Source organism: Megascapheus bottae, chromosome 17 (genome assembly GCF_031878675.1).
Source record: "Megascapheus bottae isolate mThoBot1 chromosome 17, mThoBot2.hap1, whole genome shotgun sequence".
Taxonomy (NCBI): Eukaryota; Metazoa; Chordata; class Mammalia; order Rodentia; family Geomyidae; genus Megascapheus; species Megascapheus bottae.
The window spans coordinates 16,362,972-16,424,938 of record NC_143525.1 but is presented as its reverse complement, the minus strand read 5'-3'; the positions used below and the strand labels follow the sequence as shown (position 1 = coordinate 16,424,938).

Below are 61,967 nucleotides of genomic sequence, written 5' to 3'. Positions count from 1 at the left end.
GGGACTCCTGAGACATGGTTACTTTATTTACTGGATCAGTAAGGCACACAATTAACAATTAAAAATTAATGTTTATTTACAAAGTAAAGGGAAAGCCTGTATAACATGAGAATTTGGCATGGACAAAATGGAGACCATTTTGTATCTGCTGTTGTAACTGTCCGGGTTGTAGATGTGCGCTATTAAAGTCCCAAGTTAATAGAGCACAAACCCTTCTCGTTCCTCTCCCATGTACCCCTTTTTAGATGTGTTTAACTTAAACTTGATGGCTCAGGAAAATTCCACTAATTAGAACTGTGTACAGTGCCCCCAGGTTGTCCAGATATACCAGTTGGCCGATTATAGTTAAGCCTGAATTATTCTTAAACACTTTTCCTAAATTATTGTAAACAGAACAGCTTAGACAAAGGTGTTCTCCATCCTTATATTGTATAGTAGTTTATGAACCCCCCCTCTAAATATTGGTATTTTTATATTCCAGAGATGTACCCAACAGAAAAATTAAAACCAGTATCTAATTTAATATCCATAAGTATTTTTCCTTAGATTTTAGCCATGTTAGTGGGATATGTGGACGTCACTTGTGCTTCACCATATTTACCGCTAGGTGTCACTGTGGCTCTGCACCATGCTTGTCTGGTAGCAAAGAATGGCTGTGTCCCCTCTGGAGGGGCAGCATCCAGGGCAACAAGCACGCCTGTAGACTGTGAGGTTCAGGGAGAAGGGGACGAAGGCCTGGAGGGAGTCTTCAAGCAATCCTGCCAGCGGTAGCAAGACAGACTCACAATGCTACCTGCTTAGGACCTTCGTCCTGGCAGTTGCTGAAAGAAGGCTGAGTAAAACTCCCTTGCGCTGGCGGGTGGGCAGGAATATGGAGGACCCTTTTCTTGCCCTGTGAGCATCCCTCCTTTCAGTTCTCAGTTCTCGGCGTCCAACTTTTATAATTCTAAAAGTCGTAAGTCGAGTGGTTTGTTTCAAAGATAGTTATTTTTTTACTGCAGAAATGCCTTGGATAAAACCAGTTCACTGAATCTTTGCCACATAATGGAACAGGCTCCCCCAGGAAGCAGGACATGCCACCCCCGTGCCCATCTCCTGTTGAGGCTCCCAGTGCTCAGCAGCCTCAGCCGCCCTGCCTGTCTATCCTTGGGCTACCCACTTCTTAAGAAGCCGACCTTTGGAGCACTGCGCCTACTGAGGGCCCCGCTGCCCCGGGGTGCTTGCTGGGAGGTGTGGCTTCTCCTCTAGGAATTCCAGACCGACCATCTACCATGACTAACAATGAACAAAGGGCTTAGGGGTAAGAGCTACCTACAAAGATGCGTCATGGAAACCTTCACCATGCAATGCCTTGAAACTTGGCTCTGGCTGCTCCCAAGGAAAGGTGGCTGGCTGAGGGCCTGGACACAAGCACAATGGGGCTGGCGAGCCACTGTGCAGAGCTACTTGAATAATCACTGGGTCTTCATCAACTCCTTTTGTAATACAGACCACTCAAGGGCTGAAGTGTTGGTGACCTTCATTTCGGTGTCCAATGCCTCACAGCAGCTGAACCACCCTGAGATGCTTGTGGCCACGTGCTGGTCACAGTCGGAGCTTTGAAAGTCAGTACCAAATGAACGCATAATTGGACACCAAAAATCAAGTGTTACTTTCATGTTTCCTTACCCTATCTCATTTCTTCCCGCTGACTCTGTGATCCTGACACTTGGCTGACGGGTCAGGTTGCAGCTGGACGCATGGAGATGCAGGCCAGCATGCTTTGGGGGGAGGGGGGGTGTTGGGTTTTTTTTGTTTTTTTGTTTTTCAGACAGACCTAATCTGTGGAAAGGAAGTGACCTAGCTGCTTGTTTTTGTAGCACTTGATGGCTGATTTTTTTTCTTTTGCTAATCACTAACCAGAAAAATCTGGCTAGGACTCAATTCATATACCCTTTAGTCCCCAGGACAGACAGAGAGTTAATTCTGGAAAATTCAGTACTTGAATGTACCTGCCTTACTGTGTACCAATTTGCTGGAGAAAAAAAAAATTCTTTTAAAGTTAGAGATGATGGCTCTAGATCTCTGCTTCCTTCACAGGTTATTTTGGAACTCCTGTTACACTTCCTGTTCTGGTTTTCTGTTGCTTTTTACCTTTGGCTGATTCCTGCTGAGTGGGGCCAGTTCCTTGTCAGGCTCAGGGCAGGTGCCATTCTCAGGCATGGCCTCCTTTCCATCTAGCGCGGCGTCTGTGTCTCTGTTCTGTCTCCTCCAAATCCAAGATGATTTTAATTAGTACAGACATGTACAGTCTACAATTAAAGAGTGATTTGTACTAATATGATTTTGATTCTTCCTCTTTGCTGTCCTTTCAAGACACTTGCTGGAAAAAGCTTTAATGCACTTAGTTTTCCTTTAGGTTTTCTATAACTCAGATGTAAAAGACTTTCTCTGTACAGTATATTATCCAATGCATGTTTGTTCTCTCTCCTGATATATTGAACACCACACAGTCGTGAACTCGTGCAGTGGGGATGCCCCACACCCAGCGGAGGCCTCTAGCCCCGTGCATAAGGAAGACATTTTCCTTTACTGTACTTGCTTGAGCAGTTTTCTTGTCTGTACACGTGAGCTGTGTGAGATAGATGTGAAAAGTTCAAATGAATGCATTTTCCTGCCCCATGTATACAGAGCGTCATCTGTACAATGAACTGTATGTACGAAAGCAAATGTACTTATTTATAAATGGTTAACACTTGGAAAACCCTGGTGCTGTGCTGCTTTCCTCCTTCCACTCCTGTGTCCAGGGAGCTGACTTCTGAGCTCAGCCTCACTGAGGTGAGGATACCACCCCTGAGGAAGACTTTGGCCAAATGTATGATGGTTTGGGCTAGCCTGCTGTACAGGTTCAGAATCGTTCCCTTCCTGCATCTCTTCACCAAGCCACGCCATTGAGCCCCTCCTCTCAGCTGGACAGGGATGGGCACTCTCAGGAGTAAGCTGTGGTCACAGCGATAGCTCTAGGCCCTGGCACAGCCTTTCTGCATGCTTGGTTTTTTTTTTTTTCTCAGTTTAATAGCAAATAAGCAAAGGAAGGTACCACACTTGGCAGATATAAAATGACTTTTTGTCCATGTGTCTGTGCAATTAAAACAGATTTAGGTTCCCCACTGGGTCAAAAGGAAAACACACAAAAAAAGGAAGGAGAATCCTTGGAAACAAATATTCTGCATGCTTAGTTTTAATAAGGCTTTTCTAGCTGGGTGCCAGTGGCTCTTATCTGTATTCCTAGCTATTCAGGAGGCTGAGATCTGTGGGTCCCAATTCCAAAACAGCCTGAACAAAAAGGTTCATGGCTCTTTATCTCCAATTAACCATCAAAAAGCTGGAAGTATAGCTCTGGCGCAAATAGTAGAGCACTAGCCATGGGCACAAAAGCCCAGAACAGTATCTAAGCCCTGAATTCAAACCCCAGGTCCAGAAAAATAAAGGCTTTTCAGTGGAACCTACTGACCTTTTTTTTTTTTTTTTAATCCTGGTATCTCATTCTCATCTAGGTTCAAGCCATTTTTCCCATCCTCCTATCTCAGCCTGGTAAGTAAGCTGCAACTTAGTGGTACGTGCCACCAGACCCAGCGCTCTTGCTTCATCTTTATAGCTAAAGCTGTGCCCCAATTCATGGTTACAGTGAGCTGCCAGCCAAGCTGCCCATCTGAGAGCTGAGGATGTGGGGTTGCCTACACCAAGCAGCCAAAGGCTAAAACTGGACAGAGCTACAGGCTTCCATCTGGCAGTGGCTTCACAACTTCTGAAATCTGGCCAGACTCCCAATTGTTGTCATATAGAAAGCAAGCTAGGTAGCTGAGTTATAAATAGGAAAGAGAGTCTCCCATAATGAGGCTTGGAGACTTTCCTGCCTAACTGAAACCTCTTTGTCTACTTTAGAGACAAGCAAGGAAGGAGACAGCTTCCTCTAGACATCAGATTGTACTAAATAACATTTTTCCTGGGTAACTGTATTCACTTTCCAAGAGACCAAAGCCTAACGAAGCAGGAAATCCCCAGAGCAGGCACAGTCATCCCAGCCTGGATACCAGAATAGCCTTTGAAGAACAGAGGAGACTCAAAGGAACCACCTGCTTGGTCTGAAAACTATTCCATTCACTTCATTAAAAATCAAGAGAGCTGGGCCCTGGCAGCTCATACCTGTAATCATAGCTTCTCGGGAAGCTGAGATTTGAAAGATAATGACTCAAGGCCAGAAAAGCTGCTACACTCTCTCCAAAATGACCAGCAAAATAAAAGTAGGGTTCGAGCCATAACTCATACAAGTAGGGCGCCAGCCTAACAACTGTGAGGCTCAGAGTTCAAACCCAGGTACTAGAGAGAAGCTGGTTGGCAAAAACACAGCTTTTAAAGGATTCCTGGAACACTGGAAAAAAGGTTAAAGGTGAAATAAGAATTTTCCCGGAACCTGAATACAAGGTCATGCATGCACAGTAGAAGCAAGCATAATCAGAGAGCTTTCAGGAATTCCTGACTGCTTCCTTCTCTAACAGAGGCCTTTTATCAACTCTAAATCTGGCTGTTCCTCTGCATGGGTCTGTGCGAGAGACAAGACTTCCTGCAACTGTCTGGGAAAGAATCAGCATAAACCACTGTTGAGGGGGGCTGGATGTAGTGTTATCTCCTCTCATCCTTCCCTCCGCCTTCACACTCAGCTAGCCTGGTGCCTGACGGACCATTATGTGACATGTGCCAAGCCATATGGTTTGACTATTTTTAAGCAAGGAAGGCCTGATTCAAAGAAAGACCTCTAGGATCTGGCTTCTCTACCAGCTCCTTAAAAACCAGCTTACAGAAGATAAGGCTGGACAAATGTTAGGGAACAACTTATGAGAGGATCTACTCTAAGGGCCCTTAAAATAATGAGCTGATTGTTTTTGTTTTGTGGTTGGGTCATTTGGGAAGTTTTGGTGTTATTGCCATGCTGGGCACCAAACTTGAGCCTTATACTGTGCTAGTACTGAGCTACATTCCCAGACCAGTAATTTTAAGATAGGGGTGTGGCCAACCACAGGTGGCTCAGGCCTGTAATCCTTGCTGCTCAGGAGGCTGAAATCTGAGGATCATGGTTTTTGAAGCCAGCCCAGGCAGGAAAGTCCCTGAATCTCTTGTCTCCAATTAGCCTGTAAAAAGTCAGAAGTAGAAGTGTGGCTCAAGTAGTTGAATGCCAGCCTTGAGAGTAAAAGCCAAGCAAGAGTACAAGGTCTTTAGTTCAAACCTCAGTGCTGACATAAAGAGAAAGAATATGAATGAATGCTATACTTGGAGGAAGTTTCAGGCTTTAAATTCTTACCAGGCACAGGCAGTGCCACCATCCTAGAAAACAGTTTGCCTGACATGAGGATGAGCCCTCTCCACTGGGAACCCATTTCAGTCCTGTGCTTGGGGGGAACGGGGGGGGGGGGAACGGGGGAGGAGACAGAGACACTGTCATTCACATGACCTTCCAGCCCCAGCCTGAGAACAATTTCAGCCCTAGAAGAACTGATTTCACATGTTTGCCTGCTGGAGCTGACTTCTTTCGTTGCTGTAGTCAATGAAGCTGGCAGGCAGTCTGCTGCAGGCTTTTATTGATTCATCTGTTGCACATCGAGAGACTGGCCACAGGCAAACAAGGAAACCACACACAGCTGTTGGGGCCATCTTTGGTCCTTAGTCATCCAACATAGACTTTGCAAACAGAGAAGTTTACAGACTTATTACAAATGCACAGTTCCTGTTCTCTGTAGAACATAGCCAGGGAGATACACAACTGTACTTTGGTAGTTTGTGTAATGGAGAGTTTCTCATGTGTAAATATTTGAGTGCATGTGTGTGTGCACCCATGCTAGTGATTGTGGGATTGATAAAACCCCTATCTTTGCCAGGTACACAGTTGATCGTGGGAGCAAAGCATCATCCCAGGAGAGGAGAGGAGAAGGAGAAGGCTGGAGGAGAAGGCCCATGGTTACAAATCTGAGACATGTGGCCCGTCTGTTTCTCTCAAAGGCAGCTTTCAGGTAGGTAAAAGGCAACTCTCAAAACAAGAATCAGTTTTACAAATTATATTCCTTTCTTCTGTTAGGTAAACTCTAGCTGTTCCAAGTTGTCAGTGAAGAAAATTTTCCTCCAAGTCCAGAAAACAAAGAGAATATTAGCCAAACCCAGGGAAGCACAAGACCAATGCTCTAATCACGTTATCTCTAGAGCAAAGTCAGAGAGTGACTCAGCTAACAATATGACACATTAGGGGCTGGAGTGATGCGCAGATGCCACAGGGCCCTCATCTCATTCCGCCTCCGTCCTCATGTCCTGCACCACCAGGCCCAAGTGCAGGGGAGGGGCTCAGCCTCCAGAGCGGAAGCCCCTGGTGGTGGGTAGTATGCGGCTTCCCTTTGCTAAAACACCTAAAAGGTACGTGTTGTGCACTTGGCCTCCCAGACCCCGCCTAAGCTGGCCTGAGTGGAAACCAGGGCTGAGTCTGGGAGCTGTAGAAGGGAATCCTGGGATGGGGAGCTAAGAACTACTGCCTCCAAGCAGGCCACCCTCACAGGCCAGGGCAAGTGTCTGGGAGACCATGTGTGTCTATTCCCTCCCCACACAAAGCCGTCCCTCAGCTCACGGGTTACAGAATAGGAGCTTCAAGATGGCAGCTAAGCTGAGATGCACCACAGCGCTTTCCTGCGCCAGTCCCTCCCTTCTCCTGAGGAGCGTTGCTCTGAATGCCAACATACTTTACACATGATATCACTTGCTCCACTGCCAAGGACTCTGCTACACAAAGCAGTGGTCACTGCTCTTCCCAGCCTTCCCATCTTGGCCCTGGAGTTTCCCTGGCCTCACCCCAGGCAGCTGTAGCCTGAGAGAGGGCAGAGCTACTCTTCAGCATCTCTAAGGAGCTGCTACAGCCTGACCCACAGAGCCTTCTGCATTTGAGCAGCAGTGGCTGGGGCCTCCTGCAGGCCTTCACAGGAGTCATGCAATGCCTCTATAGCTGCAAGGGAGGAGGGAGAACAAATGACAAACCCTAACCCAGAATCTAGCTAAAACAAACCACACTACCTGCCCAGGCTGCCCAGGCCTTTGCCCAGGAGCCTGAAGACTCAGCCTCAGTAAGTGTGAGAAAAAAGACACCTACGGGAACCCCACAGGTTGGAAGAGCCACCCCTGCCGAGCCCCCTGTGCAGGAGGAGCACGGGCCCTCACTGGGAGCTGGGGCTGTCTCCCTCAGTCAGCGTCTTGAAGTCCATGGAGAGAGCTTGCTCTTCAGCCTGGAGAGGCCGCTTCCAGTCGGCTTGAGCCAAGATGTAGACCACCACCACAGCGAAGCAGACCAGCAGCAGCCCCAGCACATTGGCCAGAACTCCCTCTGGCTCAAATGTGCTGTACTTGGACCTGCAGAGGAAGGGGGAAGGGAGAAGTCACCACCTAGGTGTGCTCATTAGGACAAATACCATTCTGATCCCCCATGTAAAAGACACACTGGGTTTGCCAAAACCAATATCCGGGCCCGAATCCCTTCCCAGACAGAAAAGCCAACGCTGGCTACGTCACAAAGCTGGCTGGCTCAGAAAACAAACATCCAGAAAAGCAGAGGCTGCAGGCTGCGTTTGCTGCGGGAGGATGCTCACCCCAGTTTAAACAGCAGGGCCTCCTTCAGGCCGAGTAGGGCTGTGCCCACAGACAGGAGGAAGATGGTGGCTCCAAAGAAGATGTGTTGAGGGCGGTAGCGGCTCCGGAGAGAGAATGAAGCTCCAGGGAACAGGAAGAAGCTGAAGCCCACAATCCACTGCAATGACAGAATAGGCGCTTGCCACCGGCCTTACCTGGACTCTGCCAAGCCAACGCTGCCTCCCCGACCTGGTTCTCCCTTCTTAAGAGCTGGGGTGGGGGTGGGGAGCATGGAGCACTTATAGGGAAAGGGTCCCAAACCCCAATATTATAAGCTTTTGCCTTGAGGCCTTAGATGGGCAAAAGTTCATCATCTTGTGCGAGGTGAGCATGAGACTAAACATAGGCGAGGTGGGCAGGAAGGGAGAAAGGGCTCAGGGCCCTGAGCTGTAAAATTTTAGTCTTATACCCATTTCAGCCTCAGAAAGCAACTCCAACCGAATGAACCAACTCGCGTCTTTGGGCATGCACCCTGGAAAATGGGCCATCCCTCCCCTCCCCCACCCTCTGCACCCCTTGTGGCCAGGAACCTGGGGCACTGGGAAGCCTCACCTGGACAAAGTAAAGGACAAAGACAAGGAGTCCGCACCAGCTGTGCAGGCTGTACAGGTCCGCATAGCCCTTCTTCTTGTGATAGTCAAACACGGCCACCAAACCTGGGCCAGAAACAGGGGCCTCGTGAGGACAGGGACAGATAGGGAAAGGGGTGGGATGGCCTGAGGGAAGCTGCCTGCACCCATGTCCTGCCTGGGATGCCCGTGGGAGAGTAAGGAGGGAGCATACATCTCTGGAGGGGGCACAGTATGTGATCAGGACATCAGGTGATCACAGTGTGCCCAAGACCAACCAGCAGGTGGGAAAAGGGAAGGCTGTTCCAGGAACTTACCCACCAGGGCAATGATGAATGCAAAGACATGCAGCAGCCCGTGCAGGACCTTGGTTGTGCGTTTGGCCTCTTTTCTGAAGACACGGTAAACGAGCAGGGCTTACAGGAAGGAGAAAAGAGCGTAAGTGCTATAGGCAATGCTGGCCCAGCAGACATGGCTCTTAGTTGCAAGGATGGCAAGGGTGGCAGCTACCTTCACATGAGAACTGGGCTTCACAGGGCTCTGTGGGGTCTGGGCAGCTCCTGGCCTCTGCAGAGGGCACTTGCCCCTGCCCCTCTGTGCATATCATGTCCCCATACGTATCATGCTCATTCAGAGGCCAGATGGAAGGCTACACTGCATGCGCTGCCACAAGAGGCAGCAAAGGTGAGGTTCTGCCCTCAGTCCCCACCCACCAGCCTAGCAGCACCCTCTCTCCACACCACCTTCTTCCCAGGTGCCCTGTGAATTCATTCATTGGGGCATTTTGTGTAAGTCATGCAGTGATATCACCTTTTAGGGATGTTGTCACTTAAGGCCACTGCTGAAGTCTGGCTGGAGGGTCAGACTTTGGTTGGCAAGCAGGTTGCTCAACTGGACCTGCCATCCCCACCTAATCCCCATAGCTAGGTGGACAGGGCCAGGGCCCTTCGGGATGCCTCTAAGTGGCTCTTGGTGGCTGCCACCAGGACCGCTTCTAGGAAGAGATCCAGTCCCTGGGTGCCTGGCTTGCCAGCAGGGTGCAAACTAAATATCCTGGCTCCCATCCCAGAGAGAAGAGCTCTAGCCAGGCCAAGCTCAAATGCAACAGTCTACATATGCACACTGTCCCGCTGCTTCTCTCACTTATTAGCCACCCAGAGGCGGCCTACACGGCCCAGGCCTGGCAATCTTCTCTAGAACCCCTCTAGAAGGGGTGTATGTGTGTGTATCTGCATGTCTGTCACACGCACACAACTGGGGATGCTCCTTACAAAAGCAGTTAGGGAAAATGTTGGTCAATTAAAGGGCACTGCCACCCACTAACCTTAGAACCACAGTTTGAAACTCTTCCCCCAGGCTCTATCCCAGCTTCCTTCTTTCTCTTCTAGAATCTTTGATTTGTCTAACTGGAAGAGACCTCAAAGTGACAGCTGTGGTTCTCCCAGGGCCAGCCACGGTGGTGGAGGGTAGTGGCTCTCCCAGGGCCGGCCACGGTGGCAGAGACGGCTCTCAGGAGCTGGTCCGGGGGACTCACCATCGCCCTGCAGGAAGACCATGCCGATGACCATGCAGAGGGGGTGCACGTTAAACTGCAGCGCGCTTTCCCAGGCTATGCCCCCGCGGTACAGACCCAGCCAGGCACCAGTCACGGCCACCACAGTCAGGCCCAGCAGCTGGGAGAAGGCCACGTAGTATGGCAGTGCCCCAGGGGTGGGCGAGGGGCTGGCACTGCCCTCCATGCTGAGGCTGCCACTGCAGGAAAGACAAAGCTCAGAGGAGCCACCACAGCTTCCAAAAGATTCACCCACCTCCCCACGTCTCCTCTTCCACTTCCTCTACCTCTGTGCCAGCTGTACTTCTATCCCCCCCTGCCACCTTGATCCAGATTGCCCCCCCACCCAGAGTCTCATCTGGGTTCCATGTGCAAGGGAGAGGGCAGAGGAAAACACCCCTAATGCTGGCGTGAGCCTGGGCACCGCACCTGAGTGGCACTGTGTTTCCTGAGGCCTTGGGTTTTCTCCAGTTAGGGTGAGAGGTAAATGACAAGACCTGGGCAAATGTCTTGATGGTACTGTCCCCGATGGATGGAAAAGTACAGCTGAGCTGATCAATGGCCGCCTGTCCCCTCCTTCCTCTCCTGATTTCTCGATTCCAAGTCCCACTGAAGAGGAGGCTTCCCCTCACCCCACGCCCCCAGCCTTTGGCACCCCACAGCTGGTTTTCCTATAGAGAAAGTGTGTGCCCAACCAGTGCAGGGGTGGAGGGAGCTCCAGATCTGCTTTTCCTGCCTGCCCAGTTCCCAGACCTAGACCGAGGCCCCGTGGGGGAGATGCGCTCCCCACTCAGGTGAGGTGGGGGCCAGGCCTCATATAGAATCCCCAATCCACCCACACAAATGCTGCGTATCCATGAGGTTTGGGGCTGCCTGGCTTAGATCCCCAAGCCAGGCTGCCCCAGAGCTCAGGACACAACCCCACTCTGCACTCAAGGCTTTGCTTTGGAAACAACATTCAGACCCACTGGCAATGTGGCTGTGTTTCTGGAAGATGATCAGAGAATCTGTCAGCACTCTGAGAAAGAACCTACCCCACTGTCACAGCTGCCAGCCTGACGGCCCAGCCGCGGTGGAGGCCAGCCAGCAAGTGACGGTGACACAGGGATTCAGTGCTACCCTTCTAACACGGGCCCTGCAAGGCTTGGGCAAAGTATGCAGTTTCTCCTGACACTGGGGTTCCATCTCCACACCCCAATTCTCTGCCTCCTCTGACAACTATTAGCACCTCCACCATTCCAAAGAATGGAAGCTCAGTGCCATGACTCACGCCTATCATTCTAGCTACTCAGGAGGCTGAGATCTGAGCTCTGAAGCCAGGCCAGGCAGGAAAGTCCATGACACTCTTATCTGCAATTAACCACAAAAGAAAAGGCAGAAGTGGCTCAAATGGTAGAACAAACAAAGCTCAAGGACAGACCCCAGGACCGGTGAGAAAGAGAGAGACAGAGAGACAGAGAGAGAGACAGGGAAAGGAAACATCTTCATCAGTCCAGCAACTGCACACTATGGGCTGTAACACTAAGCAGTCAAGCTCAAAGCCCCCGCTGCTCAGCCAAGGGCCATTCTCAAGTTCTCACGAACAGTCATCTTTGTACCTTTGTCCGTAGCAGGGCTAGGTTCTTCCTCAGTTTTACACGTTCTCTCAAACCACCTTCCAGAAACACAGCCTGGAGCCACACTTCCCACAGTGGCCAGAGATGTTTCCAAGGCCCTGCCAGCAATGAGCCCCTATTTGTAGAACTCTTGTCACTTGTCATCTGCGGCTACGTGTGACTGTAATCTCCTCCACTTCTGCTCTTCCTCCCAATCCAGCCCCACTTCTAGCAGCCCACAACGCTTCCCTCTCCACCTGGACACCCACAGACCTTAAAACATATCCCCGTCAAAGTCCTCTCACATCACACACCCCCTCCGCCCCCCCAGCAGTGGCTGTCCCGCTCCGGGCCCTTCTATGAGCCCTGAAGCTGGGAGTCTCCTGGGGCCTCCGCCACTTTCACTGCCACAGGGAGGGCACCCACACTCTCCTCTCTGCTTGGCCTGGCAGGCCTGTCACCCCCTTCCTACCACTAAAATGGCACCTGTAACTTGACCCTCACTCCGTTTGCTCCTGCAGGAGGGAGAGGAGGCTCTGAGCTCCAGGTACCAACAACACAACCCTTGCCTGCCAGCCCTCCAGTCCTCCATGCCTCCAACCCAGCAGCCTGCTCTCTGGGCTGGCAGACGCCCTGCTGGTGCACACCCGGGCTCAGGGTGGCCATCTTGCTCAGCACTTTGTCCCCAGCCCGCCTACCCGTACACTCCCCATGCCTCCTCACCTCTTGGGTTGTCTGGGAGGGGACTGGCTGTTCTCTGGGACTCCTTGGGGATCTAATGCCTCTCCCCAACTCTCTCAGGGAACAGAAGAGAATGCAGTCCTCCTCAGCGTCCCCCCTGCGCCCTCCCCAGGTCACCGCCCCCTTATTAGATTCATCTCCAGAGAGCTGGGAGTGCGGGAATCTGATTAGCCACATCAGGAAGAACAGAAGGAACACTGCCCGAGGCGGCCGGCCTGCCACAACTTCTTAACACAAGTCAAATACAAAGTGCAGATCCGGGGGCTTGGGGGAGCTAGGCCTTGCTCTGCCTGTGCCAGTTAATCTCACCACGAGGCAGCCAGAAACCCAAGCGAGGCTCTCGGCCCAGGGTGACCACTGGCCTGTGCCCTAGCACTGAACGTTCAGTCCTGACATCCGCTGCCCAGTGCACCTGTCACCAAACTGGGACGACATGGAGCAGCTGTGTGTGTGTGTCGGGGGCGGGGGGGGGGGGAACCAACGGCCAGGGAGACGAGAGCTCTTCACCTGAGAGCCTAACAGGTTTCAACCAGCAAATACCTGTGCCACCCACCAACAGTGTTGTGTTGTTTTGAACCCAGGGCCTGAACACTGTCCTGAGCTTTTTGTCTTTTCTTTTTCTTTTTTCAAGGATAGCATTCTACCACTTGAGCCACGGGTCCACTTCCAGCTTTTTGGTGATTAGTTGGAGATGGGATTCTCATGAATTTTCCTGCTGGAGCTGGCTTCCAGCTGAAATCCTCATATCACAGCCTCCTGAGTAACTAGGATTACAGGCATGAGCCACTGGTTGCTCTTCAACTGCTTTTTTGAACTCTTACTCTATGGAGGAGCTAGGTGTTCCTGCTAGATGTTATACAGAGAAGACATAAGACATGGTCCCCACCTTCTACCAGGGAACAAGTCACAGCATGTGTGTTACTCTTCCTATCCTTCCTACTACACCCAGGAGAGGTGCCTCCCCTTTCGTAAAGGCTGCCCCTCTGGTCTAGGTCTCCCCCTGCTGATGCAGTGATTAAGGGGATGTTATCACACTTTCCAAATCTTGAAGCCAATCCAGGTTCCAGCAGCTCTTACAGAGGAGTCCCGGGGTGCTCTGCCCCATCCCACCAGCCTTCTTCCCCCTGCCCAGTCCCCCAGTACCACCCCCATGCCAAGTATGAGTGCTGCCTCATGGCTCTCCTGGGGAGCAATGGGTAGGAGTGGGTGGATGTGGGGGGGTGGGTTCAGAAGGGCAAGTTTCATGCCACTAGGGCAGCTCTCCAGGCCGCAGAGCCAGAGGAACCAAAGGGAGGAGCACTCTGATACGAGGGGGATGCTACCTGACCTTACTTAGCAAGAGAAGTTGGCACCAAACAAGACCACCTGCCTTAGGTGGGCCTAAGCCCACAGTCAGCAAGTTCTAAGTGTGAGAAGTCCAGATTTACCAAAAAAAAAAAAAAAAAAAAAAAAAAAAAGAGACAAAATAGTGCTGGGTGTGAGGGGCACGCTTGCAATCCCAACCTCAGGAGGCTGAAGCAGGAGGATCACAAATTCAAGGTGAGCCTGCACCGCATACCAAAATCCTGTCTCAGAACAAACAGATGAAAGGAAAGAATGGAGGAGTCCTTGTGTGAGAGGCGTCTCCCCTTGCAGTTCAGTTCATTTCAACATAAGGACAACTCACTGCAGCCAAGGAGGGACTGCACATAGCTCGACAGCTCTGGCAAAACTTGGCCTGTCCATGGCATATTTTCAAGTCTTGAAACCAGATCAGTTTTTCTCCCCAGTAAGCCAGTGCCTGAGTCATGGTCCTGACTGAATCACCCCTTCCTGACAGCGTGCTCCCACACTGCAGGCTGTTCTTTGCCTCTGTCCCCAGGGCAGAACTGTGGGCTCCAGCAATCTCCTCTTCTTCTTCCTCCTCTTCTTCCTTTTTTCTTCCTTCATTCCTTTTTTCTGTCCCCAAAAGCCAAGCTGTGAGTTCCAAAACTCTCAAAACACTCAGAGTTTCCTGAAAAAGTCAATCAGTCCTGGCTTGATAGGAATTCTGATTTCTGGGTGTAGGTTAATGCCAAGCCACACTTTCTGGGAGCTTGGGAATAGACAAAACCCTATGCAGATTGTAAGTCACATCCTGCTTACACCTGCTTTTTAAGATGAACTTATTTGTCCCTTAAGTAAGAATATACCACATGATTGGAGCTTGTGACATCAAGGATATGGATTAATATTGTATCATATGATTGGTACTTACGGCTTCAAGGACATTGCAACCTCACTTTCTGCATGTATCTTACTCGATAAATACTTTGTAAAATGGACCCAGGACACCTGAAGCTCACGGAAGACCTCAGGCCCCTGTTGCCCCAAATGTCAGTTCCATTACTGTCTCCAATTGCAGTGGGTTGCAACATCTGGGGTTTTTGTTTTTGTTGTTGGAGACAAAATGTCAAACTCTAGCCCAGGCTAGAACTTGAACTTGAAATCCTCCCACCTAAGCCTCTCAAGTGCACTATCACACCTGGCTGAGGCCAGTCTTACAATCCCAAGGGTCTCCCCCAGCATCCTTTATGCTGCTACTGGCTATTCTCAGAACAAGATTTGGGAGGGGAGAGGGATGACAGATATCTGAAAGCTTCTGGAACTTTCAGCTATGACCATCAAACGTGCAGACCCCAGCATGTACACACAGCCTGCCATCAGACGCCCACTTAATACAATCAACCAGAGACACAGTTGCCCCCAGGGCCTAACCTGCACTAAGCAGTGAGCTCCCTCCCCCCCCACCCCCACCCCCCCCCCCCCCCCCCCCGTACCCGCTGTGTTTTATTAAAAGACAACCAGGTCTAATCTCATTAGTGAGGATCTGGCATTGGACAATGTGCTGCATAGCCCGGGGCAGCAGAGGGCAGAGTCAGGAAGGCTGGCCATCAAGAAGCCTGGCTTTAAGCACTGCAGAGGGTTTTAACTGAGTTAGAGAAAGACTGTAATGGGAGCAGGATCTGGATCTTTTTGGAAATATCCTAGCTGTCCGAGAACACGATGAGAAAAGGGACATTGAGGGCTGAGCTGTTGGACAGGGCAATCTTTTACCACTCCACACCCCAGGTACCTCAGGTAGAAAGAAGATTGTTCCAGTCAGCATTGGGGGTCGGGAGGTTCTCTGACAGGACTCCCAACTGTTAAAATGAAAAGATTTTCATATCTGTTCAAATCTGAAGATGAACTCTTAGGGTCAAAGAAAATGTTTTCATGGTTAATCCAGTCTGGATAATCAAGCTGTAAAATACCGTTTAAATTGTATCATTTGTAAAGAAAGGAGTCCATGAAGGCCTGAGTACCTAGGGCCTGTGAAAGGCACAACACAGGCGTCCACAAGGGGTCGGGTGGCTGTGATTTCAAAGTGGGCGAACCTGCTAAGGACCACAGGCTCCCAGACAAGCCAAGTCCCCTCTCTGAGGTTGGCTGCCCTCATTGGGAGGAGGTACAATAATGAGACCCGAGAGAGTCTAAGTGGGAGAATCTGCACACAGGCCCAGCCCAGTGCCTGCCACACGGTAGGCATCAACCAATTAGCAGTTTAATGAAAACTAAATCTGGCCCCAGTGGCATCTTCGGAATTACACAGCAGCAGTTTGTTGACGCATGAGTTCTGGAGCCAGCAAGAGCCACATGGCAGCTGACAATAATAAACCCTACAATTAATCCACACACTCCTTCTGCCCACCATCAGTCCCCCATACAACAGACACCCCCAGAGGAGGGGAAACAAACAGAATAATCTGCTTTTAATGCATGAGATTTGATAGTCACAAAACATTTGTGAACTGATTAGACAATAAGGTGTTTTCCCACTGCAGCTGGGGTTTGGAGATGGTTCGTCTGCCAATATAGACGGTTCTCCAGTGCCAAGGGAACCACCCCAAGTTAGGAGAAGCCAGAGCTGAGCATGCCTGGAGAAGGTGGCAGGGCAGAGGCAGGGAAGCAGTTCTACATCCGGATCCAGAGCTCCTCCCACATAGGGGTGGGGCTGGGACAGCCCCGTTTTCCTCTCCTCCATCTAACCTGGGGAGGGGTGGGGGTGATGAGAAATCCGAGTCCTTGGAGGAGATGGCAAAGCTTAGTTGGGGTTTGTTTTTACATTTCCTTTGAAAAGGAACAGAATGGAAGGACCAGGGATGGGCTTCACTTTCTGAATCTTAGAAAGCCCTCAAAGAATGAATGAATCTTAGAAAACACCTTCCAAGAACCAGACGTGGCAAAAACGCCCTCAAGAGAATGAGAGGCAGGAGAAGCCAGAGTCCGCCAAGACTTGGTGACGGGGACGTGGAAGGGGGGAGAGGGCAGGCGGAGAAGGGAGGTGGCGGCCCTGGCCTGCAGGGCAGCAGCAGAGCCCGACCTCCACGCACTTCCGCACCTGCCCTGCTTCCTTCCCCACGGCCCCACGCCGAGGCGGGGAGGCGCGGGCGCGGCGGCGCTGAGCCGGGAGGAGGGAGCCGATCTAGCAGCCGGACATCGCGACGCAGGACCCAGCCGAGGGGACCGAGGGGAGGGTCCGGGTTTCAGGTGTCCAAAGAACCGTGGTGGCGAAGGCTGGTTGGTTCCACTTCCTCCCCGCCTTGCACCTGAGGCCCTGGATGGAAACCTGGGGTCCCCCGCAAGTTCATAGCAACCGAGGGAGGGGAGGGGGCCCGTGGCCGGGGGGCCTGGGGCGGAGCGGGGAAAGCCGGCTGCGGGCTCCGGGGAGGGGCCAGCCACGCGGGACACCCCCAGGGACGGGGCGGGGGGCGGAGGAGAGCCGGGCCGGCCCGGGAGCGGAAGCGGGCGCGCGCCCGCCGGGTCCCGCGTCCCTGCTCCCCGCCGCCGCGGCGCACCTGGCCGCCGCCCCGCCTGCCCACCCATCCCGCACACCTGGGCGCCCGCTACTCCGGGGTTCGAGCCCCGCTTCCTCCCTCTCCCCCAGCGCCTACCTCGTCCCGCCGCGCGGCCTCGCCAGCCAGCCTGCGAGCGTCCCCGCACCGCGCCCGGCCCGCCCGGCCCGCCCGGCCGGTTCCGCGGGCCTCCGCGCGACGGCGTCGCCATGGCAACCGGGCGGCGGCGGCGGCGGCGGCGGCAGATTGGCAGCGGGGAAGACGACGCGGTGCGCGGGTCGCCGGGGGCCGGAAGTGCACGCGCCGCGCCGCCCGCACTCGGGCCGGGCTTGCGGCTCCCCGGACGGCCCGCGGGTGCGGGGGGGTGGGGGGGAGACCGGCTCCCCGCCGGGCTCTGCCAGGCCCGGGGTCGTCGCGCGCTCGCGGAGCCTTGGGGGCTCCTCGTGGCCATCGTGACCTCAGCCTGTGGATCCCATCTCGGGTAACCTTCGGAACCCGGTCCGCGGCCTGCCTTCCGGGACCCCCATGTTCGGGGGTGCGTGGGATCCGCGGCCTGGTGGGTTGGGGGGGATCAGAAGGGACGGGGAGCCCCCCAGCATCCGCACTCGCGCTCAGCCTCCCCTCTGCTGCTCAGCCCCGACTCAGGAGGCCGCTAGGTGTCAGGCTCGGCCCAGGCCCACTGGAGGTCGGCCTGACCCCTCCCTCCCCCACCTCCTCCCCAGCTCCTGGGGGTGATGCGCCTCACTGGAAGGCCGAGGTTAACCCCCTTGGCGCGTCCTCCCCGCCCCCACACTGAATTGTCGACAGAGTTCTCCTCCCATTCTTCCCAGCCAGGGAACCGTACATAATATTTACACGCAGAGGCCGCCGCGCCTAAAGATGCACGCAGGCGCTCAGGAGGCCTAGACCTGTTGCCAAAGTCCGAGCCCTCGTCTGCCCAAGCACTTAAATGGGGAGGATGCCAAGCCCGCGGCCGGAGCCCAGGCCTCCTCGGCAGCCTGATGGGGGGCCGGAGGGGGGGCTTCTCCAGGAAACGCTATGGTAGATAAGGAGTCCGGTCCAGACTTCCTACAAGAGGGGAACAAAGGGTTCTTTTCCTGTTGGATGCCTGGCAAGACTTGCCAAGGGTCCAAGACGAGGGAAGTAGGGCTTTCTCCTGGGCAGCCGCAGACTGACCTCAGCTAAAGTACTGGCCTCTCCTCTCCTCCCTGCCTTACCCCAACAGAGGTTCTAGGAGCCCTCCATCTGAGCACTTCCCACAGGCAAACTCCATAACCTCCTGGAGTGCCCTGGGAACCTGGCACCCCTGCAAACCGAGAACTTGCTGTCCAATGCATAGCTAAATGCACAGTGCATAACTGGACACACAGGGTGTCCTCTCTGCTGGCTGGGTACACCCTCAGACAGAGACTACTAATGGGTTTCTCTCTCTCTCTCTGTCCCCCCCTCCCCCCCCCCACGCCACACACACACACACACACACACACACACAATGCTTAAACCACCTAAGAACAGGAATTGGGTTAGGCTAACTTTCTTCTGGAGGAAGTTAATGAACATTCTTAAGTAAGAATCAGCTTCCTTAGTGTACAAACAGGCAACCCACAGGCCACAAATGCCTTGTAAATTGAAGGTGGCAATGAGCCATTTCTCATTGTTTGCTCAATGTATCTGGAGGAGGGACAGGCTTGGCAGGACAGGCTCCTTCATTACAGTGCTAGACTTCCAGCATGTTCAGAAGCTAAAGGAGAAAGGAGCTAGAGGATAGGCCTTCTGTGGAGTGCTACCTCCTCCCCCTATCTCCTCTCCCCCTCCCCCCCCCCCAGGCCCCTGGCAGCTGAAGCAGATTTCTCTCAGGAAAGGAAAACACACAGCCACATCCTGAGAAGGGAGACCTGTACATCAGGCTTTGGGGACCTCATTCTAGGGCTCCACAGCTATATTCAAACTCACATTAAAGAACAAAATGCTAATGGCTCACACTTGTAATCCTAGCTGCACAGGTGGCTGGACTGAGACCTGAGCACTGTAACTCAAAGCCAGCTGAGGCAGGACAGTCTATGAGATTGTTATCACAAATTAATCACCAAAAACCAGAGACAGAGCTGTGGCCTACGTGGTAGAGCACCAGCCTTGAGTGAAATAGCTAAGGAATAATAGCATTCAGGCCTTGAACCCCAGTACCAGCATGTCTATACCAGGAAGATAAAGATACCCTGTACCCCCAAAATACGTCTGTGCACGTGATCAATCTCCTTTCTCTGCCCTTCCCCAGCTTTCTTTGTCTCTTTTATTTATAGAACAAGTGGCCAACCTGGCATATGGCATTCCTGGAGTTTGGGCCTGGAGTTTATAACTCCAGTTTGATAAGGACCAAAAAGTACCAGTGAGCCCAGTGGATTTTGTAATCAGGGACCTGGAGATCAAACCTCAGGCCCAGAGACCAGTCTCCTCCCACTGACTAGCGTTCCCTGCAGTTGCCAGATTGAGAAAGTGGAAGGAAGGAAAATTAAACTCAATTAAAAACAATTTTTTTAACCATGACTACATCCCACATTCACATGAAATCTCCTGAAGATTTACTCCTTCACTGTCACTAGATGTCCTGTACTCATTCTAGGACAGATGAGAACCTTTCCTTTCCACCCCCAGTCTTCTGAAACCAGGTGAGTCAGCCAGTTCCCCACTCTTTCCCCTCTTCCCTGAGAAGTCTCACACAGCAAGCTTCAAGCCCAGGTCACAACCTGGGGGCTCCAGGGGATTCACAGGCACTGTGTGGTCCAGGCACAGGCACCTCATGCAAACGTCCTGTGGCTCTGATGGGGATACCAAGAGGAGGACTCTGTGCTGCTCTCAGGTCTTCAAGCCAGGGAAGTCTCACCCAAGAACAGGGAGGAGCCACTTAAACCTTCCACCCTTGTCTGCCCTACAGAAAGATGCTTTTTGGGAAACCAAAGTTCAGTGACAACACACGGAAGGACCTTTCACCCTGATGTGAGGGTCAGGAGAGGCCTTTTTTTTTTCCAGTCCTAGGGCTTGAACTCAAGGCCTGAGCACTATCCTTGGGCTTTTTCCTTAAGGCTAGCACTCTGCCACAGTACCACTTCTGGCTTTTCTATGTATGTGGTACCCAGGAATCAAACCCGGGTCTTCATGAATGTTAGGCAAGCACTCTTACCCCTAGCCCAAACTCCCAGCCCCAGGAGAGGCTTTCTGAGTGTGCAGCATAGACTATACTGGAACACCAGGTGAGCAGATAGGACAGATGTCTCTCTGTTTTGTTTTCCTTTGCTTTGGGGTGTGTGTGTGTGTGTGTGTGTGTGTGTGTGTGACTTGAACTCAGGGCTCTTAGCTTTTACACTCAAGGCTAGCACTACCACTGGAGTCACAATTCTACTTCTGGCTTTTTTTTCATGGTTAGTTGAAGATAATCTTACAGACTTTCTTACCCAGGTTGGCTTCAAACTGCAATCCTGAGCCTCCTGAGATGTGAGGATTACAGGTGTGAGCCACCAGCCCCTAGAGCATCATTCTTGGCTAAAGAAAGGAGACCCACATCTGTGCAGGCCGAACCTGTACAATTCCACAGCTCCCAGCTTTGGTTGGCATGAGAATTCCCTAGACCAGAGAAACACACATGGGTCAAGGGCCACCAGCTGCAGGTGCCCTCATACCTGAACCGAAACTGCCTTGGCACTGAGACATGGGCCCTTCCTCAGGCCCCCTTCAGAAGAACCTGCAACTAGATGGCAACCTTGGTGAGTTCAACATAGACTGTGAGTCATTCGGGAAGACAAATCTATCTTCTAGCTCCAGGGGCAGTGGGAGGTGAGCAGGAAAGCCACAGCAGACCAGGGAAAATGCCACTGAATCCACGGGAACAGCAGCCATGACACAGAGAACGAACCATGCAGCGTCACAAGTCACCTGAGAGCCCTAGAATTCAAGGAGGTTTGTTCTAAGGGCCACCAAAACCTACAGGTTGTCCCCAGGTCCCTGATTGACCCCAAGGCTGGTCCCGTCTGAGAAAACAAGACCTAGACTCTACAGAACCACGATGGAGAAGTGAAAACACCCAGGCTCATTCTCCTATCTCCTGGGCCCTGAGTGAACAGAACACAGGGTGTATAAGGCCAGCTTCATGCAGGTGGCCGTGTGGCCATGCCAGGGCCCAGGAAGACGGTGGGAAAGAGTGGACTTCCCCATCCTCCCAGGTGATTTTTGTGCAGCCTCTGGGGAGAGAGCCATTTTCACTACCTACCTCCCTTTCTTGCCTTTCTTTTTACAAGGGCTTAATTGGCCCCTTCAATGTGTGAACTTTTGTTCAAGGTCTCAGACAGACAGTAATAAACGAAACAGAGGAAGGAACTGCCCTCTGTTGTTGTTGTTTTTTTTCTTTTATGGTGGTACTGGGGTTTGAACTCAGTGCCTCAAGTTCACTTGGCATCTAATCTCGACCAAATGAACAATGCCCTTAACCCCTGTTACTCTCGTTATCTTTCAGATTTCTTGTGTTTTTGTCCAACGCAGGCCTCAAGCCTTGATAGACTCATGCCCATATCCTCCTTCATAACTAGAATTACATAGCCCAGTACCATACCTGGCTTGTTGAGATGGGATCACTTTTTGCCTCAGCTGGCCTTGGACCCCTCTCCTCCAGATCTCTTCCTCCTAAGTCGCTGCAATTGCAGGTGACAGCCACTGCCTTGGTCCAGAGTGTGCTTTCCTATAACTCACATACAGTGGGGGGAATACTGAGAGAAAGTAAACCAAGCCAGGCACCTGTGGCTCGTGCCTGTAATCCTAGCTACTCAGGGGGGATGAAATGTGAGGATTGTGGTTCAAAGCTAGTCCAGGCAGGAAAGTTCGTAAGACTTTCATCTCCAATGAACCACCAGAAAACCAGAAATGGCACTGTGGCTCCAAGTGGCAGAGCACTAGCCTTCAGCAAAAAGAGCTGAGGACAGTGCCCAAACTCTGAGTTCAAGCCCCAGACCAACAGGGGCTGGGGATGTGGCTCAAGCAGTAGAGTGCCTGCCTAGTGAGTGCAAAGCCTTGAGTTCAAATCCCAGTACTGCAAAAAAAGAGTTTGTATGCAGGTATCTGTATATCCACACAGAAACCTAATTGCACAAAGCATGCTGTGCTTCAAGATAGCAAGTGGGGAAAGGGGAAAACACCCAGGAGAGGGCTGTGGTTTTCCAGGGAGTGCTAAGAAACTCTCTAAAGGAGGAGTAGGGGTGATGGCCACACGAAGCCCCAGGAGACAATGCCAGTGTAGAGCAGTTGGGGCAAAGGCCCGGAGGCAGGATTGTACATGACTGTCTTCATTCTGCCCGGCTCACTGCCACTCCTCTGCCCCCAACAGAAAATCTAGCTGAGTGCGCAGAGCTGGAAGACAGAAATAAACTTTCACTGGAAGGCAGAGGTTACAGATATCACACACTCCCAGTGGGAGTGGTCTGGCCACTAGACGATCTGTGACTAGCCATTGTCAGCAGGGCACAGCTGGGCTCCCCTTATTCAGCCACACTGTGGGCAGGGGTCCAGGCAGGCCCTGGAACCCCAGCCCCACGCTCCCCTGGGGCTGCTTGCCCTCCAGGGAGGAGAGCATGGGAGGTTTGTATCACATTTCCACCTCTCCGTCTTGCTCAGCCAGTCAACAACATCGAAACTCCTCTATAAGAGCAAGGTCCCCTTTCACTCAGGGGACCCTTAGCCTGATGCTGGGGGACAGGGTCGCCTCAGATGGTGCACAGAGCAGGGGTGGGGTGGTGGTGGTGGTGGCTGACAGTGCAGCTGGTGGCCTCTGCAGCTAGCCATAAACCTCAGCCCCGGGGCTCCTGCACTTTGTCCAAGTGTGGGGCGGCTCCGCATTCTCATCTTGACTGCTGCAGCAGCTTGGGCTCTGGGGACATGGCCCTGGGTCCTGGCCCAGCTCCTGGCCCGTGGGTATAGTGAGGGTGTGGTGACCTCTGTAACCAAAGGTTCGTGATGACCCGGCCTGGCCTGGAGGATCTGCTGACCTGTCAGTGGGCCGGAGCCCCCGCAGCATTTCAGCACTTCCCAGCTCCTTCGCAGCAGTGCCCCCTCCATGACCTCAGCCTTGGCCCTGGTGTTTACAGAGCCCGTGCCAGCCCGCTTCCCGGCTTGGGGTCCTGCTGTTCACACCCTCTACCCACCTGGATGTTTCCTCTACTTATCTTTGCATTATCTTTAAGTAGGCGGCCCAAGGGGTCTCGGTTCAGCCTGTTGGTTTATGAGGACAATGCATCTTGATCCAGACCAACCCTCCATCATTCTCCCCATCTCTCCTCACTCATCCGGCCCTCAAGTCGCCTGCTTCCATTTCCACATCCGGACATTGAATACCACGACTCCATTTACCCGCTTCCTCTCACCGTTCATCTGCCTCCTTCCCCTGACCTCACCTACCCACAAATACACCACACGTCCTAGCTTCCTGGCATTCATTTTGTGAAACTGCTAGTTGTCCAGAGGAGATATGCCATTGGAATCACCATACGGTCGTGAACACCTTTGTGTATATATGCCTGTGACCCCATATTTATATACACCAGCACCACTGTCCCTTCTATCACCCCTGTCTGGACTCCTTGCTGGAGGTATCTGCCACAGCCCCCAGGCCCTCCTGCCCCCAGACGACAGGAAGATCACCAAACAGGTGTCATCCACATGACTCCTCCCCACACCTCTGGCTCCCACTCACCCACTTGGTGTCAGGAAATGGAATGCCCTGGCCTCCATCTAACCACCGAAGCCTCCTGTCCCCAGCCCTAGGGCATGGGACTATTTGTCTGACATGCGCACAAAAGCTGCTCTCAAGAGATGCTTCTTGGAATGGAAACAAGAGGTGTTTTTTTTTTTTTTTTTTTTTTTTTTGCTGTTGTGTGCATGTTTGTAGTGTCTTTTTTTTTTTTATCCCTTTGGTTTATTCCCTGTTACCATTTTTGACTTTGGTATCCTTTGTCTTGTATATATGTTTATCTGATTTTGAGAAAGGAAGGTTAATCACAGAAACTATGGGAGAAAGGGTAAAACAGTTTAACACTGATGCTCACTAGACACTATGTTGGAAATGAACTTTACAACTTGGGGGAAGTGGGGATCGGGAGGGGGAAAATGAGAGAAATTGAAGAAGAGGCTAACACTGTTCAAAAAGAAACTTCTTACCTGACTTACGTAACTGTCATCACTCTGTTTATCACCTTTTTTTTTTTTTTTTGCCAGTCCTGGGCTTGAGCTCAGGGCCTGAGCACTGTCCTTGGACTTTCTCGAGACTAGAGCTCTACCACTTGAGCCTCAGCACCATTTCCGGCTTTTTTCTATGTATGTGGTACCGAGGAATCGAACCCGGGTCTTCATGCATGCTAGGCAAGCATGCTACCACTAGGCCAAACTCCCGGCCCTGTTTATCACCTTTATAATAAAAAATTAAATAAAAAAAGAGATGCTTCTTGGAACAAAGCAAACAACACTAAAGAAAGGAAAGCAAAATGTCATATTCAGCCTCTCATGGGGCAACTCAGGGCATTTAGCTATGGCGAGTCACTGGGAAGGCACCCCAAAGAGAGCTGTTTCCCAGCTCCAAGTCCGCAGTCTCCAGGAAGTGTCCCTCCCCAACCAGTGGAAAACCGGCCTGACCCTCCTCCTCACCCTCCTCCTCCCGCCCCACTCCAGGCTCTGTCCATCACCTGCATGGAGACTGTCCCCTGGCTCCCTTCCCTTTTCTGTGAGGCCCCCCCTGCAAAACTGTTTCTATTTGAGTTGTCACCATTGTTTTGTTGTGTGTGTGTGTGTGTGTGTCCCTCCATCTATTTTCCTGGCTGACTTGTGCTACTGGGAGGCAGATTGTAATCTCTGCTCTTCAGCCTTTGAGCCAGGCTTTCCATTTCCCACCCTTTCTCTGGGAACAAAGCCAGAGTACAATCCATACAGGTACTATAATAATGCCCCAGTGAAGTTGGGGGTCCCTGTTAGACACCTGGGCTCCCACCATGGGAAATAGCTGTCCTCACTAAGGCCTAGGCCATTGGGCAGCACCTGAGGGTCCTAGTTCAGTGGCCCAGGCCTGGACAGCTGAGGCGTGGCTGCTCCTCCACCCACCATACACACCAGCAATTAGGGAGGCGACCATGCATTCCTGCTCAGTCCTGCTCTCGGCACACCTGCTCTGCACATGGGTGACCAAGGCAGGGCCCAACTCTAGAATGGCCAATGTGAGGACACCCTGTACCCCAGGACTTGCTCCATGGAGACAGGTGCAGAATGATTGCAGCCCTGCCTACAGAATGTGTGCTGAGTAGAGGAGCATGCCTGGGGACATGGAGCAGACAGGGGCCCCAGCAGAAGAACTCTGTCCAGGATATTCAATTTTTATACTAAAGGTAATGGATGATTAACCAGGGAAGGGTCTTGGTGAAGGGATTCTGGGATCCGGTTGGAGTTTAGAATGAGCATTCTCACAACCGTGTGGAAAAGGACTGGGGTGTCTGGAGGGGTTTGACTGTAAAAATGAGGGGGGTCATAAGTGGGGTAGCGCCCCACTGGGCCTGAGGCAGCAGATGGATTTAAGAGGTGTGCAGAGGCCGATGCAGAGCAGGCCAGGGAGGCACGGTTGTGTCCATGTTTACATAAGGACAGCAGCAGATGGAATTTTGACCTCCCCAGAGGCAAACCCAGGAGAAATAAGTTAAGATTTGAGATTAACAAGACTGGTATGGTAGCTCAAGTGGTAAAGAATCTGTGCAGCAAGCATTGAAGAAAAAATAAAAAAAAATATTTGAATCACATACTGGTGGCTCATACCTGTAATCCTAGCTCCTAATCTCAGGAAGCTGAGATCTAAGGATTATGGAAGGGGAGCGTGGCCTAGTGGGAGGGTGCCTGCCTAGAATGCATGAAGCCCGGGGTTCCATTCCTCAGTACCACATACACAGAAAAAGCCAGAAGTGGTGCTCTGGCTCAAATGGTAGAGCTCTGATCTTGAACATAAAAAGGTCAGGGACAGGGCCCAGGTATGAGTCCAAGCCTCAGAACTGGCCAAAAGGCAAAAGAAAAGAAAATATTTGAAATCAACCAGAGCATCCTGACTCTGAAGGGTGTGATACTTGACTGGACACAGTGATGCCTGCCTAGAATCCCAGCACCTGGGAGGCGGAGGCTGGACAGAGGCGGAGGGTCCTGAATTTGACATCAGCCTCAGCTCACAGCACTCCAAGCCTCATAATGATGAAGTAGCAGCCCATGGTGCTGAAGGTTCTCTGACTCAGCAGCAGCATGAGAGACATGAGACCGGGTAGGCTTGTTGTGGCTTCTGAAGAGAGACCACACCAGACCACAACAAGAAAAGATGGAGGCGACAGTCATCCTTCCCTTCTTGATTTCAATACACTGACATCTCTCAAACTGCCCTGCCTTCCATTCCCAGCCCACCATCCCTGCCTACATTCTACTCCTCCTGCTGCTCCCCCTCCTCCACTCCTCCTTCTCCTCATCGTCAGTTTGCACCCAGCACTGCTTGCAGGCTTGGGGCCCCTCACTTGGGGATCACCTGCGTCTGTTGGCTGCGAAATGCCTACAGCCCATTCTCACCACCTGGCCATTCAGCTTGCTTGCCCAGCCTGGCTGTCACTCCCTGCTGTCCTTGCACTTAGCCTTTTCTGTTCCCTCTGCTTGACACCCTCAGCAACTGTCCTGGTGGACTCCTACCTTCTTGGGACTCAGCTAGCCTCCCCCCACCAGCCCTGTTAAACACCCCAATTTGTGGAGACCAGGCCAGTCACTCCTGCCAGTCACTGGGACTGTGGCCATATGCAGTGGGTCTGCTCTCCTGGGTCTAGTGGAAGCATGCAGAGAAAGGAGTGAAGGAAAGACAGGAAAGGAGGTATTTTTTAATGAAGACCAGGCCACATTGGCAACAGAGGAAAGGATAAATATGAGTCAAAGATTAGTCAAATATTCCTGGCCTGCAAAGCGAGGATGGATCAGTGCTATCCACAGCTGTAGTATCTTGGGCCTGGAAACAAGAAACATATTGTCCCTTCCTCCCCCTGCCTCCTGGGAGATGGGAGCCTGACACTTCAGAAAGCATATGACTAGTTGGGGGTCACAATGCTGTTTACCCGGCAGCATTATTCTTGACATATCAACGTGTGTGTGTGTGTGTGTGTGTGTGTGTGTGTGTGTGTGTGTGTGTGTGTACGCAGGCCAGTCCAGGAGCTTGAACTCAGGACATAGGTGCTGTCTCTTAGCTTTTTTGCTCAAGGCTAATGCTCTACTTCTTGAGCCACAGTTCTATTTCTGGCTTTTTGCTGGCTAATTGAGATAAGAGTCTCATGGACTTTTCTGCCCTGGCTGAATCAGATCTCAAACTCCTGAGAAGCTAGGATTACAGGTATAACACCAGGTATATTTTTAATATAATTTTTTATTATTAAGATATTATACAGGGGGTACATGAATTAATGCACCTTCTATCTGGCAAATATCATGTAACCCTTTTACTAATTACAATAAAAAATGCAAAAAAAGATATTATACAGGGGCTTACTGTTTCATAAGTCAGGTAATGAGTGCATCTGTTTTTGTACAGAGACACCCCTTCCTTTGCTTTTCCCCATTTTCCCCATCCTGTCCCTGCCCACAAATTTCCTAGTTCATTTTCCACATAGTGTCTACTGAATACCATTATTGCACTTATTTTTCTTCCTCCTCCTCCTCCCCTTAAAAAAGACAAAAAGACAAAACCTAAAAGCAAAACCAAACACCACCACCACCAACAACTGGCATTTAAAATTTTTTTCTAATTATAGTAAAATACATACAATGTAAAATTTCTCATCATCACCATTTTGCATTTCCAGTGCAGTGAAACAAACTCTTCTTGTAAAAGCAGAAACTCTTCCTATTAAATATCAACTCACTCTCCCCTGCTCAGGTATCCCAGCAATTTTTAAAACAATATCTTACTTATAAAGTTTGTGCTTAAAGCTAGAGGAAATAACTTAAATGAGACATGAAAACAGTGTCTAACAAGAAAATTTTGGAGCCAGGTATGGTGGCACATTCCTCTAATCCTAGCATGCAGGAGAATGAAGTGAAGGTTTGAGAATTTGAACTACATAGCAAGATGTAGAAAGGAGGGAGGGAAGAGGGTGGGCGGGGGGGGGGGGGGGTAAGGGGACGGGGGGTAGGCCAGCAGGCAAGCACCAGGCATGGTGGTGCATCCCTGTAAACCCAGCACTGACGCAGAAGGATCAGAAGTTTGAGAGACCAGCCTTAGGCTTCATAGTGAGACTCTACCACCACCACCGCCATCCTCCCCTCATCCCTTCCTCCCGCAAAAAAAGGCCAGGTCAACAAGAAGAAAGGGAACATCTTCTCTCAAAACTCCCTTAGAGTTTGAGAATGCAAAAAGCTTTTATGAGGAAGCAGGGTAAAATAAAGAGAGGAAACCCTCTCCCCTCAAAAAAGAAGAGGAAAGCCAGTGCTGAGTCTCTATCTCCTGCAGCTAAGCCTTGCACTTTCTTTTCAGACACATTACTTTTCATCAAGTTAAACTACATGGTTTGTGTTAATTAATGACTCAAATAAATGCTCTGTACTATAGAACTAAAGACTAAAAGGGCCGGGTATTACAAAGGTCACCTGATGTTCTTTGTGATGTGCCATGAATCTAAAGGTTTAGTCAGTGTGGTGGTTCTTGTCTGGAAATCCCAGATAAGGGATTCCAGGGAAGCTGAGCAAGGAGAAGCCAAAGTTTGAAACCAGAGATTCTGTTCTCTACCCGTTATGACCTCCCTATAAAGGTAGCTGTCCCTTTAGCACAAGGACCGCAAAGGAAAGAGACACAAAATTTCCAACCAGGCACCAGTGGTTCACGTGTCATCCTAGCTACTCAGGAGGCTAAAATCTGAGGACCACAGTTCAAAGTCAGCCTGGGCAGGAAAAGTCAGTGAGACTCTTATTTATAATTAACCAGCAAAAAGCTACAAGTGAACCTGTGGCTTAAATGGTAGAATGCCAGTCTTGAGTGAAAAAGGGAAGGGACCATACCTAGGCCCTGAGTTCAAGCCCTAGCAGTAGCACTGGCACTGGCATACACACACACACACACACACACACACACACACACACACACACACACACACAGAATTATGTAATTATTTTATCAGACCCAGGGCCTTATACATGCTAAGTGCACGAGCTGTAACCATGAGCTCTACCCCCAGTTTTCCAATCAATGCAACTGTTTTAGAAAGCAAAATAACATTTGGATGCCTGGGAACTTTTGCATACCTTTGAGCATGTGCAATGTAACTTCTAGTACATTCCCTGGAGCAGTACTCCTTGAGCTATGCTGAAGGCCCAATTTTGTTTTTGTTTGCATTTCAAACCTGTTGGGAGAGTAATACTTTTGTAAACTACAATAAAAAATAAATTACTAAAAAAGTAGAAATAAACCAATAGAAAGCTCAGACAATACCCATACCCCTATCTACATTTGCACAGAGGGCCCTAAGACACCAAGGGAGAAGAAACCATCTCTTCAGTGAATGGAGGGAAGGAAGCAGTTATCCACCTGCCAGAGGATGAAACTGGATCCCCACTTCTCACTATGCCCGAAAGTCAACCACAAATGGATCAAATACCCAAATGTAATACTGAAAACTATGAAACTGCTAGAAGAAAATGTAAGAAAATAATTAAAATATTGGTAGAGGCAAAGGTTTTGTTTGTGTTTTGGTGTCTATCTTGGAACTTTGATCTCAGGGCATAGGTACTGTCCCTGAGCTTTTGTGCTTAAGGCTAGCACTCCACCATTTGAGCTACATCTCCACTTCTGGTTCTTTTGGTGCCTCTGCTTTTTTAAATTGGAGATAAAGTTCATGAACTTTCCTGCCCAAGCTGGCTTTGAACCATGATTCTCATATCTCAGCCTCCTGAATAGCTAGGATTATAGATGTGAGCCACTAGCGCCTGAACAAACGTTTAATTTGGGTTTTTGGTTTGGGTTTTGTTTTTTTTAGTTTTAGTTTTAGAAAAGACTCTAAAACCACAAGCAACAAAAAGTAAAAATAGGTTCTGGGGAAGGACTCAGACTATAATCCCAGAAGGCTGAGGGAAGATCATAAACTTGAGATCACTATATAACTGTGCTATATAGCAAGTTTCAGACCATCCTGAATCATATAGTAAGGTCTAATATTAATAATTAAAAAAAACATGCCAGGCACTCACACTTTTAATCCTAGATACTCAGGAGGTTGAGATATGAGGATTACAGTTCAAAGCCAACCTGGGCAGGAAAGTCTGTGACATGCTTATCTCCAATTATCCACCAAAAAGCCAGAAATGGAGCTGTGGCCCAAGTCATAGAGCACTAGCCTAGAACAAAAACAGTTTAGGAATAGCACCTAGGCTTTAAGATCAAGCAAAACCTAGTATTGGCGCAAAATAAATTATTATTTAAAAGTAAAATTAGACAAATGGGATTTTATCAAATTAAGAACTTCTGGTCACACACTGGTGCTCACAGCTGCTCAGGATATTGAGATCTGTAGGATTGCAGTTTGAGGGAACGTCGACAAGAATCTATCTCCAGTTAGCCAGCAAAACCTAACCTGCTGGATATATCACGTGATAGAGTGCCATCAAGATAAATGAGCTGAGCAAGCAGGAAGCCTTGAGTTGAAATCCTAATATTGACAAACACAAACAAATAAACCAACAAATCAAAGAAAGTGCCTACATAACAGTGGAGAAAAGAACAAAAAGGCAATCTGCAGAATGGGAGAAAATGTGTGCAATCTATTTATCCAGTAAGAGATCCATATCCAAAAATACATAAGGAAATCCTTTCAACAGCATCAGCACAAATAGCTCAGTTGAGAAATGGCAAGACTAAGGCTCAGTGGTAGAGTGCTCGCTTGGCATATAGGAGTGACTGCATGGAGAGCTGGCCCTGTGTGTACAGGAAGCCTAGACTGTGACATTGTGGCCAGATTGTCAGGTGCACTTCAACAAATACATGATCTCAAGTAGATATTTTCAAGACCCTGAGAGAGTGGTGGGAGAGGGATATTGAACAGAGGGATTGCATTAATCAGAGTATATTGTATGCATGTATGAGACTATTGTGAGGAAGCCAACTTGAACACTATATGCCAATAAACAAAATAGTTCCCAGACTCTCATGAGTACTTTCAAAAACTCCTTAAGAATCAAGGAAGAAGCAGCTATGCTAGGTTAGGCTTAAAGATAAATATTGCAGCTGTTCCCAGTCTGGGGTTATACTATGTGCCATGAACATTCCAGGTCTTGTTTCTGGACTTGTTTTCTCTTGGTCTCAATAACACACGGACACACAGACACAGACACACCCACACACACAGACACACCCACACCCACACACACACACACACACACACACTCCTAGGAGAAGACTTGCAGGGCCATCTGGTCATCTTCTATTTTGAGGAATTGTGACTCTTCCAAAATGACTATATCATTTTATTATCTCACCAGCAATGTATAAGGATCCCAGGTCTTGTTATCCTTGCCAGCATTTGCTATTGTCTGTTTTCTTTTCTTTTTCTTCTTATTGTAACATATAGAGGGGTTACAGTTACATTGGCCAGATAGTAGGTGCATACTTCTCACACTTTGATACCCCTTCTCATGTTTTTGTCCCTATTTCTCCTCCCTCCATCCCCTCCCAATCATCTGGTTTTCCCCTCTGTTGTTTTGTTTTCTTTGTTTGAGATGGAGTCTCTCAGTTGCCTGGGCTGGCCTTGAACTTTTGCTCCCTTTGCCTCAGCCTCCTGAGCAGCTGGGATTACAGGTGTAAACTATGGAGTGGTACCTCCTTGTGGTTTGATTTGCATTTCCTGGTGACTAATGAAGTTGGGTGCTCTACTAGGTGCTTATGGGCTATTTATATGTTTTTTTTTAATATTTATTAAAGATAAGATTTCTAAAAATACAGTACATAATACATTTCAAGAGAAGTAAAAATTCCACAATTTAAATTAAAAACAATCTGCAAAGAAAATAGACTATCATATGAATAAAACCAAATCACTAGGATAAATTAAAAAACAAAACAAGATGTTCTTCAGGTAGATACATGGTTTCTTTTCATTTTAATAACCAGTGTAGACTTTTATGAACAAATATACCTCCAACACACAGCCATCATTTTCATTCACCTTCTTCTCTAATATCTTCTAAGCTCTTTCAACTACTGTCCTCCTTATAACTATTAGCACTAGAAATGTTAGCAATCATATATATATATATATTTTTTTTTTTTTTTGCCAGTCCTGGGCTTGAGCTCAGGACCTGAGCACTGTCCTTGGATTTTCTCAAGGCTAGAGCTCTACCACTTGAGCCTCAGCACCACTCCCAGCTTTTTTTCTATGTATGTGGTACCGAGGAATCGAACCCGGGTCTTCATGCATGCTAGGCAAGCACTTTAACCACTAGGCCAAACTCCCGGCCCAGCAATCATATTTTTAACTCTCTTAAGAAAGACAAAATCAGTAGACAACACAGATTTTACACATAGTTTGTACTATGAAAAAAAAAAAAGGCAGGACCTGGAGTGTGGCCTAGTGGTAGAGTGCTCACCCAGCATGCACAAAGCCCTGGGTTTGATTCCTTGGTACCGTATACACAAAAAAGCCGGAACTGATGTTGTGGTTTAAGGGGTTAAGAGCGCTAGCCTTGAGAAAGCTCAAGGATAGTGCTCAGGCTCTGAGTTCAAGCCCCAGGTCTGGCAAAAAAAAAAATGGCAGGCAGGCATATGTAAACGGAGGATCCTCATACGGCATTTGAAACAGACTGTTATTAAAATACACAAAGGTCTTTGATTTTAGGGATATAATGCTACACAAAATCTGGTATAGAATATTAGGAGCCTTAAAAGAACACAGATTTTGTCTATTTACTAAATTAGCAGTTTATTTTTTTTAAAAAAAAAACAATACTTGAAGGACACAAACCATGCTTACAGTACAATCCATGTGTAATCTGTCCTCCCAAGAGCCTATCTTTGTCCTCACATGTCAGGTTTGCAACTCATCTGTCTGACCACTATCTGAGTATCTCTGTGGTAGAAGTATTTCCTCTGGTATCTTCCATTGCATTCTTTCTACCTATGCTAAATATGTTTTTACTTTTCAGTATTCTCTTATTTAATATGCTACTAGAACATGGTAAGTAGTATTAATTTCTCTATTAACTTTGATATTTATGTTTTGTGTGTGTGTAAGGGTTGTTTAAATTCTTTGCTTTTTTACAAAAATTATTTGGGCTTGTTGTTAAGCTGTTGGCCCAACTTTTTTTATGTAGGGTGTCTCTAATGTTTTTTGCCTGGGCTTAAGACTCAAGAGCCTCCTGTCTTCACCTAGCTAAGATTAGGGGTGTGTGTTATCATACCTAGCTCTATTCTTTCTATCTATTTATCTGTATATCACTTTTTTTTTCACTTTTACTGCGGCTTGAACTCAGGGACTTGTGCTCTTGCTTGGCTTTTTTGCACAAGACTGGTGCTCTACCCCTTGAGCCCTACCTCCACTTCTGGCTTTTTACTAGTTAATTGGAGATGAGTCACTCAGATTTGTCTTCCCAGCTTTGCTTTGAAACTCTATCTCCAGATCTCAGCCTCTTGAGTAGCTCAGATTATGGAGAAGAGCCACTGGCTTGGTTGTATTATTTTTTTAAAAAAAATTCTCTAATTCTTAAAAAAGAGATGGAAAGGAGAGACCTCTCAAGCAGTCGGTGTTTTCTCAGGTGGGTGAGGTCTTTATGGCTATCTGCACTGAGCTTTTTATAATTCCACCTTCCTGAAGGATTCAAGACTCAACAGCCTGATAATCAAAGAAGGCAGAGGGCAAGGACTCCAGCTGATAACATTGTGCTCCACAAGCAGAACGAGATTGCCTTGCAGCACGTTTGATTTTACGGTTTTTCAGTACAGCAGAACATAAATGAATTAGTTCCTAGAACTTACTTTCCTAGCAAGTTAAACAGAGGCCCTAACCTAGAGACGATGGACTGTGCCACACAGTGCACAAAGAGAAGGAGCCAGTATTTCTCATTCCTCTATCCTCTTGCATGAGGTACCCAGGGGCTTTGATGAGGTTGGCCTCCAGATAAACCTGCCTCCACTCAGCCTTCCAGGCGCTGGATTCTTGCTTTCAGCACGGTTCCTTTGCTTTCAGTGGTGTAGGACTTTCCCACATCAGGAAAAGCCCACCCCACGGGGAACCACTCTCAAGATCCTCCTCCCTTGAGCTGGGAGTTTGGGCTAGTGGTAGAGCATAGCATGCATGAAGATCCAAGTTTGATTCCTTGGTACCACATACATAGAAAAAGCTGGAAGTGGTGCTGTGGCTCAAGTGGTAGAGCTCTAGCCTTGAGAAACCCCAAGGACAGTGCTCAGGCCCTGAGTTCAAGCCCCAGGACTAGGAAAAACAAATCCTCCTCCCAAGCCTGCTTCCTTCCAGATAACAGAAACTCTTTCACATCTAGACTCCTGACCCAAGGCCTCAAAGCCCAGAAGCTCACACTACTAGGACCCCAAGAGATTTCACCAGGTGACCCTGAAAACCTAGGCCACCTCATGCATTGCCTCCACTCAGCCCCTGGCCCTCTGATCATGATCCACTTAGTCCTGAAGAGCACCCATACCTCCTGTCCCCTAGTTCGCTGAGCCAAGCAGGATAATGGGATGAGATAGAGGTAAAGTTAGAAGGGAAAAAAACGGAGAGCAGGAAAGGCTGGGTCATCAGATGTCTTTTCGCCCTATCCCCACCTCCACCTCCTAGGGAGAACACCTTCTTCTCTGTCCCTCTCCCTGTCCTCTGGTCTCATTTCACAGGCAGCTCAGCAGGGCCACACAGCCCGCGCACCCCTGCTCCCCAGGGAGCTGGGGGCGAGGCTCCGCCCTCTTCTGAGGACAGATCCCTGGCACTCAGGAATTCACCTGCACAACCACCCCCAACCCCCGCGCTTGTCACTTTGAGATGGGGGGGGTGGGGAAGAAAGAAAGGGAGTGTGGAGACCTCAGGTGACTTGGAGCAAGCCACTCAATCTGAGCTTGGAATCTCTCCATCACAAAACCAGGCATTTTGCAGCGCCCGGAACCTCCATCTGCGGACTCCGGGGATGCTACCCAGCTACTGCCAGCCCATGACTGCCAGGCGGGTGAGGGGTGCAGGCGTGCCAGCCTCCGTGGCTCCCCCGGCCCCCGCAGCCCCCTCCCCAAGCCCCGGGTCGACAGGGCTGCTGGCAGCTGCAGCCTCTACCCGAAGCGCCTTCCAGGACACCTAAGGTCCTCGAACCCACGCAGGTGACCCCGGGTCCTCCGGCCTGGCGAAGAAGCAGGCCACCCCCGCACGGTTAACCACTTCGCGGCGGCACCCGAGCACCGCCCCTCCCGCCGGACACCCGCAGCCCGGAGAGGCCGCGGAAGGTTAAGCGGGACACACTGGGTCACCAAGCGCCGGAGGGCGAGGGCCTCGGCACCCCATCCAACCGACTGAGGGTGGGGGATCCCCTGCCTAGCGGCCCAGCCCCCTGCCCGCCACCCCCGGCTGCGCCCGGCCCCTCCCCGCCGGCGCCCCAGCGCCCTCCTGGATCCTCGTCCCCGCCCGCTCGCTCGCCCCGCCGGGCCTCGCCGAAGACTTTGGAGCGGGAGGAAGCGCGGCGGCGGCGGCGGCGGCGGCGGCGGCGGGCGGGGAGGGGGGGTGTGTCGGGGCGGGCGCGGCGGTGCAGGGTTTTATAATCGGCGGGGCGGGCGGTCTCGGCGCGGGAGAAGGGCCGTCACCGAGCGAGCGAGCGAGCGAGCGATCGGAGCGCCGGGACCGCGCCATGGGGGCCGCCGGGCGCCCGCGGGGGCCGCGTCTGCTGGCGCCGCCGCCGCCGCTGCTGCTGCTGCTGCCGCTGCTGTCACCGACCTGGGCGGCGCTGGACCCCCAGCTGCAGCCCAGCAACTTTTCTGCGGACGAGGCCGGGGCGCAGCTCTTCGCCGAGAGCTACAACTCCAGCGCCGAGCAGGTGCTGTTCTGGAGCACGGCCGCCAGCTGGGCGCACGACACCAACATCACCGCCGAGAATGCGCGGCTCCAGGTGGGCGCCCGGGCCCGGCGGGGGCGGGGCGGGGCCGTGGGGACCAATCCGGCGCGGGCGCGAGCGGCGAGGTACCCGGGGGGGGGGTGAGGACGGGGGGCGGGGGGAGCAGGGGGCAGCCCTCAGCCCCAGGGGCCCCAGCCCGACCCCAGCCCCATGGCCGCCTTCGCCCTGCCGGCTCCACCCCTCACACAGGCCCCATACTCAGGCACCGCCGGGCACGTGATCCCTGCCAACACCCAGACTGACTGGATGAGACCCCCACCCCCACTCCAGGCCGGGAGAGGATGGAGCAAAGGCCTTGCTCCACTGTGCTCCGCAGCCCCAGTCTTTGGATAATAGCTTGTCCACCCATCTCCGGACTCTGTTTCGGTGGCTGCCTCTTCTGCTCCATGGCGCTCGGAGGCAGGCACATTTCCCTAAGTGCCCACCTGACGGCCACTGTTGGGGCGAGATCCAGGCCTGGGATCTCAGGAGGACTACGGATTGGATCCGTGAAATCCCTTAGCTGTCCTCATTCTCCTAGCACCGTAGCTTCCCCTGCATGGTCTCCACCTGAGCTGGCTTCCCCTTCCTGCCCTCCTGGTGCCCACAGGAGGAGGCAGCCCTGCTCAGCCAGGAGTTTTCCGAGGCGTGGGGCCAGAAGGCCAAGGAGCTGTACGAGTCAATGTGGCAGAACTTCACTGACCCAAAGCTGCGAAGGATCATCGGAGCTATACGCACCCTGGGGCCTGCCAACCTGCCCCTGGCCAAGCGGCTGCAGGTGGGGCTGCAAGTGGAGGAGGCACTGAGTGGCTTGGCTTAAGTACTCCATGGTGGTGATTAGGGGAACAGTGTGTTGGGGAGGGTACCTGGGCTCTGCGTGGGCTCTGGCTGCAGGGGAGTGAACAAACGGTAGAGGACTACTAGAAGCATCAGTTTTCCTTGGGATGGAGTGGTGAGTTCTTTATTTTGAAGTATTGTGGAGTAGAAAGCTAAATTCCAGGGCTGGGGTGTCACTCAGTGGTGGATGACTTGCCTAGTATGTGTGAAGCCCTGGATTTCAAACCTGGCATGTATAGAGGCAGCCTAATGCAAGTAAATCATAAATACTCCCTAGGCCAGCTTGGCTTATAGACTTCACTAGAAAGTTTAAGAAGTCAAGACAACAGGGCCAGAGGATGAGGAGAATTTACCTCATGGTGACGGGTACTGAACTAGTACAAGACCAGTTTTCCCAGGGTCAGGACACTTGCTTCACCTGCTTGCCTCCACTGGAAGAGGTAATCTTGTATTTGTGCCACTGTGTGCCCTTGTCCAAGCCACATCCGTCTCTAGGCCACCCATTCTTTCCTCCCAAAAAGAGGAGGGAGGAGCCAGGCACCAGTGGCTCATGCTTATAATCCTAACTACTCGGGAGGCTGAGATCTGAGGATTGCAGTTTAAAACTAGCCCAGGTAGAAAAGCCAATTAACCACTCAAAAACCAGAAGTGGAGCTGTAGCCCAAAGTGGTAGAGCACTAGTCTTGAGCAAAGGAGCTCAGGGACATTAACCAGGTCCTGAGTCCAAGCCCCAAAAGTGACCCCAAAAAAGGAGAAAAATGGAAGAAACGAATGGGTCTGAAGGCTGTTCATCACTAATGTTTTCTCTCCGCTGATTCCCAGTACAACTCCCTGCTAAGCAACATGAGCAGGATCTACTCCACCAGCAAGGTTTGCTTCCCTAACAAGACTGCCACCTGCTGGTCCCTGGACCCAGGTACGGCCCTGTTTCTTCCAGTCACTGGGGTTTCCCGGGAGTTCCCTTGCTGTACCTAGGCGGGCCACATATTTATCAGCAAAGCCACAAGCACTGACTGCGCCTGCTCTGTGTGCAGACTCCCACACCTTTAGTCTCTTCCCTTAGCCACTCCCCTGCTTTTCATAACAATCAATTTGGGAACCTCCAGCCCCACTCCCTCCATGAGTGGCTGGCCTCTCCTTTCACCATTAAGCCTTCTTCCTGGCCTTCCAGATTTGTCCTTCCTGAGTCCATTCACTTCTTCTAAGAGTCCTCCTAGGCTTTGGACCCCTGTGGGAAAGGGAGGGAGAGAGAAGAGAGTCCCCTTGACATTAACCACCATGAAGGGTCTGTCTAAGATTTGGCCTCTGACTGTCCTTTGTGTCAACCACCTTGGATAGATTACTTTCCTAGGAACATGGCTCTGCCCGTGTGCTGCTTTGTCTGGCTCTTAGCTTCATTGCACCCACCAAGCCTGTAGACTGCCCTTGGCCTTGGGGAGAATATGATGATCCTGAACCAACTGGTGGGAATGGTCAGAACCAGTGTGCCACTCTGAGGAAGGTTGTCACAGGAGACACACAGGTCTTCTCCACTGACCCTGCCCACCTGTGTCTCAGAGCTCACCAACATCCTGGCTACCTCGAGAAGCTATGCCATGCTGCTGTTCGCCTGGGAAGGCTGGCATGACACTGTGGGCATCCCGCTGAAACCCCTCTATGAGGACTTCACTGCCCTCAGCAACGAGGCCTACAGACAAGATGGTGAGCCAGCCTTCCCACCTTACCAGGCATTCTGGTCTGCTCTGAGCCCCCACTCCTGAGGCAGACAGATTGGCTGATACCATGATTGCAGAGCCAGCCCCAGGTCTCTCAGCTGAGAGAATGGCAAAGCTAAAGCTGGAAGACAGAGGCTCTGGCTTCAGGCCTGAACTGTTCCCTTTTGTCCACTCTGCTAGGCTTTGCAGACACAGGAGCCTACTGGCGCTCCTGGTATGACTCTCCTACCTTTGCCAAGGACCTGGAGCACATTTACCATCAACTAGAGCCTCTCTACCTGAACCTGCACGCCTATGTCCGCCGTGCACTGTACCGCCGCTACGGTGACAGATACATCAACCTCCAGGGACCCATCCCGGCTCATCTGCTGGGTAAGAACTGGCCTCACCTGTGCTCTAGTCCCTGGGTTCACAGGAAGAAAGAGGGATGCTGACCTTGTGGCCACAGGCAAGGGCCATGGTACTCTTTGCTTCTCCATATAAGAGTCCAAGTGGCTGCCCCAAATATTAATATTCCTGCTTTACAGATGGAGACTCTGAGGCTTAGGAGACACAAAGAGGCTCCATGGTTAGAGAGCTGGCACAGGGAAAGGTCAAGATTCAAACCAGAGGCATTGACTTCAGGTCCAGGGGAAGAGCCATTCTAGTCCTAGTTTGTGCCCAAGGAAGCCAGCCCTATGTCACCACCTCAGAAGGGAGAGATAGGACCCTGGCATGGATAAAGAGGATGCCAGAAGTATGGCGTGGGCTTATACCTGCAGCAGCCTGGGAAGGGTAGAGCATGTTTGGGGGGGGGGGGAGAGAGAAGAAGTGTGTTCGAGGCAGATGTGCAAGCCAGTGGAGCTGCTCTGAGTTCTGAGCTTAGAGCAGGTGTCAATGCTCGGAGTGACAATGACCAGGCTGTTCCATCTCTCTCCTCCATCTAGGAGACATGTGGGCCCAGAGCTGGGAAAATATCTACGACATGGTGGTGCCCTTCCCAGACAAGCCAAACCTAGATGTCACCAGTACTATGGTGCAGAAGGTAAGCGCTGGAGGCAGGCTTCAGGTAGGGGCCATGAGAGCGAGTCAGAGATGGTAGACCGGAAGGAAAATGTGAGGATCCTTCCTCTCCTGTATCAGCCAACCACAAGCTGGGATCTGGATCCCCAGCAGCAGAGAGCCGGCAACCGTCCACTTTCATCCACATGCTGTGGTCAGTGGGGTCCTGCCTCTGAGAAGATTGGCCAGTAAGCAGGATGCCTTCACAGGCAGGAAACTGCCCAGGATGAGGGCTCTAGGAGACCTGCCCTTCTCCCCACAGCAACCACAGCGGGATGCAGGCAGCTAACCCTTGACCTTTCTTCTCCCTCTCCCCCAGGGCTGGAACGCTACCCACATGTTCCGGGTGGCAGAGGAGTTCTTCACCTCTCTGGGACTCTCACCCATGCCTCCTGAGTTCTGGGCAGAGTCAATGCTGGAAAAACCCAGTGATGGGCGGGAAGTGGTGTGCCATGCCTCTGCCTGGGACTTCTACAACAGGAAGGACTTCAGGTGTACACATGAGAGGGGCATGATAGGGCTGTAAGAAGGGGACTTCAGGGGAACAGACCCACCTCCACTGCTCCTCCACTGGCGGGGGCTGCTCTATCCATGGCCCTCTGTTAAGCCCAGGAAGGCCTTCCCCTGACAGTCAATTCTGTACCTAAGCAACTCAAGCTAGCCTTGAACTCAGGATCCTCCTGCTTCAGCCTCCTGAGTAAGGGGATTCGAAGCCTGTGTCATCCTAGCTGACATTGCCTCTGAATGGAGTAAAAGGGTCTGGGTGATAATGACCCAGGGTGTCTTGTTTCAAGCCACTTCTTACCCCAGGGAGTACTCTCCTTGGTCCTGATTCTTGTGCCAGCCTTCCCAACACCTGGGCCCTGCCGTGTCCTATCCTTCACCATCTCCTTCTTCATGCTCCAGGATCAAGCAGTGCACACGAGTCACGATGGACCAGCTATCCACCGTGCACCACGAGATGGGCCACGTGCAGTACTACCTCCAGTACAAGGACCTGCCTGTTTCCCTGCGCAGAGGCGCCAACCCTGGCTTCCATGAGGCCATTGGAGACGTGCTGGCCCTTTCGGTCTCCACTCCCGTACATCTGCACAAAATCGGGCTCCTGGACCATGTCACTAATGACACGGGTATGAGGAAGCTGGGAAAGCCCAACTCCATTCAAACCCCCTCTACATCCAAGCTGAGGCCCACTCAGCTCTGCCTATCTGTCTTGTTTCTGCCTCCCAGACCCCAAAACCATCGCCTAGAGCTCAGCAGTCTCCAAGAGGCAGGGTTCTGGGTCTCTGGACTCACCTTCTCTAAGGCCATCCAGACTCTCTTCTCCTACTGATCTCTCTTCTTGTCTCATCTCCTGACAGAAAGTGACATCAACTACTTGCTAAAGATGGCCCTAGAGAAAGTTGCCTTCCTGCCCTTTGGCTACTTGGTAGACCAGTGGCGGTGGGGGGTTTTCAGTGGCCAGACTCCCACCTCCCGCTATAACTTTGACTGGTGGTATCTCCGGTGAGTAGAGGAATGAGGAAGGGCCTAAGTTCTGGGCAGCCAGGAACCTTCTACCTCCCTCTCTCAGCCCTCCTTCCCTTCTCTCTCTCTTCCTACCCCCTTCCTCCTTCCACCTGAAACTCCCTCCCCCTGAGGCCGTCTCAACTTCTCAGGGTGAAGAAGGGATGGGTTAAGGGAATATCATTCCTGCGAATCTCAGGCTTTGGGCAGCCTGCGGGCAGCCCCTAGGCCTTCAAGGCAACTTAACCATCTTCTTCCAGAACCAAGTATCAAGGGATCTGTCCTCCCGTTGTTCGTAACGAAACCCACTTCGATGCCGGAGCTAAGTTTCATGTCCCAAATGTGACACCCTATATCAGGTACTTACATGGCCCCACCCCCTCCACTTTCATCACCTCTTTAGTCCCTTCCTCCCCTCTTACCATCCTAGCCTCCTTGCCCACAATGCTGCTCCCTCAAGGGCTCTGAATTAACGTGCACATGTTTCTATCTTCTCCCCCTCGATTCAGCCACTGGCTGGAACAACTCATGCAGGGTGCTGAACGGTGCTTGGGCAAGAGCACCTGCTTCTGTTAACCCCTCAAATTCCTTCCAATGCCCACCCTATGCCTGCAGGTACTTTGTGAGCTTTGTCCTGCAGTTCCAGTTCCACCAGGCCTTGTGTAAGGAGGCAGGCCACCAGGGCCCACTGCACCAATGTGACATTTACCAGTCCAGCCAGGCTGGGGCCAAGCTCAGGTGTGTGGAGAAGGGAGGGAGGGCAGGTGAGAGGGCGGGCAGGCAAGAGAGACTGGTAAAGGGTACCACTGGCTAGTTGGTCTGGGACACTGTAGGACTGAACTTGTCTCTTTCTCATTGAACATTTATCGAGCTTGGTATCAGGTACGATGAGGTGAGGCCATACCCTCCCCAAAATTCTAAGCTTCGGGGTCTTCTTGCTATTGCCCTTGTAGCCAGAGGCAAGGGGTGGGCAGGCAAGGACAGCTATTATGCCCCTTGTGCCCTGAATACTCATTTTTCCTGACAGGGAGGTACTGCAGGCAGGCTGCTCCAGGCCCTGGCAGGAGGTACTGAAGGACCTAGTGGGTTCAGATGCCCTGGATGCCCAGGCACTGCTAAACTACTTTCAGCCACTCAGCCAGTGGCTGCAGGAGCAGAACCAGAAGAACAGCGAGGTCCTGGGCTGGCCAGAGTATCAGTGGCGTCCACCATTGCCCAACAACTACCCAGAAGACATCGGTAAATCTCTGAGTATGGGTGACCTGGGACTAAGGCAAGTCCTCAACGCTAGGCTCCAGGCTCATGCCCCTGGTTCCCGGTAGCCTTTCTCCCAGCTGAGCCCTTGCCATCCACAGAATGCTGGACCACCGCTGAGTACCAGGAGCACCCTGGTAGAGTCCTGAAGTGGAGATGGGCGTCTTTTCCCTTTCATCCTAGAGAATGTGTGCCCAGGCCTGAGGACCCCAGGGGACAGGCTGGCCAAGTATACTGCTCTATGAGGTCACATTGCAGGCTCCACTCTTATTGGCCAGGAGAGGAGGCTTCAGGACTCTGCTCCTCCTGTGGCCATGGGCCAAGGTTGGGCTGCCTCTGGGCTGCCCAGCCTCTTCTTCCTGCTGCTCTGTTGCGGGCATTCACTACTAGTCTCCAGCCATGTAACCACACACCAGGCATCAACCAACCAGAGGACATCCAGCTGGACAACAACCAAACTCCAGACAACAGTTCACCAGGCAACAGGCAGCCAGAAAACCAAGTGTCCAAGTGGGCCCCCCCTACCCTGCCCACCCCAGGACAAGGGCAGGGCAGTGAAGGGTGGTGGGGAGGGAAGAGATTGACAGGTGGGAATTCTGATTAGGTTGCACCCTGGGGAGGAGAAGGGGAGGCTTGTCTGTTTCCTTCTGCTCTGTCCCATAGACTTAGTGACCGATGAAGCTGAGGCTAACAAGTTCGTGCAGGAGTATGAGCAGACAGCCCAGGTGGTGTGGAATAAATATGCCGAGGCCAACTGGAACTACAATACTAACATCACCACGGAGAACAGCAAGATCCTGGTAGGAGCCATGACCCACCTCCACGCATGCACACTCACACAGATCTTTCACTAAAACCAGTCTCTACTAACACACCATAAATTCTTTATATGTAAGTTACTATCACCAAAGTTAATTTTCTTAACTTTTTTGTGCCAGTCCTGGGGCTTGAACTCCGGACCTGGATGTTATCCCTGAGTTCTTTTGCTCAAGGACAGTATTCTTCCACTTCTGGCTTTTTGATGGTTAATGGGAGATAAGTGCCACAGATTTTCCCACCTGTGCTGGTTTTGATCCTCACCCTCCAGATCTCAGCCTCTTTAAGTAGCTAGAATCTTAGGTGTGAGCCCCCAATACACAGCTTATATTTTTTCCCACTTTACTGATAGGACCATGAGCCTTAGGGAGGCCACAGTAACAAGCTGCCTCCATCCTGATCGGGTGTGTGCATGTGTGTGTGTGCACTCATACTGGAACCAAGGCCTGGGTGCGAGCCCTTAGTTTTTCTGCTCAGGACTGGTACCCTTACCACTTGAGCCACAAGTTTTTGCCAATTCATTGGAAAGAGTCTCATAAAATTTCCTGCCTAGACTGGTTGTTCTCAACCTCCTGAGCAGGATTATAGAAATGACGTGCCAATATCCAAGCAGATGTCCTACTCTGTTAGGATGCCTATCTGAACTGTAGGCATCTACTGATGGGCATGTACTGTACCTAGGACTTTATCAGATGACCTAGTTTGTACATCTATATAGACAAAGGCAGTATCTTAATTAAACTATGCCACACACATATACCCTCCTCATCCCCAACCTTCGATGCTATCTCCTGTCTGGAGACTGCTCCAAAGGCCCATGACACAAGTCCCTGTGCCCACAGATGCAGCACAACATGCAAATGGCCAACCACACCCTGAGGTATGGCACCTGGGCCAGACGGTTTGATGTGAGCCATTTCCAGAGCGCTACCACCAAGCGGATCGTAAAGAAAGTTCAAGACCTGGACCGGGCAGCCCTGCCTATCAAGGAGCTGGAGGAGGTATGTTCCTTAGAGAAGCAGAGAATTAAGGCCGTAGGAGGGACTGACCCCAGCTTTGGGGTGGGGGGTGATAGAATCTGCCCTGCTACTGCTGCTTCCTTGATATGTCAAGTGGTGACAAGGGCCAGGTCCACAGGTGTCCCCAGAATTTCTGAGAAGACAGTAGCTTTAGGGAATGTGTCCTCCAGAGCCCCAACCATAGTCCTTGGGGGCCCAAGGACCTTCCCCTCCCTCATTGTGCCCCTTTGTTTCCCTTCAGTACAATCAGATCCTGCTAGACATGGAGACCGCTTACAGCGTGGCTTCTGTGTGCCACGAAAATGGCACTTGTCTACAGCTGGAGCCTGGTGAGAACACCCTGAGAGGAGAGAGAGGTGGGGGCTGGGCTGGCATGGGTGGAAATGCTGCCGGGTTAGGGAGAAATACTCCTCTGGCTTTCTACCAGTGGAGCTTGTTGTACTCCCACTCAGAATCAACCCCTACTTCAGCCTTTCTTCAATATTCTGCTGCTAGGCAGGCCTCGAACTCCCCTGGCTCTCCTTCCTCTCTACATTCCATCACACAGCAGCAGGGACTGGAGTTCATCTTTCAGTGGCTTTCATGGAATCCCAGCACCTCCGTCTTCTCTTTGTGGTTCTCCTCATATCACCTCAATGTTCTCTGTCTTTATTGGATCTCTGTCCCACTCCCAACACATGGCTGAAAAGGAAACTAAGGCCAGCCAGTATTCTGAGAAGTACTAGAAGCCGGCCTCACTGGTGTCTTTCCGCTGTCATCCCTCCTTCCGCCTTCACTTCCTGCTGAACACAGGGAGCTCACAGCCCCCCATTTCTTTCGCTGTCTTCTTTGAAAAGGGCTCACTCTGGACCTCACCACACAGATACTCTTTGTTTGTTTGTGGTGGTGGTGGGGCTTGAACTCTGAGCCTGGGTGCTGTCTCTGAACTCTTCAGCTCAAAGCTACTGCCCTACCTTTGGAGCCACAATCCTGCTTCTGGTTTTTCTAGCAGTTAATTGAATAAAGAGTCTCAAGGTCTTTAGTGCCCAGGCTGGCTTTGAACCAAGATCCTCAGATCTCAGCCTCTTGAGTAGCTAGGATTACAGGCGTGAGCCACTGCACCAGGCCACACAGATACTCTTAACCCACCCCTTCCAGGCTTGGGGAATATGAACATTTTTCATAAGGAATCTCCTTCCAGACATGGTTTCTTCTTGGCCCTCAGCCCAGCTCCCACATTAGAACAATGGCAAATAGAGTGGGAAATGGAAAATAAACAGGACTAAGAAACAGATCTTCCAGGGCAGGGTTTGGCCTACAGTAGTGGATGTGGGTATGCGCACAAAGTGGAGAGAGGCAGGTATGTATGTGCCTGGGTGCACATCTAGGTACATATGTGTTTCTTGAGAAGAACGTGAAAGGGTGTGACACTCCAGCCCCCCATCAGAGAGCCCCTGATGCAGCCCCTGTAGGATCACTGACACAGCAAAAATTAAGAAGCCCCCGCCATGCACCCAAAAAAAAAAAATAGACTCAGATCACTGGAAAACCAACAGAGACTTCTCAAAATACACCACCCTTTTTAAGAAAAATTAATTGAACTTATATTTGTGAAAAGTAGATATTTTGGTGTGATCCAGAGCTGGGAGACTTAAGCACAAATCCAACAGTGACGGTTGAGAAAGTTAATGGCTATGGCCTATTCTGTGTCAGGCCAGGGACAGGCCAGGAGCCCTGGTCATGTGCCCCAGCCTGAGAAGGGGGATATCAGTTCCATGTTGTATCTGAGGAGGTCTCATGCTTAACAGCTTTGAGGCGACATAAACCTTGGGTTGCTGGGTCCTGGCAACTCATGCCTATAATCCTATTACTCAGGAGGCTGAGATCTAATGGTTATGATTTGAAGCCATCTCAGACAGAAAAGTCCTTGAGACCAAGCCCTAGTATTAGCAGGCACAAAATTATATATATATGAATATATGCACAATAAAAATACCCATATATATATATATATATATATGGGTTTCCAGATCTCTGGTGGTACTTAGACAATTCTTTGCATTTCCACTATCTTTATAGCTATTTTTTTTTCTGGCTCATAAACACTATGTGAAAGGTGTCCTGGGCCCTGAGGAACACAAAGACAAGGACAGTCCCTGCTCAGGGATTTTTTTTAACTCCCCTGGGAGGGATGTCCTTTTTGACAATGGAGAAGCAAACCTGCCAAGGTAATTTGAGGGTCAAGTAAGAGTGGGGATGAGTGAGGACAACCTGCTCTGGGATCTGGTACCTTTGGTTTGTGCCTCAGACCAACTCCTTCCTGGCTGGGGTACCTGAGAACCTCAGCAAACTTGCCCATAGGGAAGGAGGGACAAACAGCAGGTTGCTGAAACACTGCAAATGCCTGAGATGGTGTACATGTGGTGTGTTGTTCTACACATGGCACCTGGGAACTCCTGAAAGATATTGGCTCTCAGCATCTCTCCTGCCACTAGATTTGTTGCCTACATGTCACTTTCTTGTGATGGTGCCAATTTGTATTTGTGTGTAAGGGAGGGGTGTTAGGGCTTGAACTCAAGGCCTAGGCACTGTCTCTTAGCTATTTTGTTCAAGGCTGCCACTCTACCATTTGAGCACAGCTCTACTTCTGGTTAATTGGAGATCAGAGTTTCATGGACTTTCTTCCCTGGAATGGCTATGAACCATGATCCTCAGATCCCAGCCTCCTGAGTAGCCAGGAAGGATTACAGGCATGAGCTACAGGCACCCAGCAATTGTGCCAGTTTTATTCTAGTTCCAAAATGGCCACCGTCCCTTTATAAGCACATGGGAGGTGAGCTGGGGCTAAAGCCATTTAACTGTTCCTTCCCAGATCTAACAAATATGATGGCCACATCTCGAGACTACGAACAACTGCTATGGGTTTGGCAGAGCTGGAGAGACAAGGTGGGGAAAAAGATCCTCCCTTTTTTCCCCAAGTATGTGGAACTTGCCAACAAGGCTGCTCGACTCAATGGTGAGCTTTCCCTGCCAGTTACCACTGGCTTTCTGGTCCCCCTGTCCCCACCACCATCAGGCTCCTTAAGAGGTATTCTGGGAGCCCAAGACTGGGGAAAAGTAGATCCTGGAAATAGCATGGAAGTAGCAGGAAGAAAAAGAGGCTGTATCAGGAGAGCCTGGCTGTGTCCCCTGTGCAGGCTACATTGATGCAGGAGACTCCTGGAGGTCCATGTATGAGACACCATCCCTGGAACGAGACCTGGAGAAGCTCTTCCAGGAGCTGCAGCCTCTCTACCTGAACCTGCATGCCTACGTGCGTCGTGCCCTGCACCAGCATTACGGGGCCCAGCGTGTCCACCTCGAGGGCCCCATTCCTGCTCACCTGTTGGGTAAGGGCGTGCATCCAGCTTGAGGAGAGAGAAGGTGAACAAGGCAAAAGATCAGGCTGGGATAAGGGTAGAATTCAAGCACTAAAAGGAACATGGCCGAGGGAGGGGTCTGGGAGAAGCCCGCTGCTCACATTTGGTGACAGGTTTCTTTTTATGGTGCTGGGCATTGAACCCAGCATCTTGTCCATGCGAGGAAAAGGTTCTATTAGTGTGCCACAATCCACCTCCCAAACCCCTGTGGGTGCCATACTTGCTACAGAGCCAAGAGAAAAGTTCACAATCTTGTTAGGGGGAGCAACATTACCCATTATGCCTCAAGACAGCAAGAGCCAGAGGAATGGGGGTTGAAAAGGCTCCACAAGAGCACAATTTCAAAGGTGAAATGGAAAATGGTGGTGAGGAAGAGGGCAGATAGTCTGAGCCAAGGCAACTAGAGAAAGAAAAAAAGAATATACTGTACCCTTTAGACCCTCCATTTTCTAGTGTTTGGACCCTCAGCTTTCCCCGGATGTATAGGAGGTAGAGAAAAGTTGATGCTGTCCTTTTGTGTCCCTGTTGGACCATAGTGAACAGGTTCCCAGAGGGCTGTGTTATGATGAGCTGAGAGGCCAGACAGGGCCACAGACCACTTAGAAGTTACAAGGGAGACCCAGAGTGTTGTCCAGATATGAGTCTAAGGTCTCACCTACCTGCTCTCCTTGAGAGACCAGATGCCACTTGAGGGGCTGGGGAGGTAGCTCAGTGGTACAGTACTTGACTGGCATGTGAAACCCACTGGGTTCCAAAAGGAACACATGAGCAGACGTTGTCAACTCAGTGATGGAGAAACCAGACCTTACCAAGGAGAGGAGTCCGCCTGCCCTGGGTGGCCTGAGAGTGGAGCAGAGCTGGGCTTAGAATTCAGCCTCGCGCCTCGAGCAATCAGCAGAGGAGGAGCCACCAGGCAGGCATCCCAGTCCCTCAAGAGGTCCTTGTCACCCCTCAGTGTGTGGATGGACAAGAGCGTAGCCTACCAGTCTTTAAATCCAGTCTCACTGTGTAGGAACTGTGGGCCCCTGGATGGGTTGCTAACTCCTCGACCAGTTTCCTCTGCTACACAATGGGTACAAATGGGATTACAAATGGACACGGTATGTTTGGCAGTATAGTCAGGAAGTGGTGGCTATGTGGAATTACTCAAATGTAGAATTAATCCTTGACCAGCAATATCCTTACCTGTAACCAATGTAGTAATGACCTTGTAAGTCAAAAGTGCAGGTAGAAGATGATGTATGTCAAACACCCAGCATATCCAGGCACGGCCACACATACCTGTAATTTAGTACTTGGAAGGATGAGGCAAGAGGCTTGTGAACTTCACATAGAAAGACCTTATCTTGAAAGTACCTAGCATAGTTTGCAAACAGTAGATGCTCAAGAGATACCACTACAATTGGTAGGCCTGGGATCTGGCTCCTTATCCTGCAGGAGATCATGAAACCTAAAAAGGCCACATCTGAGCCAGGTGCCAATGGCCCATGCCTGTAATCTTAGCTATACACAGCTGGAGCAGGAAAGTTTACAAGACCCTTGTTGCCAATTAACCACCAAATAGCTGGAAGTGGAGGTGTGGCTCAAGTGGAATAGCATCAGTCTTGAGCAAAAAAGCTAACGGATAGCACCCAGGCCCCGAGTTCAAGCTCCAGTCCTGGTGCTTATGTGTGGGTATGTGTACAAACCCACACATACACACACACACACACACACACACACACACACACACACACACACACACTCTATATCTGTCTCTTCTCTGCCACCTCACCTGCCTCCAGGGAATATGTGGAGCCAGACTTGGTCCAACATCTATGACTTGGTGGTACCCTTTCCTTCAGCTCCCAAGATTGATGCCACAGAGGCCATGATAAAGCAGGTCTGTATGGCCAGGGCCCTCTTGCTCCATGGGTCACCCTGGAGCTTCCAAGGAGAGGTCTCTGCTAGGATGGGAGAGTCCCTCTGATTGAGCCAGGCCTTCCAGCCTGGTGCTCTCTCAGGTCTTGCTACCCAGCCTGACATCACAGCCCCCAGTTTGGGCAGAACTCTGTCTTGCTTGTAGGGCTGGACACCCAGGAGGATGTTTAAGGAAGCTGACAATTTTTTCACCTCCCTGGGGCTGCTGCCTGTGCCTCCCGAGTTCTGGAACAAGTCAATGCTGGAGAAACCAACGGATGGGCGGGAGGTGGTATGCCACGCCTCAGCTTGGGATTTCTACAATGGCAAGGATTTCAGGTCTGTGTGTCTGTCTGTGTGTCTGTCTGTCTGTTTGTCTGTCTATCTGAAATATGAGGATCTTATCCTGAGCTCAAGGGCAAGGAGATAAGCAAAGTCAAGGATCTGTCCCCATTCTTGATACTGGAAGAACAAGAAACATGAAAGCAGTTCAGGACCAAGTTTGAGATTGAGAGGCAAAAGCGTTCTAGCCTTGAGCTTCTGATGAAAAACTGTCCACAAATGAGGGTCCCCTCAAGTGTTGGCCAGTTTCTGTCAGTGTGGTCAGATGGGGAATGCTCAAGGACCTGGAGTGACATTATGCAGACTTCTAGCCTCCCTGAATGGATCTAGCCCTTTCCCTGGCTGCAGTACAGGATTGCACAACCCATTTCCCATCACTAGCAGATCAAAGCTGCCTTCATCAGAATAGAGTTTAGTTACCTATACTGTAGTCATAACAAACCATTAAAAATTAGTGATACAAAACAACCCTTTGGTCAGGTGTAGTGATGCATGCCTATAATCCAAGCACCTAGGAATTTGAGGCTAGCCTGGGCTACATAATGAGACCCTGTCTCAAAAGCAAAACAAAGGGCCAAGAGTTTGGCCTAGTGGTAGAGTGCTTGCCTAGCATGCATAAAGACCTGGGTTGTACCACATACATAGAAAAAAAGCCAGAAGTGGTGCTGTGTGGCTAAAGTGGTAGAGCTCTAGCCCAAGGACAGTGTTCAGGCCCTGAGTTCAAGGCCCAGGATTAGCAAAATAAAAAAGCAAAACAAATAAACCAGTGGATTATAACTGTGATTATATGGGCCAGGAAGTTAGGCAATGTGCCATGGAAATGGTTTATTCCTTACTCCACAGTGATTGGAGACCTTAGTTGTGTGTGTGTGTGTGTGTGTGTGTGTGTGTGTGTGTGTGTGTGTGTGTGTGTGTGTGCAGGTGTACATAGGGCCTCACACACGCTAGGAAAGTACCAATGGGCTACATCTCCAGCCCCAGCTAGGGTAGTTTTAGTGGCTGAAATAACTGCTTTGTGGCCCAGAGCCTGGCACTTCTTCCTTCCCTATTCTGCTATGGACTGAGTTTCTTGGTGTTCTTCCATGTGGGGTGGGATGTTCAATTTGGCCTCTCTGCTCACACACTGGGTAACTGACTGGATAACTAGCTAAGAGCTGGTCAGGCATCTCCTGGCTGCCTTGTGATCTCTTACAGTGTGTTGATCTCAGGCAGGCAGATTCATTACCTGACAGCTGGCAACCCTCAGCCAAAAGCAGAAGCTACTAAGACTCTCAAAGGCAAAGCCCAATATTGACAGTTACATTATGGTATTATATTTTATTTTACTTTTTGTGCAGGTACTGGGGTTTGAAATCAGGGCCAGGTTATCCACTCAAGGCTAGGATTCTACCACTTGAGCTACTTTTCATGAACTTTCCTACCTGGGCTGGCTTTGAACCACAAACTCAGCTCTTAGTCCCCTGAATAGCTACCAGTGCCCAGCTTCTCATGTTCTATTGTCTGTGTTCTAAAGACAGACTCCAGACCTAGATCCAAAAGAAGGGACAAAAGATGCTACAGCTCAGGGTGAAGTAGAAAAGATGATCTGCCCTATTTTACGAGAAGCCTAGAATACAAACACAACTGAGACACAGCTCACTGGGCTGCCTGGCTCTGGGCCCTTCAAAAGCATGGGGACTGGAGTTGTCAGGTTGTAAGATAGGCAGGACCAAAGGGGTAAAAGCTCCCAATTTTATGCGATGTCAGAGGAGGAGCTGATCAGACCCAATCTCATGATGGACTTGAACTACAAGGCACCTTGGTTACATCCAAGGAGAACTTCCTGCAATTGGAAGAGAACAGGGGTGAAAACCTGACTTGGACAATCCTGCAGCTATCAGCCAGTCTTAGGCCTAAGAATTCTTCAAATACACTCACTAGGGTTAAAATGCATGAGCTGGAAAATAGCCAGATGTGATTTCCCTGAGGAACTGGCCCTAGAGCAAGTAAGAAACACAAGGGGCTGAGAAATGGCTGGAATTGACTAGGGACTTTCCAGTGCCCGTTTCCTCTTTGCCAGCAAGCTCTCTTGATGTTTCACTTTTCCCTTCCTTCCCATGTATAATTCCCTGCACACAGCAGTGCCTCTGTTCTGACACTGTCTCTCCCCATCCTGTCCCCAGGATCAAGCAGTGCACCACTGTGAACATGGAAGAGCTGGTGGTGGTTCACCACGAAATGGGTCACATCCAGTATTTCATGCAGTACAAGGACTTGCCCGTGGCCTTCCGGGAGGGCGCCAACCCGGGCTTTCATGAGGCCATTGGGGACGTGCTGGCCCTCTCCGTGTCTACTCCCAAGCACCTACACAGCATCAACCTGCTGGATAAAGAGGGCGGTGGTTACGGTGCGAGAGGGAAGAGGAGATCTTGGTGAACTGAGAGCCCAGAAAGGGCAGGGAGTTGGGAGGTAGCCCCTGTACAGTGAGGTTTGGGGCAGAGCAATGGTGGGAGAGGAAGACTCCAACAGGGTGAGTCTAAGAGGATGGAACGCACAGACCATTCCAAGGGTCAGCTCTCAGAGTCCAAAGAGGTACCCAGCTCCCCACTGCGCATGGGGACCGAGCTTCTAGGCAAGAGGCTCACATGGAACTGAGGCTGAGTTCCCTTCCCTTAACAGAGTATGACATCAATTTTCTGATGAAGATGGCCCTGGACAAGATCGCCTTTATCCCCTTCAGCTACCTCATTGACCAGTGGCGCTGGAGGGTCTTTGATGGAACCATCACTAAGGAGAACTACAACCAGGAGTGGTGGAGCCTCAGGTTCTAGAACATTCCACCTAGGGTGGTGGGTTGGGAAAGATGTCTAAGGGATGTTTGTGTAAGCTTGCATGCCTGCAGATGAGCTGTGTGTGTGTGTGTGTGTGTGTGTGTGTGTGTGTGTGTGTTTAAGCGATTTAGGGGTGGGGGATCCCAATGCCCAGGTAGTCATAAGTGGAAGGACTATCCTTCCAGTCAAAATTTCCAACCTTCCCCCAGCTCACTTCTCCCTAAATGCTCCCTTCAATATGTCTTCCCCTTGACAGGCTGAAGTACCAGGGTCTGTGTCCCCCAGTGCCCAGGACTCAAGATGACTTTGACCCAGGGGCCAAGTTCCATGTTCCTTCAAGTGTACCTTACATCAGGTAATTGGGAAAAGGAGGAGCCCAGGGAGGAGGGGGAAATGCCTGGGTCTTTGTGTTTAAGCTGCAATCACTGCCCCATCCCAAAGCTGTGAGACTGGGGGTGTGACTCATACTGCCTGGGCCCAATGCCTGCTAATAACCCTGAGATGTTCCTTTAAATATTCTTTGGGTGAGAGCCTCTGCCATCTAAGCAGCTGAAAATAGAAACTTAGCCTATAGTTTCCATAACTCAGCTGAGTAGTTAACGTTAACCAGGACACCTGTCTGAATGGTAACTGAATGCTATTCGTTGTTCATGTTGTTGTCACCAGTTAATTATAACAGGGATGTTTGTGTGAACAGAAAAGAATCAGCTTCTTCATCATTCTCCTTCCTCTCCCGACTCCCTTCTAAAACCAGTCTCTACAAGCTTCATTGTTCCGTTTTCACACATGAACAGAAAATATTTTGACTGTGTTTGCCTTCCTTCACCTGGTGGTTTGGGTTTTAAAATAAGATTGTGGTTTCTTTGCTCTGATTGAACACAATTGCCCGTGATATGCTTTGAGTAGTACCTCAAGGACCCTTCGATAGCCTAAAGCCTAAGGCTGGAGACCCAGCTTATCTGGAAGTTATTATGGGGCATGTTACAATCACATACTTGGCATCAAAGTTCAGGTTCATGACCGATTCAGCAACACCCTCTACCTCTTTCAGCAACATTTGTTTCCTCTCCTCGATCTCATTTCATAGGGTGGCCATGAGGGCTACTTAGTCATCTATGTCCCCAGCAGGCAGAGGGTCAGGTGGCCCTGGTCTACCATTGTTAAATATTCTCCTGCACTGATCTGTGAGTCATGTGCCCATAGAGTGAAAGTGCCCAGTGAAGCCCCTCTCCTTACCTGATCTCTCCAGGGTGGCACTTACCAAGGGCAAGGAAAGATATGTAAAGGACCTAGAGCCCCCCCCAGAAGGTTAGAGCCTGAGGAGACCCCAAGAAGGAGTGCCAGGTGGGTCACAGGTAGTGCAGGCTACCCAAGAATCAAGGAGAGCCTCTCAGGACTGTGGGCACTCCTGGTTGCTGGCTTTGAGTGTGTGTGTATGTCAGTACTGAGCCTTCAACTCGGGGCCTTAAATGCTCTTAGTTTTTTCTCTCAAGGCTGGCACTCTAGCATTTGAGTCATACCTCTACTTTTTTATTCTAGTTAATTGAGCTGAGTCTTCTCACAGGCTCTTCTGACTAGGCTAGCTTCAAACTTCTATCCTCAGACCTCAGTCTCCTGAGTAGCTAAGATTTCTAGAAGTGAGCCACCCAGCTCCTGGCTGATCTGTGCTTCTGATGGTCTCCAAACAGCCACTGAAGCAAGTCTTATTGTCCTACTTTCCATCCTATCACCTGAAACAATGCCACACATGGGCGAATGAGTAAAGCTTATCCCACCCCACACCTCACCAAGCCTAGGAAGGGAAGAGTGCATCACCTGCTCAAAGGTCAGAATGAGGAGGAGGGATTGAGGATTGAGGAGACTCATAAACAAGGCACGTCAGACAGGCCTGGTCTAGCTATTGCCCCAGGAATGACCCTTGGGGAAGGGTCTCCAGTCGGATTCCAGGCCAGCACTCATGCTCACCCTGAAATCAGCCATGTGACACTTGGTAGCTCAGTTCAACAAGGACAATTAACCAGTCAAGAGTGAGCAAGGGAGACTTGGCTGCCCTAGAAAGAGATATCCTGAATCCTAGCCAGCAGCCTGAGCGAAGCAGTTTGGGGAAAATGCCAAGGGAGCAAGTAGCACATGGCTTATGCCCAGCATTCAAAGAGAGAAGTCTGTGCTGTTGGTTGGGACATTTAAATTCACTCCAGACTTGGCAAGGCTGCTGCTTGGGCTTAAGACCATGTGGGCTAGTTTCCCTCCCCAGGCAGTCTTGGCAGAGCCACATGATCCATGTGGCAACCCCTAGCCTCTACTTGCATATATCTCAGGGATGGAGACTTCACTGCCTCAAGACAGCCCACTGTGCCTTCTCAGGGCTTGACTCCACACCTGCTCCCGCAGGCTGCTCCTTCAGCCCCAGAGGTGAAGGGTAGATTCATGGTTAGGAAGCGTCCATCTATACAGGCACCACTGGAAAGGGGCTTGGGCAGCTCCAAATACCAGGACAGGCTCACCTTGACATCCTGACTGCATCTTGCCTTACTAGGTGTCCCCTGTGACTGTAGCAGACTCTAGAAGGGGCCAGGTCTCCGTGACAGCACCCCTCCACCCAACCTATGTCATGTCTTCATTCCACCCCAGGTACTTTATCAGCTTCATCATTCAGTTCCAGTTCCACGAAGCCCTGTGCCAGGCAGCTGGCCACAAGGGCCCTCTGCACACGTGTGACATCTACCAGTCCAAGGAGGCAGGGAAGCTGCTGGCGTGAGTGTCCTTCCGCCCTCCGTGACTGTTTCTATTCTCTAGCCTGCAGCCCTTAAAAGGGAGCCCTATTTTCTGGAGATGGCTGCCATTTTGGCTCTTGAGCTAGGAACCACCCTCATGCCCCCCTCAGCCCCAGTCCTTCCCCTCCCTATCCTTGTCTCTATCCTTGTGCCACACCCCCACCTCAATCCTAAAGAGAAGTTTAGGGTAGGAGAGGGGTGTGGAGAAAGGAGATCATGCTTGAGCTAGAGAGGTCGGGTCCTTTCTGACTCCACTTCCTACTCTCTGGTTCCTTCCTCAGGGACACCATGAAGCTGGGCTTCAGTAAGCCATGGCCAGAGGCCATGAAACTGATCACAGGCCAGCCTAACATGTCAGCATCAGCGATGTTGAATTACTTCAAGCCATTGATGGAATGGCTCATCACTGAGAACGGAAGACATGGGGAGAAACTGGGCTGGCCGCAGTACACCTGGACACCAAACTCTGGTACCACCACCCACCCCACCTCCAGCCCTAGGCCCAGCCCCCACAGCTCACCCAGGGCTGAGCCCTCACCCCAGTCCAGGCAGGCTCCAGTTTGACCTCAGAGCAAGGTCAGGGATGCCAGAACACATGGCCCCAGCCAGCCCATCGCCCTGCCCACTGCCCTGTCTCCTTGCTTCCCCGCCCAGCTCGCTCGGAAGACTCCTTCTCAGACTCCGGCCTCATCAACTTCCTGGGCATGAATCTGGAGCCACAGCAGGCCCGAGTGGGTCAATGGGTGCTGCTCTTCTTGGGGGTCGCCTTGCTGGTAGTCACCTTGGGCCTTACCCAGAGACTCTTCAGCATCCGCAGTCACAGCTTCCACCAACCCCACCATGGGCCCCAGTTCGGCTCTGAAGTAGAGCTCAGACACTCTTGAGATCACCAGGATGGCTGGGGCTCACCAAGGAACGTCCCATGAGAAACTAGAATGGGGTGCTCGAGGAAAAGGCAGCTCAACCCACCTTCCTTCTCTCTTCTTTCCACCCTGCCTCCCACTCCTCTGGTTTTCAGATCACCAGAACCACCCAAGCCCCAGCCTCCATTCTTCAAGGCACCCAGTCATCTAACACAGGGCTTCTTCCCCAGTCTCTCTGTGTACGTGATTAAAATTCCTGCCTCCCCATCCGAGTCTGTGTCCCTCACAGGGAAGCCAGGAAGAGGGACAGGCTGCTCCCTTCCTCCGCCTCTCATTCTCTCTTCCCCTCCCCCCTTCTAGTGGCAGTTCAGTGGCCCTCTTTCCACATTGCTTCCTCCATCTTTCAAGAAAAGCCTTGGAGAATCTCCCAATTCTGGCTTTAGCTCTTTCCAACTCCCCTTCCTGCCTTTCCATCAGGCAGCCCATCCGGTATCCTGCCATGGCAGGTAGCCCCTTGCCTTATCACTCATTCACCGGGGAGAATTTGGGAATCATGGGATTCTCATAGGTTGATGCATCTTTCTGCTCTGGTGGTGCCCAAACATGGTCAGGTTCCCCAAGGAAGCTCCTAGCTGCCCATGGCTTCATCTGCAGGGCAAGTAGCCTGGAAAGGACTGACTCAATGAGGATATAGAGGTTTCTTTGCGCTCCTGCCTATACCAGCTCTGAGTGAATAGATAGCCTTGGTCTCCAGACAGAGCCATTCAGATATTGTCTAGGAGAGCAGGCCCTGGAAGGGAGCTCCCTGGACAGCCATGACACAGGGTTAACTGCCAGAGGCTGCCTGCTTGCTCTTCCCAGCACGCACATTCTCACTCAAAGCTGTCCCTGGGAGGGCCTGCTTGGATTTCAGAGAATGTCATTTTGAGGGACATTTTTATAACTTTCGCTCCGTGTTTATGTAGAAAATTTGAAAAAGCTATAAATAAAAGCCCTTTATAAAAACAAGAGATGAGCACTGTGGATATTTTGGCATGTTATCTTCCCTAACCTTTTTATTCTCTCTCTCTCTCTGCACATATTTTAAATGGGATCACACTTTCTACACTGATGTATTTTGTTTACTTTTTTCAGTTAACATAACAATATCTGTGTTTCAGATATTTATACACTAAACCTACAACTTGGCCCAAAAGAAGCTGATTGTCTTTCTGGACATTTTTTTGGCCTAGCCTCTCTGGGACTGTATTCATGTTAATTCCAACAACAAGTTTCAACCAATATCCTTAAGACCACAATATGACTCCCCAATCTCCAAGCAGTGTGAGTGGTGTGTGTGTGTGTGCGTGTGTGTGCGTGTGTATGTGACCCAGGCCTCTCCTATAGTACAGGATGTGGTATTGAGGGATCTTGGGTTTACAAGGCACTGGAAGTTTATAATTCAGTAGGACAATGGAACATATAAACACAATCTGAATCTATCCCAGCCATCCACATCCACACACTGTTTTAGTTGTCCACACCCCTTCCCAGCTTGTGTTTTGCAAGCTGTTTGTCCACCAAAGGTCATGAACCATAGAGGCTCATGCTGCCTATCAGAGCTGTGGGCAGCTTGTTGCTAACTTTCTATGCTTAAAGGACAGAGCTACTAAAGGCGCTTGGCGATTACACTTTTTATTATACTGTTTTAGACAGTTTTAATTCAACTCTGTGTGTGTGTGTGTGTGTGCGCGCGCGCACATGTGCGCGCAGTACCAAAGCTTGAACTTCAGACCTAGGTGCTGTCCTTTAACTTTTTTTGCTCAAGGCTGATGCTCTACCCCTTACACTGCATCTCAATTTCCAGCTTTTTCCAGAATTGGTGATAGTCTCACAGATTCTTCTGGCCAGGCTAGCTTTGAACCTCGATCCTCAGATCTCAGTCTCCTGAGTAGCTAGGATTATACAAATTAGCCACCAATGGTTGCCTGGTTCCACTCAACTTTTTTGTTGGCAGGACTGGAGTTTGAACACAGGGCCTCACACTTGCTGGAAAGATACACTGTCACCTGAGCCACAGCCTGAGCCCTCAATTGTTTTCTGTTTGCTGGGGAGCTGCTTTTTTTCTTTTGCACTAAGGCTTAAACTCAAGTTTCCAGTCTCTTGGCTTTTTCAATCACAGCTGATGCTCTGCCACTTGGGCCACAACCTCCACTTCCAGCCTTTGGGGAGCTAATTGGCTTTGTTCTCGGCTAGGATTATAGGTATGAGCTACCACTGCCCAGTTCCCCCTTCCAATTTTTAAAATACAATTATTCTAGTACCTATTTATGCTATCTTGGATGAGTTGGGATAGGCCAGGTCCACCTGGTCGTTAGGGGAAGACAGTGATGGCAGGAAGAGGGCCGCTGCTGTCCCTAGAGTCAGAGCTCTTCCTCAAGCTTCACCCACCAGGAGGCTTTTCAGTGATCTCTTTCTATGCTGGGCAGAGTGCTGCAGATGCTAGATCTCCCTCTCCAGCCATTCCCCACCTCTTCCTCCCCCTACTCCAGCCAGTCACCCCTACTAGCCCTGGATTTCACATGAATGAAGCAGCCTTTCACTGACCCGAGGACAATTCTACCTCAACATTTACTTTGTTTGTAACCGTAAGTCACTTCAATATTCTGAGGTTGAGGTTTTCACACCTATGAAATGCCAGTGCTAGGGGCTCACACCTGTAATCCTAGCTATTGAGGAGGCTGAGCTCTGAGGAGCATGATTCAAAGTCAGCTGGGGCAGAAAAATTCAAGACCCTTATCTCTTAATTAGCAAAAGATTCAAGTGGCTCAAGAACTAACTAGAGCACCAGGAGTACACCTTGTTACCCTTGCAAAGATGTTCCACGTGTCACATTCCCCACATTATAGGCTGAAGAGATACAAAGGTGGGCCAAGACCAGCCTTTCCCTAGAGAGGTCGAGTGGAGGATGGGGTTGGGTGGTTTTTTTTGGTTAGGTATATGTACCCTTCTTTTAATTTTCAAAATTAAATTAGCCATGTTTTTCATTTAAGCATGTTTCCTCCAAATCTGTTGTGTTTTCATGGAACTACTTTTGCTTCACAGATCCCGTTCCTAAATCATTTCAAACACACATTTTGATTTTGGGTGAGTTATTTATTTATTTATTTATTTATTTTATTTATTTTTTTTGCCAGTCCTGGGCTTGAGCTCAGGGCCTGAGCAATGTCCTTGGACTTTCTCAAGGATAGAGCTCTACCACTTGAGCCTCAGCACCACTTCCGGCTTTTTTTTTTTCTATGTATGTGGTACCAAGGAATCGAACCCGGGTCTTTGTGCATGCTAGGCAAGCACTTTAACCACTAGGCCAAACTCCCAGCCCGAGTTATTTATTTTTATTTGCCAGTCTTGGGGCTTGAACTCTGAGCCTGGGCACTGTCCCTGAGCTTCTTTTGCTCAAGGCTAGCACTCGACCACTTGAGCCACAGCACCACTTCCAGCTTTTTCTGTTTATGTGGTACTGAGGAATCTAACCCAGGGCTTCTGACACTTGTGATCTCTCTTACCTCAGCCTCTCAGGCAGCTGTGATTGTACGCATGAACCATGGAACTTGTTATTGTGGGGTTTTTTTTTCATTATCTTTATTCACAAATTCTATGATGATGAGTCTATTATATATATAATAAAATCGGTTATGCAAATAACACAAAGACACCATTATTACATAAGTACTCTCAGATATATAACCTCTTGTAAATAGCTTACTGGAACTCTGAATGGGCCAATTTTATGACGCTGCTAGAGATTTTGAGTTGGGTAGCTTTTTTGATTCTCTTTTGTAAGATCCAAGGCTTAGTTGCAAATCCCTGGACATCAGCCACTGGAAGTAGCCCTCCCGGGGGCCGAGGGGAGATCCGGTGTCTGCCACTCTGGGGTGGGGCCAATCTGGAGCAGCATATCTTCCTGCAACTTTTGTCTGTCCTTCTCTCAACGCGCACACACACTGCTGAAGTTCGCAGGAGAGGGGTCAGAGGGAGAGGAGGAAAGCGTGTTGAATCCCTAGCATGCAGATTTACAGACAAGCTCGCCAGCTAGCTTTTAACTGGAATATGTGTGCAACATGGTCAAGGAGCACAGAGCTCGCCAAACCACATGGATCTTATTTATCTCTAATTTTAAAATAATTCTTTTCCTGCTGGGTATACAAGTGAGCAATGGGGAAAGCAGTGCATCTGCTATACTGGCTGTGGGAGGGATTTCAGTGCTTCTAAAAGATGTGTGCTAGAGAACTTGACCAGACACCGGAGGGGCTTTTTCCACTCAGCCAGGATGCCCCTGTGCATGTCACTCTTGAACCTGGTTCAATATATTGTGCAAATTCAAGTTGTGGTTGAGGATAGTCTCCAAAAGTTTCTTCAGTGATTCTTTGGACTCTCTCTTTTTCCACTGTGTTTTGATGAATGAGCCTGGGATCCACATTTCTGTCTAGTCCAGGCTTTCCGTCTTGTAGGGGTGTTGTAGAGTTGTGATTTTCAAACACCTGGTTATACTATTTAAAAACAATGGCCTTGAGTGAGTCCAGGTATCGGCTTCTCAGGTCCATTTTCATAATCTGGTGGTGGTTTCAGGGCCTGATTCAGAAGGGGCACAGTGTCTTCAAAACAGAGAGAGATGCGAAGGCATACAGAGTCTGGGGATAATAGACCATATAGGTCGGCTTGTACTGGTTAGGCCTTGAATTCTGTGTTCCTCATGCAATTTGAATCCAGACTGCATTCTCCTCTGCAACTCTGAAGCTAACCGTCACATTTCTCAATGCTCTCTGAAGAGTTTTCTTAAATGAACTTTTGAATTGTTCCACATCAAAAAGGTCAACGTCTTCATCTGGTCCTTCACTCAACTGAAAAACATCCCAAACTTTCTGGTGCCGATGAACTTGAATATAAATGATGTCTGAAAGGGCTCTGTCATTGAGACTTGCAGACTTCTCCTCACAGAGCAGGACCAAGTCCAGAGCTAGCTGCTCCTTTCTCTGCCTGAAGTTTACAGTTTGCAGTTGGCTTTCAGACAAAAAATCCCAGGCTTTTAGGGCTGTCATCATTTCGTACATGGGGATTTTCAAGATGGTCCTCCTGAGAAACTCAGTAACAGTCTCATCCATCTCTCGACCCACATCTCCAGCTGCTCTCCAGCAGCCGCTCCCGCCGAGGCACTTTCAAAACCCCTATGGGTTTTTTTTTTTTTTTTTAAGTTGTGGCAAAATACATAACAGTTGAATTGTAATTTGGGGTTTTTTTGTTGTTTTGGCTTTAGTTTTGGTTTTGCCAGTCCTGGGCTTGAACTCAGTACCTGAGCACTGTCTGGGCTTTCTCAAGGTAGTGCTCTACTACTTGAGCCACAGTACCACTTCTGACTTTTTCTGTGTATGTGGCACTGGGGAATTGAACCTAGGGCTTTGTGCATGCTAGGCAAGCCTTCTATCACTAGGTCATGCTCCAGGCCTTTGGTTTTTTTTAACTGTTTTTTTGTTTTTGTCTCTTTTGATATTTAGGATTGAACCCAGGG

At 50.4% G+C, this 61,967-nt stretch overlaps 2 protein-coding genes and 1 pseudogene across 4 annotated transcripts; 1 reads left to right on the top strand and 2 right to left on the bottom strand.

The window, feature by feature from the left end:
• Positions 1-5,598: 5,598 nt before the first annotated feature.
• Cyb561 (cytochrome b561) lies at positions 5,599-17,182 on the bottom strand. Of its 2 annotated transcripts, none has more exons than XM_090349967.1 (7): positions 17,105-17,182; positions 15,228-15,313; positions 9,799-10,016; positions 8,582-8,680; positions 8,248-8,351; positions 7,656-7,813; positions 5,599-7,419 (listed from the first exon to the last, which is right to left on the bottom strand). In XM_090349967.1, exons 3-7 carry the CDS (start codon positions 10,001-10,003, stop codon positions 7,227-7,229), a joined length of 759 nt encoding a protein of 252 aa, XP_090206093.1. In that variant the 5' UTR covers positions 10,004-10,016; positions 15,228-15,313; positions 17,105-17,182; the 3' UTR covers positions 5,599-7,226. The 2 variants fall into 2 exon arrangements, with proteins under 2 accessions (XP_090206093.1, XP_090206095.1); XM_090349969.1 differs by having other exon boundaries at positions 15,247-15,313.
• An 18,692-nt stretch (positions 17,183-35,874) lies between these two features.
• On the top strand, positions 35,875-56,687 carry LOC150051185 (angiotensin-converting enzyme). 2 transcript variants are annotated; one of them, XM_090349965.1, is made up of 25 exons: positions 35,875-36,163; positions 36,759-36,926; positions 37,808-37,901; positions 38,543-38,686; positions 38,881-39,072; positions 39,627-39,724; positions 40,061-40,233; positions 40,648-40,871; positions 41,103-41,247; positions 41,508-41,606; positions 41,863-41,985; positions 42,275-42,486; positions 43,165-43,301; positions 44,160-44,318; positions 44,578-44,665; positions 47,188-47,331; positions 47,513-47,704; positions 49,519-49,616; positions 49,800-49,972; positions 52,138-52,361; positions 52,634-52,778; positions 53,042-53,140; positions 55,417-55,539; positions 55,841-56,028; positions 56,214-56,687. In XM_090349965.1, the coding sequence occupies exons 1-25, from the start codon at positions 35,906-35,908 to the stop codon at positions 56,441-56,443; spliced, it is 3,930 nt and encodes a 1,309-aa protein (XP_090206091.1). In that variant the 5' UTR covers positions 35,875-35,905; the 3' UTR covers positions 56,444-56,687. The 2 variants fall into 2 exon arrangements, with proteins under 2 accessions (XP_090206091.1, XP_090206092.1); XM_090349966.1 differs by lacking the exons at positions 35,875-36,163; positions 36,759-36,926; positions 37,808-37,901; ... (7 more) ...; positions 41,863-41,985; positions 42,275-42,486 and adding an exon at positions 42,779-43,011.
• Positions 56,688-60,561: 3,874 nt separating this feature from the next.
• LOC150051184 (centromere protein N-like) lies at positions 60,562-61,563 on the bottom strand (annotated as a pseudogene).
• Positions 61,564-61,967: the final 404 nt, after the last annotated feature.

Bases quoted from the DNA above. Each gene is read 5' to 3' on its own strand.
- Cyb561 (XM_090349967.1), bottom strand. From the start codon at position 10,003: ATGGAGGGCAGTGCCAGCCCCTCGCCCACCCCTGGGGCACTGCCATAC. The intron at 8,352-8,581 runs GTAAGTTCCTGG...TTTCTGGCCCAG, and splicing joins ATTCATCATTGCCCTGGTGG to GTTTGGTGGCCGTGTTTGAC. The intron at 7,814-8,247 runs GTGAGGCTTCCC...CTGTCATTGCAG, and splicing joins TTGTCCTTTACTTTGTCCAG to TGGATTGTGGGCTTCAGCTT.
- LOC150051185 (XM_090349965.1), top strand. From the start codon at position 35,906: ATGGGGGCCGCCGGGCGCCCGCGGGGGCCGCGTCTGCTGGCGCCGCCG. The intron at 40,872-41,102 runs GTATGAGGAAGC...ATCTCCTGACAG, and splicing joins CCATGTCACTAATGACACGG to AAAGTGACATCAACTACTTG. The intron at 49,617-49,799 runs GTCTGTATGGCC...TCTTGCTTGTAG, and splicing joins CAGAGGCCATGATAAAGCAG to GGCTGGACACCCAGGAGGAT.